This window comes from Bidens hawaiensis, unplaced genomic scaffold, assembly GCF_021521415.1.
Source record: "Bidens hawaiensis isolate Kalapana, Puna unplaced genomic scaffold, B.hawaiensis_p1.1 tig00008655_1, whole genome shotgun sequence".
NCBI classification, from domain to species: Eukaryota; Viridiplantae; Streptophyta; class Magnoliopsida; order Asterales; family Asteraceae; genus Bidens; species Bidens hawaiensis.
In genome coordinates, this window is record NW_027491625.1 from 469021 (window position 1) to 541109 (window position 72089).

The 72089-nt window shown below is 37.3% G+C and overlaps 2 protein-coding genes and 2 pseudogenes across 2 annotated transcripts; 1 reads left to right on the top strand and 3 right to left on the bottom strand.

Annotated features, from left to right (window-relative positions):
• The first annotated feature begins 19110 nt into the window (after positions 1–19110).
• On the top strand, positions 19111–20062 carry LOC143529722 (putative F-box protein At4g22030 pseudogene; annotated as a pseudogene).
• A 2777-nt stretch (positions 20063–22839) lies between these two features.
• LOC143529732 (uncharacterized) lies at positions 22840–27228 on the bottom strand. Its single transcript, XM_077025459.1, has 6 exons — positions 26749–27228; positions 24709–25362; positions 23654–24085; positions 23407–23579; positions 23127–23316; positions 22840–23037 (listed from the first exon to the last, which is right to left on the bottom strand). Exons 1-6 carry the CDS (start codon positions 27193–27195, stop codon positions 22957–22959), a joined length of 1977 nt encoding a protein of 658 aa, XP_076881574.1. The 5' UTR covers positions 27196–27228; the 3' UTR covers positions 22840–22956.
• Positions 27229–45385: 18157 nt separating this feature from the next.
• Positions 45386–48461, bottom strand: LOC143529733 (5'-adenylylsulfate reductase 1, chloroplastic-like). Its single transcript, XM_077025460.1, has 4 exons — positions 48293–48461; positions 48054–48212; positions 46707–46836; positions 45386–46608 (listed from the first exon to the last, which is right to left on the bottom strand). The coding sequence occupies exons 1-4, from the start codon at positions 48378–48380 to the stop codon at positions 45582–45584; spliced, it is 1404 nt and encodes a 467-aa protein (XP_076881575.1). The 5' UTR covers positions 48381–48461; the 3' UTR covers positions 45386–45581.
• Positions 48462–65517: 17056 nt separating this feature from the next.
• Positions 65518–69556, bottom strand: LOC143529692 (arogenate dehydratase/prephenate dehydratase 1, chloroplastic-like; annotated as a pseudogene).
• Positions 69557–72089: the final 2533 nt, after the last annotated feature.

Sequence of the window (72089 nt, forward strand, 5' to 3'; positions counted from 1 at the left end):
GATGTAAAACTTATATTATGTTTTAATATTAGAGTGGACTATTTAGATGAGATAATTATTTATAGAAAATTATAGTGAGTAATGTTACGGGATATTAAGATAATACATATTAAAACTTATGATCATTAGATTAATGAAGGATCATTAATGTGAGGATCATTATATTTTATTGAAGATGTGATATGTTTATTATTAACATCAAACTAATAGACTATAATTAAAAGTTCTACTTAAACAAAAAATAAATCACCTTTGGGCAGAAGTAAAATTTATTTAAATATGTGTGCAAAACAATTGTATCTCATCACCTTTGGGCAGAAGTGATACAATTATTTTAATTATGCAGGGTTAGTTTTGCTAGATATAAATGTAACGCGTCACCTTTGGGCAGAATTGAGACATTTGTATCATGTTATGCAAAAACTAACAAATGCTTTCAATTAGACTTGAATGATATGGTAAATGTAACTCAACACCTTTGGGCAGAAGTGATACATCAAAAGTTCATTCAAGTTAAGCCTTTATGTTTTGTAAAATTTTATAATGTTTAAGTATTTACAAAACATTTTAATGAGTTAATAGCAAAAATTTTCTGGGTAAAATTAAGGATTTCGTGAAATAACGTTTTCGGTTAAATTATAGTTTTCGGATGATATGTGTTTTTGGTTAATATGTTTTCGAATATTATGGGTTTTCGGGTAAAGTAATGAGTTTTCGGAAAATTAGTGTGCTTGCGGGAAAAAGATTGGAAAACTATTCCAAAAAAAAATCCCGTATAAGGCCATAAAGTTTAAAATCCGAGAACTCTAAAATCCAAAAATTAATATTATCCTAATTAAACTGAAAACACAAAAAACATTAATAAAACCCATACAATTAATTCCGTAAACTAGTTGCCCTAAACTGATTTCGAAATCTAAAAGGATAATAATAAGATTTGGTTCAAATCTTTTAAGGATTAACAATTATATCTATTTCCTATTTTAATGGGATTCAAATCTTTTTAGAAAATACCAAAACTTTTAATTAATTCAAGATTTGAAAAATTATATCCTTAAATTAACTTTAACAGATTTTTAATCCAGATTTGAACCAAAATATATTATAATTTTTAAAAAATTATGATGAACACGAAGAACATCGTTGAAAATTTTAATTATTAAACATATACAAAAACTGGAATCGAAATCTTTAAACATAATTTTAACAGATTTCGAAAATATTAGGGTTTATTAAATATGAATTTTAGCGATTTTAAACAGTATCACATATTGTTTTCGTAATAGAACATGAAAAAGAAACCGAAAAAATTAGGGTTTATCAAGTTTTAGTCCATGTCTTCTGATTCAATTCCAGATTTAGGGAAAACATGAAGAGCTGATTAATCTACATCACTCTGATGCCACATGTTGATTAGTTCTTCATGTAAGCAATAGAAAACATGATAAATATTAAACCTATGAACCTGTTACAGCAAGGAGAGTAGTAACCGCAGCAGGGTATGATGTAGTCGACATGTTTGTCATCTTGATCGAGTTCCCCTTTAGGATGTATAGTTAAGGATGGTTAGGGTTCTTGAGAGGAACCCGGTTTAGAAGAGAGATGAGACACATGATTTCTTATTTGTGTGAGATTAGGTTATGATGTTAATTTATTCTCTCTATATATACACCAAAGATGAAACCCTTTATTAGCTATTAAGAGTAATATGGCCCATCAACAATTACTAAGCTAATATATAATAAGGTATAATAAATTATTTTGATCTATTATTGTATAAATGATAATGATGACCATATAAATAAATATATAAAATATATTTATTCTTACAATTTACTCATGCCAGTTCTATTATAAAACTCACAGATCAACCATGTTTATCTCGTTTTATTATATATCTTTCTTGGTTTTGACATGGTTTGTGTCATACGTTTCTAGTCATTAAAACAATTAGGATATAAGATGCTTTTAAAACCAAAAAAAAAAATTACATTCGTAGACGGGCTCATTTGTTGCCCCGAAAGATGAAACAATCAAATCAAACAAATAAACAAACAAACGCACACAAGATATTGTGGTGACCCCTCGACTTTTTTCATATAATAAAATGAACGAACTAAACAAACGAACATCACGTACATACAAGGAGAAGATACTTCTTTAATTGACACGCACAAAAACAATAAACTATACCCCTATTTATAGATCTATTAAACTTGTCATGAAAAGCCACCAACCATGCTCACATGAAGGCCACTAGTATGTGTAAAAAAAGATAATATAGAACAAACATTAAAAGTTGTGACTTGTGGGTGAATGGGTACCTTTTTTTTGTTATGGGCTATTGGATCGATCACGATTCTCTCATAAGGATATCAGTTATAAGTGAGAAAACTTTTCGATTCAACCTCAATATATCCGTTGGGCTGGGCCCACACCTCCCGCGCCCGTCTTCCTGACCATATATCCTCACCTGGGGCGCCCCACCATCCTCTCTTCACACTATCATAACACTATGTGAAATTGCCAAAATAATTTATATAAAAAGGTAACTTATTAGAAAAATTGCTATATATAATTTAATGTACACAAATCACAACTTAACTTTACATTTGATTCTTGGGTTGGAAAATTGAGGAGGGTAATTGGTGGCAAACCAAACTTTAGGTTTTGCTAGAAAACGTGTGGCTTTAGAAAACAAAGTCGAAATGAAATTAATGATCAAGTGTCAAAAGAAAGAGTGAGTTTTGGTATTGACTTGTTTTTATTTTTTATTATAATAATATGATAAAATGTACATATCTATAGTGATGAATCTAGGATTTTCTTTTTCTAGGGGTAATTTATTTTTTGGACGTTCAAAATTTTCATAAGCAGATGTTAGAATTTTCAAGCCGGTAGAGACGAATCAGATAACATAATAAAATTGTAAGGCCCCGTTATCGGTAGCCCTACTTTCGTGTTGGATTTACTCATAAACGCAGTTCTAAATATCAGAGTTAATTAAAACATTCGCGGAACATTAAAAACATTCAAACCATTACATTCCATAACCGTAATTCTTGTCTTATCGAGCATTCATCGTCATTTAAAAACAAAACATAGTCTTTTAAAATAAAACATCATAGCAAAATCTTCAGATGCCAGCTTCGTCCAACTCTGCCATGTGTCCTCCTCAAGCTACCTGCCTCATTCTACTCACCTGCGTGCATACTAAAAGTCAGCTACGCTGAGTGAGTTCTAGTTAATCACATACTCATACAATACCTTCTTACATTTCATACTTAACCTCTTAACTTTCTTTCATACACACATAAGTGCATATACTTTCATTCTTACCTTCATACTTTCTTTACATACATAATCATACGTTTTAAAAAGCCTTTCGCCCTATAACCTCACAGATATTATAAGGGTCTGGTCCCTGACATCACAGATATTATAAGGGTCTGGTCCCTAACATCACAGATATTATTAGGGTCTGGTCCCTAACATCACAGATATTATTAGGGTCTGGTCCCTAACATCACATATATTATTAGGGCCTGGTCCCTCTTCGTTACCATACAACCATGCCTTTCCTTCGTTTGTTAACTTTATCGCATTCATACATACAAGCAAATACATTATACTTACCTTATACGTAACACTACAACCTGACAGTACGTGCAATATCCGAAGATCGTTCACGTACTAACAAGCAATCATTCATACATTTCACGTTATTCATATAAGGCATACACTTATCACTTAGGAAAAGTGTATTAACAAACATATCGAGTATGCACACAACCCCGAAAACATAACACAGAAGTGGGCTAGAAACTCACCTGAATCCTGTTACGCTCTCCGTTAATCGTTATTCCCTTCTTGAGCTGTGCACGGCTAACTGTATAATATTTACATGTATCAATTAACTACTACTACTCATGTTGTATTTCTATCTTTATATAACCCACAACGAACGGGGGTCCGGGGGGCAGCGCCCCTGGCAGCGGGGTCTAGGGGCGGCAGCCCCTAGCAGGGTCCAAGGGGCAGAGCCCCTGGCTGGGGTCGAGCTGCCAGGTCAGCTTGGAAAAATTTTATTTCCATTAACTGTCTTAACACATTTTTCCATTAGGTTTTTAATTTATTTTCTAATTTGCTAACTCCAACGAACTTATCATTAAGCGAACTTAACAATAAGCAAACTTAACATTAAGCGAACTTACTGTAAGCGAACTTGTATTAGGCGAAGTTAGTGTTTGGCGAAGTTAAGGTAGGCGAACTTACTTGTAGCGAACTTAACATCAAGCGAAGTTAAGTTTGGCGAAGTTAACCTTAAGCGAACTTATGCCAGACGAAGTTGAGCATTAGCGAACTTAACCTTAGGCGAAGTTATCAATTAGGCGAACTTAGCCTTAGGCGAAGTTATCAATTAGGCGAACTTAGCCTTAGGCGAAGTTATCAATTAGGCGAACTTGCTTGCAAGCGAACTTGCTTGCAGGCGAAGTTCGCTTGTAGGCGAAGTTGTCAGCAGCCGCCGCTGTTCATCTTTAATCCCCAAAATCATCATCGTTTTACCGAGAAATCCATGGGTATGGTATTTGACTAACCCGCGATCATTCCTATGGTCGTTTTTGGATATGGTTTGACCGGAAAACACGTAAAGTTTGGACCTTTAAGTTCAAAAACGTTCAATACTAGTGTTAAGGGTTCATGTTTCCGTTTTCAGGTTCTTTACACTTATTTTTACTATCAAGTTTACAACTTTATCTTTCGTTTATACTTGATCTATTCTCGTTCTAAGTTTCAAGACTAAAAGTGTATAAAAATGTAAACTTTAAAGGTAAAACGGCTTACTTTTATACGTTCTTCGGTCTCGTTTAACTTGCTTAAGGGCTCTAGATCTTGTATCTATCTTGAATCACGTGTGCTTGCTCGGACCTCACCTCTCTTTCTCTCGGCCGAAATATGGTGGTGTGTGTTTTTGAGTGTGTAGAGATTTGGATGGATATAAATGAGGGTTTAGGGTTTTAGGTTGGTTTAAGAGGGTATTTATACCCCTTGAAGCCCATGGACCTAAAGCCCATTACCACTTAGTCCACCTTAATTAATCTAAGTCCATGATCCGTTCTTAACTCGATATTAATTAATTAATAACGCGAAATCACTAAACGTAACTTTCTTTATTCAATATTATAAAATTTAGGATGTTACAAAAATACGAAATCATATTTAAAATAAAAGAAGAAAATTAGGATCTGACAACCAAATTACGATATAATTAAAAATGGAAAAAATATTGTAAATTTTATATAGTTGTTCCATATGAGTTTTCATATTTTGAAAATGGTCATGTCAAATTCCCACTCCAAACTAATAATTGACTATTATAATTGAAAAAATAATTATCCAATACTCAAAAACAAACACAGTTAATACACTAATTACTATGGAAAACAAAAGAGACCAACCTTCCTATGAGATAATGAGACTTTGAAAATCTAATGGCATTAAGTCCCTAGTCTATGCCGATCAATGCTACAACTATGTAAGATGTGAATTTCAAAATTACTACTAACACCATTCTAATCAAGCCATTGTTGCTCTTGACCACTGAATTTTGATCAAAACTCTTGACCATTCTTTAAACACGTGTGTGGATTATCGTATAGTGTCTACTAGCTTTTGAACCACAATTTGGAAAGCACTAACTCTAGCCATTTAAGAGATATATGTTCGCTTCCATATTGAAATATGTGGAGTACTGTTGCACTATAACAAGACCAAACATTTGAACCTATTTCTGAGTTCTCTAAAGTGAACCCAATTCCGAGGGTTTTGGGCCTCAAACACACCTTCAAAAATGTAAATATTGTTTGCGATGACATGAGGGAGCGAGGTACAACGTGTGTTGTTTGGACATTCTTTGGTTCGATACAAGCTTTCTAAGTGCTCCTGCAACTATATTTCTTGACAATTGATAAATCATATGATAGTTTATTATTCTTTAGTCCTTTGGTAACCATGGATCTATAGAGTAACTATTAACAATAATACACTTTTTGTTTTTGTAATATATTCGTATATATAACGGTGGATGACACCATCTGTTTTCAAACAATAATAGTTATAGACCATCATTATGAAATCAGAACTTATAAAGTACAAAAAAAATTATGATAAGATGGGCCGACAAACCTATAACACATAATGGTGACGTGTCACCATTATCCCCTATAGAAATTATGTTTATGAAGATGACCAAGGTACTATTTTATTTAGCACTAAACTAGCTACAATAAGGTTGTAAGAAGATGACCCCAAAAAGCTTTATGAACGGATATATCACCAATATTTTGTGCCTGAGAAGTACATAATCCGTACGTAATAGGTTGTTCATCTTACGTAGGCTATGTGTAGTGTAGGAGCTACAAAATCGAGCATTTTTACGTCATGTGACACTCAGTCAGCAAATGATAAATTTTTGTTTTTGGAGTGTAATGATGTTGTAGCATAATATATATATATATATATCAAACATTTTTTTTTATTTTTTTTATATAATAACATTATTTAAGAGTAGTTTTATCATATTTTATATAAAAAATTTTGATTACTTATATAAATCACAAGTTTACATATGTGTAAAATTTATGTATTAACAAATTTACATATGTGTAAAATAAAACATAGATATGTATAAAAACTAATTTTCAAAACTGTAATTAAAAATATAGATATACAAAATGATGAAACTACACTCAAATAACATTAACATACAAATTTTTTATAAAAAACGTTAGTTTTCAATGGTTCCTTCAAGTTCTTAAATAATTTAATGGTTCTGTAATGATACTCATCATATATATATATATATATATATATATATATATATACAACCAACGGCGACAAATTCCTTGCGCTCCCCCCTTATCGCCCCACAATTCGCCGGGGGGTGTTCTCGCCGGAAATCGCCCCTCGTCGCCCTGACCTTACACGCCAACTACACACATAACTTTTCTTGATGTCTCTAGATGAGTAAGATACATACTCCTTTTAATTACCTTATGACACGATAAAAAAAGTTCACTAAATATCTAAGATTTACAATATATGGTAACAATGCATCCTTATAATCTTTTTAAGAAACATGTGGATAACCACTCCTAAAAAAACTAATGAGAATTTGTTCAAAACATAACAGTACCATGTCCACACTTAAGCAGTACTTTTGGAATTAAGAAACACAAATCACATTCCAATAATCAGATGTCAACCCATACGCAACTTGTGTTTATTAATTTATTCCTATTTTGAAAACTTATGAATAGGAAAATACATATCCAAGGTCAAAATTATTGACTATTTTTAGTGGAGCCTTTGTTACAAAAAAATACCATCCAAAAGCCTAACTTTTTTTAATACCTAGACTTATGACCGACCACAATTTTCAACTCACATTCCTCCCTATATATACATGCACTACAAGTTAATCTATAATTACCATAACTCCATCTAAACAACATTAAAATACATCTCATATTTTTCTCTCTAAACACCATGAATACTAGCAAAAAGAAAATCTTGATAACCTTGATCATTCTACTGGCTTTAGCCATTAGTCTTTCGGCAACACCCATCGAAGACGATGACGAAGATCTTATTCCTACTTCTGGTTCACTAAGAGGGGCAAGTCGGTTTCTTGCTCAACACTCGACGGGCTTGATGAAATGCAACAAGAACCCAAGACTATGTCGGGCCAAAGGCAGCCCGGGTCCATACTGTTGCAAGAAGAAATGTGTCAATGTTAAGACCGATAACCAAAATTGCGGGCTTTGTGGGAGAAAATGCAAGCACCAAGAGATTTGCTGCAACGGGAAATGCGTAAATTTGATGAAAGATAAGAGACACTGTGGAGGGTGCAACAATAGATGCAAGAGAGGGAGTTCATGCACTTATGGCATGTGCAGTTATGCCTAAGCTAGAGAAAACAATTTCCAAGTTAAATGCAAAAGTCGTGGATAGATATTCATTTAATTTATTGTTGCAAAGTTCATATGTTATAACATATAACTTGTTCATTTGTATGTCTTGTGGCTGTATTTTAATATAGCATTTTAATTATTTTCTTTATTAATAAAAATCATTATTTGAGTTAACTTTATCCAAAATAATTATGTTAATGATGATGTTCATTTGCAAAGTTCAGATGCAACGGGGCCTTAAGGCATTCCCATGCGTCATCTAGCTAGGTTACCGCGTGTTTACAAACACTTGACCATACGTGCTAATTCGTCTGGTCTTGTTGTGTGCTATCAAAAGTTCATGGACATAGTGATGTTAGGTTATCAGGATCACACACTCATAAAAGAATACGAGAATGCTTGACATTTTATTAAAGCTTGACAGTGTTAAAATAAAACTATAATAGGAAAGGAAATAACCGAACGATATATAACAAACGATAAGAGAATGTCGGACACACTTCCTAAAGATTCGGTTCCATAAATCCACATATGGATGACTATCAAATATACTCAAATGCATGATAGACGTCTACATGACTAAGCACACATGTGTAATTCCTACGACTCGCATGACGTCTGACCACATAATTCCAACGTTTACCTTTGGCTACGAATTCATATTGCAGAACCCCCACCCCAATTCATAGCATCCTAATTCCAAGTGTTGATGGAAGATAACCAAAAAGATATTGTTCAACACCTTTATGATAATATTGGCCAGTTGTTCTTGTGTGCAACATGATTTGTGCTCTTCTTGTTGTGATCCTCAATTAGATTTCAAATCCAATAAGCAATCCAAAATAAAAAACCTGCAGAAATCATAATACCGTTCGCAAGACCAAATCGCAATCGCAAATTGAGACTTCCAAATTCCAAATCGTAAACTGCAATTACAAAACACAGAATACAACTTGCGTGAGGGAAAAGCAAGACCGAGATGGCAGCCGCATAAAAAGATGAAGAATAGAATTCGATTGGCCATTACTATTGGAATTCTAAGATACTTTTGCTATGTTTAAGCTTCCATCTCGTCGTATAATCGTGTGCCACCTTTTTAATAAAAACTGGGGCTTTTATATTTGTGTGGCCTCAAGCAATTGCTTGTCCTGGCACTGCACTTGGGCCGGCCCTGTTCAAATGTAGTGAAACCTTATGTCTAGGGGTGAGCAAAAAACGGTTCAGAACCGCCAAACCATGGAACCAGAATCGAACCGGTGCCTCAGAACCGCTAACCTGTGTTACATTACGGTTCTCGGTTCTCAGAATTTGCATTAAACCGTTCGCGGTTTGGTTCCGGGTAAAACCCGCGGTTTTAGACTAAGAACCGAAGAACCGGAATATTAAAAACGTTTTAACTAAATTTACCAATACCCATTTTTATAGAGTAACTTATTAACCCGCATCCATTCAATCATTATTTAATTCAAATCTTCTTTCTTTGCGTTCAAGACCTAGCAACCATAATCAATTTTGATTAAAGCTATCAATGTAATTTGATATAAAACGATATGATCTTCCTTTAATCTGTCGATGCTAATGATTTATTTAACTTCAATAATTAGGTTTTAATAAAAAAATATAACAGATGTTCATGTTGTAATATATATTAATTTACCGTAAAAGAAGACATACAATTATATAAAATTGCTTTGTAATTTGCAAAGTTTTCACAACATATTTGATAATTATACAACGGAAACGGTTCTGGCTAGAACCGATTAGCGAGAACCGAGATTACCGGTTCTGGAACCGAACCGGTTTACTATAATAGGTTCCGGTTCCGGTTCTAACCTTTTGTCATTTTCGGTTCCGGTTTCGGTTCGGTTCTCGTGATTCTGAACCGTTGCACAGCCCTACTTATGTCAATATGTTTACAACGGCTATGGCTCCCTTGGTTCTTTGGCAAATTAATGATTAAATTGTTATCACAAAAGATCCTTGTTCTTCCAAGTTATTCATGAACTAGTTCACGTAATTGCTCTCCCAACCATACGGCTTGGCAGCTGCCTGCATTTGCAGCTATAATGCGGATTATGTGGTTAACAAGGTCACCACCGGTTTTTCATAGAAGACCTAGATATTGCAAATGACACATTAGCGGAAATGATCTTACGGTCTTCAATGTACTGCATACTCCCTAAAGAAGTCCAAATATTCCTTGCGACAAACAATACATATCTCATCATCCATAAATAGGAGAATCGATCATGAGGCAATACTTAAGGATACATAGTACGATACCCCATTGGCGACAAATGCTGGTTTAGCCCATCTATAGGGTTAGCAAAAAGAAAATCTTGAGTATGTGGTGTTGGTAGACAGTTAAACACAACTTTTTTTTGTCTAGTGGTCATGTCACCCCGTACATATCCCGGACAATTTTTCTAAAATGGGCATTTGCCAATACTTGTTAGGTTTTAGCCTTTTAGGCGGGGGCGGTGTCCTTAATTGTTAATGAAACCATTGTAGTCGAAGCTTGGATATTGCAAACACAGTCACCAAGTGTTTAAATTAATTGTAAACAATGTAACTTTCTTGGAATAATTGTAAACAATATTACAATTTTTAATTTTGGAGATTAATATTTGAAATTAAACTCAACTTTCAGAATTGATAAATTTTATTTTCAATTAGTTGTTAGTTTAAACCAGATGCAGCTTACCAGCTTCACACGACTAAATCCTATTGCCTAATTAATACACGTTTATTTCAGAAAGTCGCCCTGGCCTTCCATAACTATAAGTCAAAACTATAGAAACTAAGTGCTCCTGTAACTATTTTTCTTGACAATATATAAATCTTGCAGTGTATATATTATTATTTGGTCCTATGGAAACCGTGTTTTCTAATTGATTTTTAGTGGTGACTCTTTAGAATATAGAATAATTTACAAAAGGTGGGTCAATAATTAACATAAAATTAAGAAAACACCATTCTACGTTTGGGTCTAAAATGTTACAAGTGTAATGTGACATCGGTTAGTATTTAACTTAATATTTGTGATGATGGTATTTAGCTAGCAGACGAGCGATCCCAACATTTTCAAACGATAACATCTATAAACAATACTAAGTTATCACATTGTATTATAAGCAGGAAAAAAATGAATTCTCTATTATGTATGATGGGGTGAGAAACCTATAAACAATCATCGTGAGGTTGATCTCGATGATGAATTTGACCCAAAACGACGAACCCAAAAACACACCTTTAACGTATGGATGTTTAAAATATATATCTTGATAACCATTTTCCAAACACCATTTACCTTACGTACACGATAACGTGGGATGGTGTGGGGTCATGAGTGGAACCATGCTTGGTAAGCGCCATGCATGGGGCCAACAACGCTCTATGAAAACTTTTCAACTGTTATATACTCGTTAAAATCCAGATGGCTTCACTGTAAAAAAATTTTTGGGTTGTTACTTGGTGGGTGGTGTATTGGACATGGGATTCAGACTACGTATCACCATAAGCCACAAGAAAGGATCCCATTTATGAACATGGCTATTGGCATGTGGTTGTTTGACGTACAATCACGAAATAAGGCTGTACGAAATGAACCATATAATCTTGTAAATTGAGTCACAGAGTATTTTGGGCTTGAGAAGTAAAAGATCTACAATTCATCTTCGTCGAGGTAACTTTTCTTGATGTCTCTACGTTGGTTAGATATATACTATTTTATTTTGGTAGAACATTTTCCTAAATATCTAATAATTTGAAATATGAAAACATCACTAATAAAAGAAATTTATGAGTTTTTTTAATGTTGAATCTAAACACATCTCTTTACACATAGGCTGTACTTTTATAATCAAAGAAACACAAGCATTCCTAAAACAAGATGTCAACCAAATCACAAATTGTGTATTTTATTCCTATTTTGAAAAAAAACCCTATGAACATGAAATACCATCCAAGGTCAAAATTATTGACTATTTTTAGTGGAGCCTTTGCTACAAAAGTTCCATCCAAAAGCCTAACTTTTTTAATACCAAGACTTTATCAGTCACATTCCCCTATATATACATATGCATGCAGTACCAATAATCTCATCCACAACTCCATCCAAACAATTTTTCAATAAATTTTCATCTCATATTTTTCTCTCTAATTAATATATCATGAATACTACTAGCATCAAGAAAATCTTGATGACCCTGATCATTTTAATGGCTTTAGCCATTAATCTTTCAGCAACACCCATTGAAGACGACGACAAAGAGCTTATTCCTACTTTTGGTTCACTAAGAGGGGCAAGTCGGTTCCTTGCTCAACACTCGACGGGCTTGATGAAATGCAACAAGAACCCAAGACTATGTCGGGCCAAAGGCAGCCCTGGTCCATATTGTTGCAAGAAGAAATGCGTCAATGTTAAGACTGATAACCAAAATTGTGGGCTTTGCGGGAGAAAATGCAAGCACCAAGAGATTTGCTGCAACGGGAAATGTGTAAATTTGATGAAAGATAAGAGACATTGCGGAGGTTGCAACAATAGATGCAAGAGAGGGAGTTCATGCACTTACGGGATGTGTAGTTATGCGTAAAAGGGAAAAATGTTGCCAAGTTAAATGCAAATGTCAAGAACATATATTCATTCTATTTATTGTTGCAAAGTTGATGTATTGTTTCGTAACCATTTAATTATGTTCTTTATTAATAAAAAGTATTTGTTTGAGTAAACAATATCCGAAATAACTATGTTAATGATGCTGATTTCTTTCTTTTCATCATGTGAAATATGTAAATATCCTACATGCTCCAAAACATGTTAGATTATTAAATGATCTCCGACCTTAGTGTGAAGAGGATGTAACTTATTAAAAGTTACACCGTTGGGAATTAATGACCATTTGCCAACCAGGAGTAGACCAGACGCAACGGGGCCTTAAGGCATTACCATGTGTCATCTAGGGTATCTACATGCGTAGAAACATTTGACCATACGTGCTAACTTACCTGGTCTGGTTGTGTGCAATTGAAAGTTCATGGACGTAGTGATGTTTGGTTATCAGGATCACACGCTCACAAAAGAATTCGTGAATGCTTGACATTTTATTGAAGCTTGACAACGTTTAAATAGAAGTACAATAGGAAATAATTCGGGTCCGGGTTATTTCAGGTTTGGTTAATCGGGTTTCAAGTATTCTAGAAAATGTAAGGCCCCGAACCCGGTAGCCTTACTTTAGCGTCGGATTTACTCATAAACACAGTTCTTACAAATCAGAGTTCATTAAAACTTCGCGGAGTATAAAAGCTTTCATTAAACATTTCATAACAAAACACGTCTTGTCTTAAAACATCATGTTGTCTTTCAAAATAAAACGAAACATTAACTTAAAAGTCTTGAGTCTTCCGATGCCAGCCTCTTATTCTGTGCCACGTGTCTCCTCAAGCGAGCTGCCTCTTCCTACTCACCTGCGTGCATACTAAAAGTCAGCTACGCTGAGTGATTTCTAGTTAATCAGGCAACATACAACTTATTCCCATATATTTCTTCCCCTATCCGAAGACACATATTACTACCTTAACCTCGTATAAATATCCATAGGAGGATCGTCACGTAATATCTATTAAAAGAACCATTACCATTACCATACTATATATAATTTCCATAGGAGGAACACTCTGTATACTTTCCATAGAAGGAACACTATACTTTCCATAGAAGGAACACTATACATTCCGTGGAAGTCCCCTTACGTAACACTTGATCCTTTTAGCTTCGGTGTTCACCATGTCAGGTACCAACCTAGACATGCGGTTGAATTCAGTAGTATACTCCCGTTGTGTCATCTCTCCCGCTTTCAAGTTCAGAAACTTCATCTCCACTCTTTCAACTTCGGTATCAGCGCAGAACCTCTTCATCACCATGTCCTTTAGGTCATTCCATCTCATCGCCTTGATCTCTTCACGGGTCTTCCTCTGCTCCACACTCTCCCACCAATACATAGCCTCATCTTCAAATGATTGGGTGGCATAACCGACAGCTTGGTCAGGACGACACTCGCTGATTCGGATAATTTTATCCATGGCGGTTATCCATTGAAGAGTGGCGATTGCGTCTCCTAAACCAGTCAGCTTAGGCGGGTCACAACCTTTGAAGGACTTATAGTTGCAACCGCCTCGGCCCCTCTTCCTATCATCAACTTTCACAGACCTTACCTCGCTTGAATCACCCTTTTCCCTCTCATCATCTTTCCTACCATTACCACCTGCCCCTTCAACAGTTCTTTCACGGCTTCCAGCAGACCCTCCCGGATTAATATTCTTCACAGCAGTGGCTACAGCTTGAACAATAGCTGCTTGAATTGCGGGATCCAGTTGAACCCCTTCATTGTTTTCCGGGCTTCTTCCAGCTGCGCTTCCTTCAGCGTCGGTGTTGGAAGCTGTCTCAACCGAAGGTTGCTGGACACGACGAGGCCTGCCGCGTCGTCCAGTGCGACCTCCAGCTCCAACAATGTCTCCAGCTCCAGCCATTGTACTCTAAGGGAAAACACAACATCCTCACTCAAGGAACTATCTAGTACAAGGATAGCAAGGCTAACAGGTAATAACAGTGGCCAGCTGTGACTAGCTGATCACGTTGCTTTCCGTGTCCTATATACTTCCCTTTATGAGTCTATTTGTGCTGGTCCTACTTAAGCAGTTAGTCAAATCAAACAATCAATTACTTCTATCCTTATCGTTCACATATCTTTCCTTTCTCATTAACATATATCATTTAATCATACACTTTACCTTTACTGATCTTGCTTGAGCGACACATGCATTCTTGAACTGGCATCTTCTTTCCTTTCTTACTTAAATCCCATACTCTGTTTGAGTCTAAGCATGTAGGATGCTTAAATCTCTCGAACTTATGCTCTGATACCAACTTGTAAGGCCCCGAACCCGGTAGCCTTACTTTAGCGTCGGATTTACTCATAAACACAGTTCTTACAAATCAGAGTTCATTAAAACTTCGCGGAGTATAAAAGCTTTCATTAAACATTTCATAACAAAACACGTCTTGTCTTAAAACATCATGTTGTCTTTCAAAATAAAACGAAACATTAACTTAAAAGTCTTGAGTCTTCCGATGCCAGCCTCTTATTCTGTGCCACGTGTCTACTCAAGCGAGCTGCCTCTTCCTACTCACCTGCGTGCATACTAAAAGTCAGCTACGCTGAGTGAGTTCTAGTTAATCAGGCAACATACAACTTATTCCCATATATTTCTTCCCGTATCCGAAGACACATATTACTACCTTAACCTCGTATAAATATCCATAGGAGGATCGTCACGTAATATCTATTAAAAGAACCATTACCATTAACATACTATATATAATTTCCATAGGAGGAACACTCTGTATACTTTCCATAGAAGGAACACTATACTTTCCATAGAATGAACACTATACTTTCCATAGAAGGAACATTATACTATCCATAGAAGGAACACTATACTTTCCATAAAAGGAACTCTATATATTATCCATATAAGGAACACTATCTATAAGTTATTATTTAATATCCATGTAAGGAGCTAATCACTTCCCTTGACGATACGTGCAATATCCGAAGATCGTTCACGTACCGACAAGCTTTCATTCATATTGTTCATACATCATCCTTACATTACATACAATATTAATATCTTTATTTATATCCTGACAGTACGTGCAATAACCGAAGATCGTTCACGTACCGTCAAGCAATCAATCGTATCTATCACATATATCATACGCGGCATACGCTTACCATTTAAGGTAAGTGTATTAACTATCACATTGAGTATGCACACAGCCCCGAAAACATAACACATAAATGGGGCTAGAAACTCACCTGAACACGGTTACGTTCACCGTTAATCGTAATCCCTTTCTTCAGCTGTGCACGACTGACTGTATAACAAACATACGTGTCAATACTCGCCTGATCTACTCTGGTGGCCTAGTATTAGCTTACTTTAACTTATCGCTTTTAATTTATTTTCTAATCGAACTTGGCTTTAGGCGAAGTTAAACCTCAGGCGAACTTGGCTTTAGGCGAAGTTAAACCTCATGCGAACTTGGCTTTAGGCGAAGTTAAACCTTAGGCGAGCTTAGCTTTACAGCGAAGTTGCCATCAAGCGAACTTGGCTTCAGGCGAAGTTGTCATCAGGCGAACTTGGCCTCAGGCGAAGTTACCAGTTAGGCGAACTTAACTTTACAGCGAAGTTGCCATCATGCGAACTTAGCTTGCAGGCGAAGTTCATCGCTTTGAAGGCGAAGTTGCCCAGTTGCAAGCGAAGTTGTCCAGATCAGGCGCTGTTCGGTTTCTGACTAGCATTTTGAGCGATTTTAACACCCTTGCTATGGTTCAATATCACCCACTACGCTTCCCGACCATTTTCGGTCGCTTATACACTAAAAAGCTTGGATCTTTAAACTTCAAAGATCAAGAATCATACCTTTTTGAGCTTGTTTGGATCTCGTTTAACTTGTTAACACAACTAATCGCTCTCTCTCTCTCTCTCGGATCTGCCCGTTCCTCTCCTCGGATCTGCCCGGTTCCGGCCGCCAGCGAAGTTGTGGTGTTGTGTGTGTTTTTGGAGTGTGTTTGGATAATGATAGAAATGAAGATATATTGGGGTGCTAGGGTATTTATATCCCTGAAATCCCATGAACCTAAGGCTCATTCTCATTTAACCCATCTCCATTAATCCAAGCCCATAACCCACATCCATTACCCAACACTAGCCCGACCCATATCAACTCCTACTCTATTATTTATTTCCTGACAACCCGAGTAAACTTTCCCTCTATTAGTAAGTAATATAATTAATATCACTTTGAAATTTCGGGATGTTACAAAAAACAAAACAAAAAACAAAAAAAAACTTAAAAACTACAATGCTAAAATTTAAACAACGTATTTTCTTTTCTCGTAACACAAATAATCAAATAATGAATCTAAATAACTTGATAAAACAATAGTAAAACTAACTGGAACGCTCTTCAGTTGGGCGTGATTTGGTTGTTTGACTACGGTTGTCATTAGTAATAAAAACATAAATTAACAATAAACAATCGATCTATTATAGTTGAAATGACAACAATTAATTAGGGTCAGATTCTGATAATCTTAGTGGCTAAAACTTGCCGGTTATACCTAAAAATATATCTAATTTAATTTAAAACTAAAAGTTTATTCGAGTTTTTCGGGTTGACCCGAAACTTATAAATCAAACCCTAGAACCAACCTGAATTACTTCGGTTCGGGTTTGTCTTTTGTCAGGTTCGGGTTGATTCGGGTTCGGGTACATGTTTTCGCTGGTTGTGTTTCAGGTTTCGGGTAAAAGTGGCAGCCCTAATTACACCCTATGCCTCTATTGTTTTTTCTTTTGAATTTGAGAATTGATAATGCATGCCATTAACCACTTTTTAAGAAATCTCTAATTTGTCTATGTCAAGTGCTAATTTAGTGGTTGTAGCATTAAGTTTCAATGCAATTTCATCAATTCTTCTATTGGAATCCTGATAAAGACATTCTTTATCACTTTAACATCTGTTTTAATTTTGAAACATCCTTTTGTTCTGCTTTAGTTTTATCTTTATAAATCTTTTCTGCTTTTAGAAATTCTTGGTTAAAGTATTTTAACCGTTTGATTTCTTTGACCAGATCATCATTATGACTTCTATATTTGGAAACTTTAGCAATACAAGCTTTAGAGCATAGATGTTCATTTATCTCGCATGGAAAATCAGAAATCTCAGCCATGTATGCATGATTCAGTTTGATCTTCCACTCTTGAAGTTGGTCACTCCAATGAATCATAACCAATTGTTGTCTGCTGCGAAACCAAGGCTTTGGATGTAGAAGTTAATGGCTTGTTACTCTTATGTTCTTGAGTTAGATTGATGTGGTCTAAAATATATATATTATTATATAAATATTTCTTACATTTTTAAGTATTTTTGAGCCAGGTTTTTAATGAATATTATTCTAATTGATTCATATATGCAGTTTAAAGATTTGAAATGATAACGAGCTAAAACAAAAACAATAAGAAGAAAAAAAGATGTCTTTTATTAAATGTTGTTGAAAGAACATGATAGTAATTAAGATTTTGGGTGTTGCAAATTAATTATCTTGAAGTAATAATTATATGTTAAATGAGTTCACAAATTAAATAAATGGTGTTGGTTGTTTGTTTGTTACATGAGTTAAAGTTAAATTAAAATCAAAGTTAATAACATCTTATGTTTAACTATTTTTATCATATTTGTTATGAAGCAAAGTCAACTGTGAGTTTACTTAATAATGACATGGGCTCATGATTTAAATACATATTCATAAATATTACAGGCCCACAATGAAGGAGAAGGGCAGACCCGAGGAGGTGACGTGAGGGGATTTGGACGAAAGTCAGAGGATGGCAGCCGCAAGGTGTGGACAGCAGAAAAAAGACAGAAGGTTCGACACAACAAAAGGAGAAGGAGCAAGCAAGGTTTTATATCTACTCAACCAAACATTATTTCTCGTTTTGAATTTTTTATTATCATTATGAATTCAATGTTTGAACCAAATTGTTATGTTTTATTCTAGAGCATGATTACTGACTAAACCCCCTAACTACCTAGGTTTTGATGAAAATTGACATTGTTTAGCGGTTTATTTGGTTTTGATTGATCACATGACGTATTATTATTGAAAAGCTTTATTAAATTTGATCTTTGGTGTGTTAAAATATTGTTTTTATATAATTTTTGCTTGTGATTCCGCGTATGACTTTGATTGATTGATTGTGTGTCGTTCGGCTAGGGTTCTACGTTTAGGTCATAGATTTGGTGTTTTTGATCTTGTCACGGTTAGTACTACCATATGAATCTTGAGTACGATTAATTATTAAAATTCAATAGGTTCACCTTCCTTGCGACCGAGAGGTAATAGGGAGTCGGTTTGTCTCGCTTCTTTACTCGTTTAGGTTAGAATTTCGCGAGAGCGAGTTTTGGTCTTGTCCGGTTAAGTTTTGCGTGCAAATATGTGTCTTAGATCGGGTTTTTATCCCTAGAATTTCTAGTACCAATGTTAAGTGGGTTTTGTGTCGTTGAGTCCGAGAGAAGATGCATCTTTCGGCTGCAACCATGGCTGGCATTGCATCTGCTATAACAAGTGTACCTGGTGCACCCTTGGAAGCCCTTAAGCTTTCATCAAGTTTCTTGTATTTGGCTGCAACTGGGATGTTGATTATCATGAACAAGATTCAACCTTCCCAACTGGCCGAAGAACAAAGAAACGCTGCAAGGTTGCTCAAGCAACTCGAAAGCGAACTCAAAACCAAGATAGCAATAGGCAATCCTACTCTCAGTGATGTTAATGAAGCTATGGAAAAAGTTTTGGCTTTAGATAGAGCCTACCCTCTTCCTCTACTTGGTGTTATGCTCGAAAAGTTTCCGGCTAAAGTGGAACCAGCGGTTTGGTGGCCTGAAAAAAGGAGGACATCCGCGGCTAAACGGGAAAATAATAATAATAATATTGGTTGGAGTGTGGAGCTTGCAGAGGAGATGAGAGAGATCATTAGGGTTTTGGAAATTAAAGATAAAGCTGATTACTTGAGGTTAGGTGAGAAGGCCTTGAAACTAAACAAGGCTTTAGCCATAGCTGGCCCTCTACTAACCAGCTTCGGAGCAATTGGTTCGGCCTTTCTTGCATCTTCTTCTCATAACACTTGGGCCATGGTGCTTGGGGTCATGGGGGGTGCGATGGCAAGCGTTGTAAATACCGTACAACATGGTGGGCAAGTAGGGATGGTGTTTGAAATGTATAGAAGCAATGCAGGTTTCTTTAAGATGATGGAGGAATCCATAGAATCAAACTTGAAGGAAAGAGATATGGACAGTAGAGAGAATGGTGAGGTGTTTGAGATGAAGGTTGCATTGCAGCTTGGAAGAAGTTTATCCGAGCTAAGAGATATTGCAGCTTCATCTTCAAGATTAGGCAGTGATATTGAAGAGTTTGGAAGCAAACTTTTCTAATTATTTGATTATGATAGTTTAGAAATTATTGACCTCGATCTTGATTATTTTTCTCATGATGTATATAGATAATTAACTAAATCATGAGCTTGTAAATTGGTTGAAAACGTTATCAAGATTTGTCATTTTCTTCCTTGTTGGTATTATATCATAATTGTATATTACATTACACCTACTTAAACAAATTAATAACTATCAAATTTAATAATATACATTTCATATTGCATGTTACATGAATAGTTATTCACATGGCTAATTTGTTAATTACAATACTGAATCTGCTTCGAGATATCGTTAGAATGGTCCAAAACATAATGGACAAAGCATTGACTGTTATATATTTTATGTTTTTCCTACTTGGTTATAGTGAGTTATTTTATTAGAAGGGATTTTACATACTTTTACATGGCTTAAAACACATGTAACAATGTTTTTGTAAGTATAATATTGTTAGCATGGATGTTTATATACATATATGTATCTAAACTTAGGATGATGGTGGTTGATATATAATCAACCATCATGAATTCATGATGCATGGTCTCTGCCGGAAAAATGGGCCTTCAATGGCAAATACCCCGACCAGGCCGTTACCATTGGACCAACAATTGTTGATCCCACCCGCACCTTACTCAAGCGCTTACTGCAGAAAAACGCTGACAATTGTTGATCCCACCCGCACCTTACCATAAAATATATGTGTGTTTGCATGTGTATGTAAGTGAGAGAGGTGTCCAACCAACGTCGTCCATTGCACGTCTGGAATCCAAGACTTAAATTCTGGACAAGGCCACGTTGCGGGTGATCTTAGAGCATATGCAAGTTTCATGTCAAGTATGTCATCAATATGAACCAAATTTGGTTTAAGATCACCTCTAGGTTGTTAGATGTACATTTTGGTCAAATTAGACATTAGCTTCTTGCAAAATGTATCATTCTGAACCAAGTAATTTTTCAGTTCATAGACCAATCAATCTTGTATATGAAAAACCTTAGGAAAAACCTTGAAAACAGTTTTTGGGTTTTGTTTTTGTCTATTTGGCAAGAACTTAAATTAATATCAAAGAGAGTAAAATTATTGAAAATGATAATAAGCTAGATAATGTTGAGATTGGATATAAATTGATGATAAAAGTTACAGCTCATTGGTGTTGAAACACTACAAATATAGTGATAACTAAGCTTGATGTTAGAAGATAATATTAAAGAAAAAAAAACTTTAGGCCCAAATTGCAATCCAGTAGAAGACAACCCTTGGAGAACAAATTTTGCGTGGATGTTAATCCAAATTCATCTATAAATGTGTCTACCATGTAATCTAAACTTACGTCAAAACTAATAGCTCTATAGAGCTCAGTCACGTAGTTTGTATGAATTTAACTGGTACACGTGACGTTATATATAACGCTGATTTTCTGGTGCGCACGTGTGTGTATGTTTCACCTATAAGTTTTTATTAAATACATGTCTTCTTAGCACCTATAAGTTTTAAAATGCTATACTTGTTTCGGATCCTTATATAAACACACAAATAAACGTACCCACTAAAATCATTGTACATATATATAACACTTACTAAATTACTAAGTTTAATTTAGTATGTATGGTATCCTTTACTAGCAAAATGTCACTAATTTTCAACAGCATACAGACCAAACCAAAAGAATGGCTTGAACACAAAAGTACAAAACGGTACAAGGAAGCAAAATTAAACAAACCCAAATAACAAGGTAACACGTAAAGATTAAGGCAGTGCAATAAAGTTATAAAATTCAATAATTGGGCCTTCAAAATGGGCTGAAACACCAGAGTCTGTGCTTTCAAGCACAACCAGCCCACTTTCACTTGAACATGACCACTACTCCACTAGTCCACTACCAGTGCCCAGAATATCAAGAGGTTAATTTGAGTCTACTCAGATTAATTAATGGAAAATTTGTTAATTATGAAGGTCCAAATGGGTTACCATCGCTCATGAGTCATAACCACTGTTTGCATTGGCGAATCTTGAACGAAAACAAGCTGGAGCAAGGGGAACGGGGGTCACGGCTCACCAATAGTCCAATATACAATTCAATAAAAAAAATGACAAAAAAACATAAATTTACATTCCCGAGCAAAAAGAAGAAGGGTGGAAGTAGGGGGCCGGGGCCACCAATATACATGTCCCCTGATTTTTGTCTTCAAAACCTATTCATTGCCGGCTCCACACCACTCCCACACTGCTATTGTTGACACCACACATATCGAGCCCACATTGACCCATGCTAAACCAAATTAAACTTGTCATCTGAACCCGCCAAACCCATCCAGTTACATTTAACAACCTTATTGCAACATTTGATCAACTTGATTATTGCGGTTACTATTTTACGACGTTTTCGATCTGTCTCCAAAACCTAGTCATTGCCATCTCTACACTACCACACTGCTATTGTTGACATCACACATACCGAGCCCGCATTGACCCATGCTAAACTAAATTCAACTTGTCATCTGAACCCGCCAAACCCGTCTAGTTACATTAACAACCTTATTGCAACATTTGATCAACTTTATTACTGCAGTTACTATTTTACAAAGTTTTCGATTATATATTTTAATCGGTTTCACTTTATTAAATCTAGTCAAATATTATTTCCTCGATAAAATATAGGATGTCGATCGAAGTTTTGAATCGACATTTATGGAGCCTAGTAACCCCTTTACCTAAACAAGTAAAACACATAGAACATATTTATAAGTTGTAAACAGGGTAAACAAAGCTTTCAAGAAAATGTGTATTAACACCATGATATAAATAAAATTCTTTAACACTTTAATTATCCTACTAATAAAACAAAACTGTTACATTACTGCTTTCTGCAATGGCAACAGCAAATCTTCCAAAACTGTGAGTTAATTCACAATAACAAACCTCTCATTCATAACTCATCATATTAATAACTTAGCATTGTTTTTCAGTGTCTTTCGTGCGCGCCAATGAACAGCAGCCGCGGTTTCAGATGTCCCCATCTGCATAAAACACAGATTAAACCATGAAAAATTTTATATTCACCATTTTCGTTTCCTGCATTTTTATTATACTGAAAAACTAAACATACCTTTGACTCCATAGAGTGATAATCTTGCCACAAACTCGCATCTTGATCATATGTTGAAAGTGCACCTTCGTATAACTTACGGACCTCTACAAGATTAACCTTTTTACCACCAGCAGATAATGCAAGATTCAACTCCATTTCGATGCAGTTTCTGCATAACACAAGCCCGGGCCGAGGTAAAGCCAAAAACCTGCACTTTCAATATGCTTGATGATCACTAACTTCATAATAATATATATAACATTAAAACTGGATAGTTAATGGCAAATATATTACTCACCGCTTGTACATGTCTCTTGCACTCTGAATTCCATCTTTTTGTAAAACAAAGTTTACAATTGCAGATGAGAGAGAGAATCCATCATCACTACCACCGTCTCTGATCAGTGAACTTACAGAAATATCCACTAACTTATCAAAATAATGCTTGTGACTCGAAAAATATTTCAAACCCTGCACAAAAATGCAATAATTTTTTATAAAATAACATGATTAGTACATAACTAACAATAATAATTTCCACATACCATAAGCCACAAGCTCTCAGCTTCTGAAACAGAAACTTTCTTCAAAGGACTTTGCAAAAGATCAAACAGATATGACAGATCAGCTTTGCTTGGTGTTTCAACTCGTTTAATCTCGATAGAAAGACGTAACACCCATAAATTAACAGCTTTTGAGAGTTCTCCGTTGCAAAGTTTCTCTGCTAAACTTCTAGCATCGTCTAATTTACCGAGTTGTAACAAAAACGAAACGTGTTGACACGCAAGATCTTCAGAAATGCACCCAGTGTTTTGTGCCTTGTCAAAGATCGTCAAAACATGTGAAACGGGATCTACGTAATTGTCAGATGTATCAGAAAGCCTAGAACTTTTACTATCAATTGTGTCCATCAAGAACTTGATATATAGACCAAACATTGTAGATGATGGTATAACCTTCAAAGCCTCATCATACACCTAAACACATTTAAAACAAACAACACACCCCTTGAAGCTACAGAAATGAATATTACATATGTAAATAAACAGAATGAACACGAACCAGACATGTTTATGTTCATACGTTACAAATGATCAAATGCGGGCAATTAAACGAACAAAGGCCGCATTCGTTCGTTAAGAAAATGAGTATGTTCGTGTTATGATTGGTCATTAATAGAATAACAGTATTAAAAAACAACTTACAAACATAAACAAGCACAAACGAACGAACATAACTGATTAGCAAATATTAATTATAAGTAAGCATGAAAACCAATATGTTGAACCTAAAAAATTAATAACCTAAACTAAATTTTAACTGGTGGTACATTAATGCATAAAATTAGATTAAACTATAACAAACAACAAAAAATTTTATAAACATAAACGTACAAACAGATACCTCAAATGAACGAGACCGTGTTCATGTCCGTTTGTTTAACTAAATAAACAAAAAAGTTTGTTCATTTTCGCTCGTTTATTAACAAACAAACATAGACGCACTTCCGGCCTAACAGTTCACTAAACGTTCAGTTCATTTACAAGCCTAACTAATATCACAAAATACATGTAAAGGATACGAAAAAATATTCAAGTACCTGAACTGCCATGAATAACTGAAAATTTGTTATTTCTTTTGTTACATCTTGTGTACTCTTACGCCCTGCTTCTTCATATTTTGCAAGCCAATCCCAATATGCAGGTTCTTTCAAAAACTCGTGTTTCATGTCAGAAAGGATCTCTTTTTGCATATCATCAGAGTTAGCCAAATTTGTTGCCTCTAATATCTCCAAAATCTGTGTTCTCAAACTGAAACTAGAAGGAAGCGCTTCAACTGCACATTTGTAAACAGTCTGAAGAATGTTCAAACCTTGTTCCCGAAACACATCAATTTTCTGCTTCAGTTCCTCATTTTGAACCTCTAACCCTTTGTAACCTTCATTTTCTCCATCAATAGACATAAACAAGTCTTTGTTTTCATCTCGCCATTGTTTATCTTCAGAACGATCAGGTACCAATGGGCCCACATCTTCACCGAGAGCTGCTCTGCGTGCACTTAACTTGTTCAGATATGTGAGCTCCATTCGAAGATACTCAACCCATAAAGCTTCAGAATTAGGGCAAGATCTTAAACCACTTTGCATAAGTGCACGTGCAGCTGCAGCGTTTAAGTTGTGGTCAAACTCCCATGAGGCTGCATTTATCCAAACTCCTGGTACTTTTGGATGGAATCTGATCACTTGAGCCAACACCTAACAGATTCACAAACAATAAAGTGAAGAGCCTCGTATTATAGATGAAACTGAAAATCCAACATTTTAAACTTCAAAGTTTAAGCCACAATAAAGAATTCATGGCAAATGAATACACAATCAGATTTTTATTACCTATCTAATCTTACATTCATGACTTCTTTCTAGAGGTGTAAACAAGCCGAGCCCAAGCTCAACTAAACTCGATCCAGCTCGTTTTGACTTACGAAAGCTCGAGCTCAAGCTCTTTTTCTAAAGCTCGATTCATGAGTAGTGTTTCCAAATTGAGAATCGGCTCCCTTACTATTTATTAATTAATTTATATACGCTTTTAACTATTTTTATATATTCAGAAAAAAACCTTAATCGAATCAGTTGGCCATACAGTGTGAACTTAATACATAGAAGTCCAAAAAAAGCAAAACTTAAATATACAAAAGGCTCGAGCCCTGGCAAGATATAAACTACTAAATGAGCAATAATTGAGGCTCAGGATCCGCTAGAGTCAAAAAACCTGACTTGTTTCGAGCTTTTTATCAATCGAGTAGCTCGCAAGCAGCTTGGCTTGTTTGCACCCCTACTTGTTTCAAATAAGCTAGGGCTAATTCAACCTGTTTCAAGTACTATAATCTAAATTAACATCAATAAATACAAACAGATAACTAAAGTTCTTTTAGACTCACGAGCCAGCTCAAGCTCTATATGTGAAGCTCAGACTCAAACCCATTTACTAAACAAGCCTCATTAAAAGCTAGAGTTCGAGCTCGACTGCTCAAGTTAATTTAAGCTCAACTCAATCAAGTTTTTAACGACCCAATCGCTAGAAGTTTACGAGTGCCTCTGCTCATTTCCACCCCTACGTACAACTAACATCAAGCCAGTCCTAACTCACATTACAACCTATGCAGTCAATCTCGGTGGTATCTCGGTTATCGGTCCTCATGTGAAATATCGGTCAGAATATCGCTACCGATAATATCAGCGATCTTGACCAATATTTCACCACTATATCACCGTTTCAAGTCTTAATTTACAACTTTTAGTGATAAATGTTGGTGTTTTGAGTCTTAATCAGTTTCTACTTGCTACAATTGTTAGTGTGTTTAGCAGTTGCAAAAGGATAATTTGTTAATAGTAGTAGGAGAGTTTACTGAATTGTTAGTGTTAAAATGCTATATGAAAAAATTATGCATGATATTAAAACCACCGATATCCGATAATAATTAAACAACTTATAACAAAACTAAGGACCTCAATACCAAACATACCACTCTAATTTATTTACTAATCCTTGAAATTAAACAAAACCTAACAACAACAACAACAACAACAACAATAATAATAATAATAATAACAACACAAACACATAACCAAAATCAAATATACCTTCTTCATATGTCCATTTCTCCTTAGCCTACAAAACTCCAAATACTGAAACCACAACTCCACATCTCCTTTAAACCTATTACTCGCTAACCGATATATCTCAACTATCCTCGACACTCCAGCAAAATCCGAATAGGACTGCTTCATCTTATTATTATTATTATTATTATTATTATTATTATTATTATTATTATTATTCTCCTTCTTCTTTAACTCACGCATAACCGCTTTCTTCCTAAGCACACGAAGTGCGTCAACGGACTTCTCGTAATCAATATACGCCAAGTAATCCTGTTTCAGAGGACTCGGACGCTTGAGCCGGTACTCGAACTTGCGCCGTTGTTTTACGATCTCGCTGATTTCGCGGCGACTGAATAGGCCACGGCGCTCGAGGTCGTCAAGCTCGTTGACCATGCGCTCGAGCTTGTATTGGACTACGTCAGCCATGGTTGTGGTGGTGGTGGTGGTGGTGGTTGACGGTTGTTAGGGTTTAACGACGGCGTAATAATAAGATTGTGTAGTTGTTGTTAGCCTTCTGTTACACATTACTTATAAGTTATTGTGTTTTGCGTAATTAGCCCCTGGACTTTTTGTTTATTTCAATTGTGTGCTTGTGTTTACATAGCAATCGGTTATTCGAATTTCAAAGTTTTACTTTTAGACCTGAAGCCCAATCCAAATCTCTAATGCTAACGGGTTTTTCGGGTTCAGGTTATTTGGTTTTGGTTTGGGTTAATCGGGTTTCGAGTATCTAAGAAAACTAAGAAGGTAAAGAAAAACTATAACGCGAAAACTAAAACAACATATTCTTCTTTGCTTGTTACGTAGATAAAAAAAAATAATAAATAAACATAACCTGATAAAGGAATATATATTTCTATTACGGTTGTCAGTAGCCATAAATAGAAAAGAAATATAAACAATAAATAGACGATCAAGTATAATAGGTGGGATAGGAACAAGTGGAATGTGTAGAGTGTTTCATATTAGGATGTACTTACCTAATAATAATATCATATTTTTAAGCAAATAGTTATTCGGGTCACCCAAAACCTAGAAATCAGACACAAGAACCAACCCGAATTACTTCGGTTCGGTTTCGATTGGCCTTTTCTCAGGTTTCGATTTTTTGGGTCAGGTTTCGGGTAAAAATGACAGCTTCATAGAATTAGTTGATTGTTTAGAAAGTAAGAGATGAAATATTTTCAAAAACAAGTGTTGCTATTGATTACAAAGATGGTGTGTGGTGTGAAAGCCTACTTATTTCTAAGGGTGAAAATTAGAAGCAAAAGGTCGAGTGTTGACTGAGAATCGTGGTACAAATTTAATTTTATCAGTTTTCCTTTATAAGCGATAAGTTCGTTGTTAGTTGTTGGTTGTAGTTTGTTGGGATTTCTCGTTTGTACTTTTGGGCTCTTAGAACATTCCCAACATGTCATACATATTATTGTGAGTGAGTTATCTATATTGTATAGAGTTGTGAGTGTAAGAGAAAGAGAAACCTACTATTCATAAGTAAATTTGGAGAAAAATTGTCCACTCTCTATATTTTTTTTAATATTTGTTGAAAGTGTTTGTTAGTGAAAGTGAGAAAATTATCATATATCTTCTTATCACTCAAGTCAAAAAGATGAAGTCAGACGAACATATTTCTTCTTTATCACTCTAGTAGTAGAATAGGCGCTTTGACAGTGTTGTTCAAAATGAAACATCGGTATAGGTTATTAGTTATTACACAAATCAGAACAAGTTCTTACACAAGACCAAGCTCAAACAGAAGCATTCTTAATTCTTATCACTCTCATAAGATTTTAGACAAGCATATGGGCCTCCTAGAGTCAACTCTATGTCAACAACGCTTGAAGAAGACAATGATGCAACAAAGGGCTCTCTAGCATTTTCATTGTCATCATTTGCCTGTATTTATTGATCATGTAAATAAGATATGAGAGTATATATTTAGAGGTGATAATAGTCATGTAAAAAAGATATCAAAGAAGTGATCAGGCTTGTACTTTTGAGGTGAAACTGGCATTTAGAACCTTGTTACTAATCGACACAAGTTCGTTTTTCCTTGAAACAGTAGTTCTTGACGTCTCCGATCCATGAATACCACTATGCATGGTATGCTTATGAAAGTTCTTGTGTCGGGCAAAACATTGATGATTGTCGTTGCCGTTTTCAGCTTGTTTTCTCTCCTTAGCTTCTATCATGTTTCACAAACAAGGAACAATTTATAAAATATAGATTACATATATATATGTTGATGTTACCCAGCCTAACTACTAGTGACAATTTGTAGGTGGTTCATTACTGTGGTTCTAAGCATTTTATTTTACAATTGTTGTACAAATAGTGGAAGGTGAACTCACGGAAACCCTTTTAGAGGATTAGGAGTCGAACCATCGCTAGAGTTTGTTGGTTAAACGAGTGAACTTCATCATGACTTGTTTTCCATACAGAGTCACGAAAGTTATTGTAGGTTGAGTTTGTTGGTCAAAGAAGCCAACTCCACTTTTTGTCTTTATCAAGATTCGTTTGCCACGCCAGTGAACTCATGAAACCATTATCGGTTTCTGAGTTCACTCTAAGCAAACTGTCTATTTGTACAACTTTCAAACAACGCCTAGGATTACTTCCATCTCTAAACCAGCTACGAATTCGAAAAATGTCACAAATATGATTAAAACACGGGTTATAAACTATTCATACGTATACAGACCTTGGAGAATCACGTCGTTCTTCATGCTCCTAAACATGTGCAATTAGAATAGAGATACTCAACATCATGCATATATTGACTTTTCTAGTCATCATGTTCAATATTGATTATTGTTGCAATTTCATTAGTGAAAATAACAAGGACATCATCATATTCCGCAAGAATGACAGTGATTGATTTATGACAATTCTATAAAAGATAATGCAAAAAGTTATATTTCTAAAGCTTTTAAGTTCAAGACTCAACTCATTTTTAAAAATTTTAATTTTAAATGCTTTTGCATAAAAACTACAAATGTCTGTCCATAACAAAAAACCGCCATATAAAGTTCTTAAAAACCGTGAGAATAGGAAATACACACTTAAAAGAACATGTATAAGTTATATGCAGTTCTCGCAGTCTTCGATATTATAATATATATTAAAAGGGGGATTTAGTCCTCCTCACACTATTACTATTCAATTTACTGTTTATTCGTTTAATATTTCATTAGTCACATACAACCATTAAATAACTAACCTACATATTAATATTGGTTTTTATCCTTTTTATTTTACTTTTACTTTCAAATAATTATAATATATAACAAAATTATATTTTAAACACTAAATTTAGGTAAGTGTCGGCATTACATGCTATATTTGTCGGATAAACGATTTCAACTATGCTTTCGTATTTTTATAGTCATTCTTTACAGTGACCAAAACTTTTTCCATGATTTAAAACTATCCTATCGTCGCATGTTTTTATATCCGCGCTTCAACGTTTGATACTGTGCTTTTAAAACATTTTTTTTGCTTACTAATTTACGTTGACGAATTTTTGTTGGCACCGCCGATACTAACCGAATCTGCGTTGGTTCGCAGCTGTAACGTGCCGGTTTTTGTGATTCTACATATGATAATTTGTTGTATTGTACCATTGACGAGTTTATTTCTTTTGTCTTTTGTTTAGTTTTGATGTCGTAACCTGATAGACTTCGCGTCAACTCGCGGCGCGTTCGTGAATTTACATTTTTTTTACGATTTAGTGGTCCCGCTGCGAAGCGCGAGATCCTAAATCCTAGTTTTATTTTAAATATTAGTATTTCAATTTATGAAACATATTGAAGAACTCAAAATATATTTTCTTTATATATAGTAATTAACCTGAAGATGACTCTTGATATGAGATAGAGTTAGTCCCTTCACATTCATCATTGGTAGAATCATCTTTGGAGTTGCCTCTATTACCATACAAAAAACATTAATGCAAACAATGTGCTAGCTGCATGAAATATATCTTATATATACATAGATGGTTACACACACAAACATATATAAAAACACAGACATAAAGTATACATTATAAACACTATTCAAATAGGTGGTTGGTACAGACACTCCTGCCACATATTTTTGTATATATGCATTCGGAAGTAGTTAAACCAAAGAAGGCAAGTGGCCAGGTGACAGGCGTGCTATTTCCTATATCTACACATGTGTAGTTAAACATTTGAAAATATAAAAAAGACATATAAACAAATTAGTTTAATTGTTTTTTAATATACATAACATAACATAGACATATGCATGCAAAAGATAGAGGTTTAAAGAATGTATGAACATCTAACGGAAAAAATAAACGCATTATGTTTGTTCTTTCTCTGCTCGCAATAATTTAACTCTATGTAATGAACCTCCGCATATAGATGATATATATGAATAAGTTTGTGTGTGTTTGTATATATATATAGAGAGAGAGAGAGAGTAAGAATATGTACTCTCTTCTCCACCAAGTTCTTGAACTGCATTGACAAAGCATTGATGAAGTTCATTTGTCCATCGAAGACGGGCAACTCTAGACCGATTGTAAGAGCGGACAACGTGCTTGCTTGTGGTATTTTCTTGCAAATAATCATTCCTTCTCCAGTGAAAAACCCTAGATGAACTTTCAAAGAAAGATGACAAGTCTTTCTGATCGCCCTTTAACCTCTTCATTTCTAAGAAAGAAGTTAATGAAGATTTCTTGATTTATATGATCACCACCTTGTTTCAAACTTCTATATACATTTAATAACTTAATTACTGAATGTTTATGCTCTTGTGGGGAAAGATTCCGACCATTTTGTGGTACTATATTCTTTGTTGTAAGATTAGTTTAGTCAAGTTAGTTTTCAATTACTGTAAAGAAAGCTTTCTTGTATGCAGAAGTTTTCAAATTTGCATTCATGATACATCACGCATTGGTCAATGTCAAAACATTCTTCTATAAGGAGAAAAAACGGAATTACATATAAACAAATAATCTAACCGATGGCGTGGGTATCCATACCCACTCATAAGCCAGAGAAGCCTAGAAGCTAAGGAGCAATAAACACAAACTGTTGGACCAGGAAGTTCGAAGCTTCATCATCAAAGCTTCTAAGTTGACTAGGGAAGCTCCCGGCTACGGTAAATCTCAAAAGTCACATTTGATTTGACATAAAGTTGAAAACTGTCATAAAACATAAACGTCAACATGGCAGGACAAAAGTTGACAACATGTTACACTAAAATGATATTACTTATCTAAACATGTTAAAAGAAAGAGTTGACCATTTTACCTTTAAAAGTTTAAGCTTCTCCAAAGAAGCTTCCACATTTGCCTATAAATAGAGGACTTCACTAACGGTAATATTCATTCACACTTATCCTATTTCTCTCTACTCTCTTTTCATACTTACTCTCTTATCACCTCATTATCGTATCAAATCACAGATTCTCATACCGGAGGTTAATCGCAGCAGACCCCTCTTGCGGTGAGACTAACCGGTCGTGTTTCTTTGATCTTATCAGGTTAGTAAGCTTTGTTAGTGTCATACTCTTAGACTACCATACTTTCGTTGTCGCTATACTCGCTGTAGCAACAAGTGGCGCCCACCATGGGGTGGAGCTACTTAAAACAAAAATTCGGTAGTTTCAGTCCTTGTTCTCAAGTATTTTTCTTGTATTCCTGAATATATTACCACTAACAAGAATTTCCTTCAAACGATGATTGGCCTCAAGATAACTCCTTGTCGGAGGATGATATCAGCTGTAGTTCTCCAAAAACAGACTGATCGTAGGTCACACCGCCGTCTCAAGCTTTCCGATTTCAATTTTCAAACACTACCCTCGTCCAGAAATGGCATTTTCTCTCCAAGGGGTGACTTTTTACTCCCATTAGTGAAGACGGAAATGACCCAGGGATGTGTTAAACGAAACTTCATCCAACTCAGGGTGCTAATGAATAGCTACGCTCAAGAAGAACGAACAAAAAGGGTGAGAATAAGGTTAGACTACACTGAAGAACCTGGTATCACACTCTCCCGGCTCCTAGTCCGCCAAGCATGAATACACCTTCCCATCGGGAAGAAACATTCAGGGAACAGGTAGCTCACTAGGTGGAGAAGTTTAAAACATGAACCCCGAGGACGGTAAGCTTGTCGGTTTCACCTATAACTCCCACGGGAATAAGAGAATATATTGTGGAGCAGTTATTCCAAAACTCACATGTTGTAGTACTTCCCCCGACAAGCACCTACCTAGCAGAAGCTATGATGCCCTTGCAAGTTGCATGTAGCAAAAAGCATGGTTACCTCACCATTAGTTGGAGCCACGTGCTCCATGCCCATTAGTTGGACCATGTGTCATGCTACCAGGCATGACATATCCTCAGATGGTGGCACTCATGATGTCCCAATATGGCCAGCCATGGTCGGGAAGCCTACAATGGCAAGCTTCTCAATGCTTCCCAGTTATGCGCCAACGTGTGGTAACTCAGGCTCCAAGCATCGTCACTACCAGTACTGGTGATGTGCTAAAAACAGTCAATAAATATTATCTATATTAAACAAGTAATAAAAACTAGACCTAAGACTCAACTAAACAAAACACCGGCAAGTGAACCGGTCAATTGTACTAAGCTTAGTAAGTCCGGAATATCGAACCCACAGGACTCTATAAATTACGTTAATTAACTAATAAGACGCAACTTATGACACGACTGTTTATTATTAATGTTTTAAGGGAGATTTTTAAACTAATAATAAACTAAGATTAAACTAAAAAAATAAATAAAACAAGTTAACGAGAAACAAGCAACTAAACACAATATCGAAACCAATCAGAGAAGGATTCTACATAGGTAAGAATTCCATGCATCAACAATCATCAAGCAATGGACAAATAACATGATTATGGAAACTGATTTCTAAACGTGTTCAGCTAACAAACCCTAAGGACCTTTGACTGAATCAAATGAAATACCAAAGAACAATTATTAGATTATTATGCAATCAGTTGAATTGATTTCCGCAAAGTCATCAATTAGGGTTAATTAATAGTATCTAAAGCAAGCAATCTTACGAAACACAAAACCTTAGATAACTTGATAAACTAACATGACATCATGAACAAGGATCAACACACTAAGCAAGAATATTGTCACAATCTATCCTAGCATGCAATTGACCAAGACACACGAACAACTCCTCACCTCACAGCTATTGGAATTTAGCAAAACATTTAAAACCCTAACAAACTATCAACAAGCTTCTATGATCTAATAGGCCTATTCAACCATAATAATCAAAACACCAAGTAAAGATTAAACATGAACCCTAAGATCTAAAGAACACAATCAATAGAAAACAAGATCCATATGAAGCTATAATTAACAATCAATCAAGATAATAAACATTCATACGCATCATGAAAACAAAACCAAGTCTTTACTATTAAATAACGAAATCCATAATCAAAGCATACGTCCAAAACAAGAATCAAGTCAACACATGTTCATCAAACCTAGGTAGACATGAAGTCTAGCCTAGCATAGTTATAATCAAAGACAAATAACTAAACCAAAGAACAAAGATAGACATCATAAAGATTAATGAACAAAGGCAATGAAAAAGAACGAAAGAACCCGTCTTGATCGACCCTCGAACACGTGTATAAAAGCTTGATGATCTTCCTTGATTCCTAGCCTCAAAAGCACCTTCAACACCTTGGTTTCCTCTCAAAATCGGCTGCTAACAGTTCCTCTACGGCTGGGAATGTAATGATGTTTATATAAACGAGTTATCGGGCTTGGACTTTTCAAAACAGATGAACAGGGGGGCCTAGGCGCCGCGCCTAGGCCTTTTCCCTTCTGCCGTTGCGGGCCGCGGCGCCCCTTGTGGGTGGCTACGGATTTTGTTGTTTATTTTATTATATATCTTGCCAAATTTTGATCATCATCCATCTTGAACTCCAAGTAACAATAAGAATATTCTAGACCTTGCTTCCCTTGCTTCTCCAAACCACCATACATATGAAAACATAACTAAACATTAGTGAAGCAATCACGTAACCGTTTGACGAACAAAACTAACATAAGCTTTGCATGAAATGATAGAAAGAATTAGATTTAACATGCAAGACACCAAAAGACATAAAACATAATAAATGGATAAACCTTGATCTTCTTCTTTCTAACTCCACAAACCTTCTCAATCTTTCGCATACCACCACTTTTTTCTCCAACATGCTTCACCACTGCCCGAGAGCTCGAAACCGCTCGCTTCTTCCCCACACTTAAACTTTCTGAACGGGAACGATCAAGACTAGGATCCATGCCCGAGATAAATGATTCTATCGAGTAAACTGGGTGACATGGATCAATGAGACCGTCTTGACCACTCGGATGTCTCATGGACTTCGCCAAATAAGTGGCACTATCATCACCGGCTCTAATAGTGATCTTGCCTTCAAACACGTCAATGACCGCCCTAGCGGTACGTAAGAATGGACGACCCAAAATAATAGGAACTCTCTCGTCGGCCTCCATGTCTAAAACAACAAAATCTGCGGGAAAAACCAAATTATCTACCTTAACGAGCAAATTCTCCACAACACCCCTCAGATACTTAACGGAACGATCGGCTAAAGAAAACGTCATACGAGTAGGGGTGAGCTCTCCTAGGTCTAGCTTTTCATACAAAGAATATGGCATAAGGTTTATACTAGCTCCTAGATCGGCTAATGCTTGACATGTCGTATCACTTCCGAAAAGACATGGAATGGTAAAAACACCGGGGTCGGGTAATTTCTCTTGTACTTTTTTAAGAACCGCCGCTGAACACTCTCCATTAAGCGGTACTCGACAACTCCTCCAACTTATCCTTTTTTTGAGAAGATCTTTCAAAAATTTGGCGTACTTAGGCATATGTTGGAGGACTTCGATGAACGGGAGGTTGACATTCAATTGGCTAAATATATTAAGAAAATGCCCGTAATCTTTCGTATATTGTTGATTCTTTAGACAAGCGGGATATGGGACATAGGCTAGGTCAATGGTGTGTGGTGGTAGCCGTGCTCCAACCGGCTTCTTATCGGTGTTTTTCTTAACTTGCGGCTCTATGATTGGTGTTGTACTATTTTGTGACTTACCTGGAGCCTCTAATTCTATCTCCTCATCTATCAACTTATCGTCCTGATTTTCCCTAATTTCTCTACTAACTACCTCCGGACCAAAAACCCTACCACTACGAGTGGAGATGGCGTTAAATTGAGCAGCCGGATTAGTTTGGGGGATACCCGAAAACTTACCTGGGGGCCTTTCTTCTAAACGACGAGCAATATCACCAACCGTCCTTTGAATATCGAGAATAGAAGATTGTTGATACTTGATTAGAAAATCGTGGTCGGTTAACTTTTTCTGTGTAACTTGATCTCTATCCAAGATTAACTTCATCATCTCTTCCAAACGCCCAAGTCCACTGTTCGAATCCTGCACATTATTTTGAACATTAGTACCATCGGTGTTATTATTATTAAAATACTGACATTGTCCTTGATTATAAGAGTTTTGAAATCCGGGTGGTGCACCCGACGAACGCCAGTTAGAATTGTTCTGATTCAAGTTCTTGTAAGTGTTCCAATTCTGACTGTTGTTGTTGTAATTGTTGGGAAACCTATTCTGACCAGCAACAAAGTCGACCTGTTGATTCATCACCGGGCACTCCAACGTACCATGTCCACCCCTACAAAACTCACACCTGTCCACCTTGGCCTTAAGTTCCTTAACCTCTCGGGTTAGTGATTGCAAAGCAGCAGCCACACTAGTTTCCAGATTAACCTGGTGTACACCTTGAGCGGATGAGGATGTACTACTGACGGGAGTGGAATTCCCACGCCGTGGCCCTTTGGCGAGGTCTGATTGAGCGAAGCTCTCAAACATCTCGTTACATTCGGCGACATTCTTCCTAGCCAGTAGACTTCCTCTCGCGGCTATGTCGAACCGAACTTGGGTTTTGTAGTTCAACCCATTGTAAAATTTCTCCACGAGAGCCCATGGTGTGAGACCATTCTGTGAGCATCGTGACAACAAGCTCTGAAAGCGCTCCCATGCATGACAATATTGCTCATCCGGCTCCATGTGAAACGAGTGAATCTGATCGCGAAGAACAGCCGCTTTCGCCGGTGGGAAGTATCTCTTGATTAATGCAGAACGTGGTGCTTCCCAAGTGGTGAACGTGCCAGGTGGCTGCGTGTCAAGCCAAATAGCTGCTTTACCTGTAAGTGAAAAAGGAAAAAGATGTAAGAAAATTGCATCTTCAGTAGCACCTTGCAATTTAAAAGTTTTCAAAACGCGGTAAAGTCGGTTAATATGAGCCGGCGCATCCTCGTCATCGTTCCCATGAAACTGATTAGTTTGAACGATGTTGTTCATGACGTATGACGGAATTTGCCACGAGTTGGGGTTGTCGATCGCGGGGACAACGATGCATGACTGGTTTTCGGTTAAGCCATCGAAGGCTTGAGCAGTAATTGTTCTGTCGTCGGCCATTTGAACGTCTGGCTGACTTCTCGGGCTTTCTGGTGGTGAACTTTGTTGTGACGATTTTTGTGACGAACTAGCCTTGGTCTTCGACGGGGAAAAATTCAGATTATCCAACGGTGGTCCTTGCGAACGAAGATGTGGCATAAACCTGAAAAACGCAAAAGACCAAGTGAGTAGACTCGAATACTTAAAAATAAACTAAAATAAACTTAAAACTTAAATTAGACTCCTACGGCTCCAAATTGCCTAAGTTATTAAAATAGAGAAACTCCAAATTGCCTAAGTTATTAAAATATTTCATAAATGTCCATCCAAAACTGTCGGAAAAGACAAGTTTTGATACGGGCTAGCCCGTTAACATAGGCTCCGAAGATGATCCAGTAAAGAGGCCCAAGAGACAAGTTGCAATTCCTAAAAGACTTCTAGACTAAGTCATGCACGTGTGCATGATTTCTGCATCAGTTCCTTTTATTTTGCATCAAGTTAGCAATTATCTCCATGTTTCCCATTTTTTGTGCATGCATCTAGTTAGTGGTCACGATTTCCTTAATTTACGCATTACATTCCTGCATTGTTTTGTATTTAAGATTTGACGTTTAATGAAAAGATATCAGAAAATTGCCTCAAGGCTTGTCACTCTCTTTCTCCAATCTTCTTTGAGTTTGATCCATCCACCATCGCCGATCAGCTTTCACAACTGATCATCGCCACCAAAAATTCCTCCACCCACACCAACGCCCAACTCACAGCCTTGATTGAAACTACCAACAACCTGGCCAACAGCATGGCCAAACTCGCTGACGATATTTCACCACAAACCTTCCAGGTCAACTCCCCCAAAACCAACGACGAGGCTTCGTCCTCCTCAAACAATCGTCTTTCAAATCCAAAGCCGCCAAAAATTAACCTTCCCCTTTTCGATGGCACAAACCCCCCGGATGGATTTTCCAAGCCGAGAACTTCTTCACCTATTATCAAATTCCTCCCGAAGAACGAATCGAGCTTACGGTGTTTCACTTCATAGGAGACGCGTTGTCATGGTACCAAAGCTTATCCAACAATGACCTCCTAGGTACATGGCCAATGTTTAAACGTGAGTTGGAATTAGGTTTTGGTCCCTCGTCTTACGAGAACCAACAAGCCACCCTTTTAAAACTCCGACGACGGTCACTGTATATCAAACGGAGTTTGAACGTGTGAGTAACCGTGTTACTGGTCTTTCACAAGAGGCTCTTAAAAACTGTTATATCTCAGGTCTTCGCCAAGATATACAAAACGAACTTGCACTTCACAAACCCAATACTCTTCATGAAGCAATGTGGTTATCCCGTGTGATTGAAGACAAGCTAAACCCACAAACTATTCCTAAACCCAAACTCATTCCCTACACTAAGCCCATCACCAATTCCTGGAACCCTCCCACGTATTCTCCAGCCACCATAGCCTCACCGTCCCCTCAAAACCCTAAACAACAACCCCCACTTTTACCTTTACCTGCAAAATCGTCCACCTCCCTCCCAATTACTCGCCTCTCGCCGGAAGCCATAGCCCAACGTCGTAAGGACGGCTTATGTTTTAAGTGTCCGGAGCGATACACACCTGGCCACAAGTGTTCTCCTCCTCAATTCTTGCTTATAGTAGATAACGAGGACACGGAACCGGACGCCATGGAAACCGAATCACCAAATTCAGTAGATAATCAGCAGCCCAAGCTAATGTCCTTGTCGGACGCGGCTTTTTTTGGTATCTCGTCAAATCAAACACTGCGTGTCACGAGGTATATAGCTGGTAAACCGGTCAACATTCTGGTTAATAGTGGGAGCACGCATAGCATTATTCAGCCCAGAATTGCATCTCAACTGAATTTACCATCCAAGCCAATTATTCCATTCTCGGTTATGGTAGGAAACGGCCAGTTTATTCAATGCACGGGATATTGCCCAGATGTACATTTCCAATTGAAGAAAACTCAATTCCAACTACCATTTTTCATCCTACCTGTCGAAGGTTCCGATGTCGTGCTAGGAATTTCATGGCTTAGTACTTTGGAACGTCTCACGGCCGACTTTTCCATTCCAGAAATTTCGTTTATGAAAGACGGCAAAAACTGCACATTGACTGATGAGCCGGTTAATCAACAGGTCACTCCAAGTTCCCTCTCGGCCTTACTTAAACATGGCTCCATTGCTTCCTTACATACCATGCACATCCACGATGCAATTAATCCTTCACATGATACCCTCACACCACACCACCCTGACCCACAAATAAACCACCTACTAAAAACCTTCTCATCACTGTTTAAAACCACACTCTCCTTACCACCTCCACGAGACCATGACCACCACATACCACTTTCTACTGAATCCACCACCGTAAATGTAAAACCGTATCGATATCCCTATTTCCAAAAGCAAATAATGAACGGTTTAGTCCAAGAAATGCTACGAGATGGTATTATTCAACCAAGCCACAACCCATTTTCATCACCAGTCCTTTTAGTAAAGAAGAAGGACGGATCATGGAGGTTTTGTGTAGACTACCGAGCATTAAACGTTGTGACTATCCGAAATCGGTTTCCTATTCCAACCATTGATGAACTCCTAGATGAATTACATGGTTCCACAATCTTTTCTAAGATTGACTTACGTTCGGGATACCATCAAATTCGAGTGGCACCAACAGATGTTCATAAAACTGCATTTCGGACATTCGACGGACATTACGAATTCCTTGTAATGCCATTTGGCCTTACAAACGCCCCTTCAACATTTCAAGCCGCCATGAACTCTCTCTTTCGACCCGTGTTACGTCGCTTCGTGCTCGTTTTTTCGATGACATACTCGTTTATAGCAGCTCCAAAGAACAACACTATGAGCACTTAAAGTTTGTTTTCGAAACTTTAGTTAACAACAACTTTCAAGCAAAAGCTTCTAAATGTGTTTTTGCTGTTCATGAGGTGTCTTTTCTTGGCCATCAGATCTCGCACAAAGGCATTGCTCCCAAGCAAGATAAGATAGAGGCTATTCAAAAGTGGCCACAACCAGTTTCATTTACAACCTTGCGAGCATTTCTCAGCCTCACCGGTTATTATAGGAGATCTGTCTATCACTACGCCCGCATAGCAGCACCCCTTACTAACATCCTCAAACAAAAAGACTTCTCTTGGAGTGAACAAGCTGATGCAGCCTTCAAAGAGCTCAAATCAAGCATGGAAAAACTGATTACTTTAGCCCTCCCTGATTTTTCAAAACCCTTTGAGGTTACCACGGATGCTTCGGGATTCGCCATTGGCAGGGTACTCTCTCAAAATAACAAGCCAATTTCTTTTTTTAGCAAGAAGTTATGCCCGACAATGCAAGCCAAATCAACCTATGTTAAGGAGCTTTACGCTATCACGGAGTCAGTTAAGAAGTTTCGTCAATATCTATTGGGTCGTCGCTTTATTATATACACCGACCACCACAGTTTAAAGCACCTACTTACCCAAACCATCCAGATGCCAGATCAACAGAAGTGGGTAAGTAAACTGTTGGGGTATGACTTTGAAGTCCGATTCAAACCAGGAAAAGAAAACCAAGTTGCTGATGCCTTGAGCCGAGTTGACCACCCCTCGCTTTTGTCCATCTCACACCCTATAGCCGTTTGGTTGGAACCCATCCGTCGTTATTTTAAGGAGGAAGACCTTGGCCAAAAGCTTTGTAAAGCAGTCACAGACGACCCAGCGGCTTTCCCACAACATGTTATAAAAGAAGGTCTTGTTTATGTTAGTGGTAAAATTTTGGTTCCTCCCATTCCATCAGTTAGAGAGAGCTTACTCCAAGAGTTTCATGCATCACCAATAGGAGGCCATGCAGGTATCACAACAACTGTCAAACGAATCACTTCATCATTCTCTTGGCTGGGCATAAAAAAAGATGTTTCAAGGTTCATTAAAGCATGCCAAGTTTGCCAAGCCATAAAGTCCCCAACGCATAAGCTGTATGGTCTTCTACAACCGTTTCCAACACCGGACTCGCTCTGGGAGGATATATCAATGGATTTTATAACAAACCTACCACCTTCAAATGGTAAGACGGTTATTTGGGTTGTTGTAGATCGATTGTCCAAGTTTGCTCATTTTGTTGCTTTATCGTCCAACTACACGGCCCTATCCTTGGCTTCGATATTTATGAAAGAAATATACCGTCTCCATGGCATACCAAAAACTATAGTTTCTGATTGTGACCCTCTCTTTATTAGCCGTTTTTGGACAGAATTGTTCAAACAGATCGGAACTAAGTTGCTTCATTCCAGTGCGTACCATCCTCAAACGGATGGCCAAACGGAGGTGGTCAACCGTTGCCTTGAAGCTTATTTAAGAGCTTTCGTGATGGATGAACCACGTACGTGGCACAGATATCTATATCTGGCTAAGTATTCCTATAATACTAATTACCATTCATCAATAAAAATGACGCCTTTTAAAGCGGTTTACGGTCGAGATGCCGCATCAATTCATGACTATAGTCCTGGGTCCAACAAAATAGCATCCATTGATTCATCACTTGTGGAACATCAACGACTATTATCATCATTGAAGAAATCGATCGACGAGGCTAAAGCTAGAATGGTGAAACAAGCTAACAAGCACCGGTTGGAGAAAGAATTCAATGTCAATGATATGGTTTATTTGAAGCTACAGAGGTACCGACAACAGTCGGTTCAATATCGACAAAACCAGAAGTTGTCCCGGAGATTCTTCGGTCCTTACAAAATAATAGAACGAATCAGGAATGTGGCGTATAAGTTACTGTTACCGCCAGGATCAAGAGTGCACCCGGTTTTTCACGTGTCTCTGTTGAAGCAAAGTTATGGCAATGTGAATGGGCAAAAGGGAAACATTCATGAATTCGACATGGAAGACAACCAGTTGATACCAGAGGCAGTTCAAGACGTTCGTTTGGGTCAAATGGGTCAAAAACAAGTTCTAATCAAATGGCTGAAAGTTCCTATGGAAGAAGCTACATGGGAAGATCTCGATTTGATTGAAGCAAAATTTTCACATTTCAACATTGAGGGCAATGTTCATTTTGAGGAGAGGGCAGATGATACGGGCCAGCCCGTTAACACAGGCTCCGAAGATGATCCAGTAAAGAGGCCCAAGAGACAAGTTGCAATTCCTAAAAGACTTCTAGACTAAGTCATGCACGTGTGCATGATTTCTGCATCAGTTCCTTTTATTTTGCATCAAGTTAGCAATTATCTCCATGTTTCCCATTTTTTATGCATGCATCTAGTTAGTGGTCACGATTTCCTTAATTTACGCATTACATTCCTGCATTGTTTTGTATTTAAGATTTGAAGTTTAATGAAAAGATATCAGAAAATTGCTCTAAGGCTTGTCACTCTCTTTCTCCAATCTTCTTTGAGTTTGATCCACTTACGAAGTGCATACCAAGTTTTGAACCAAATCCGTCTTGCTTGATCTAATCAAAACCAGCCATGTGTTCCAAATCCGTCGGCTCAGTCAGCTTTTGAACCAAACATTTCGGCTCATACAACTTTTGAACAATAAATCCGTGGAAGACAAAGTTTGCACCAAAGACGTCTTGTGAAAACTTGTCTCCCTCAACACCCACCAACTATCCACCACTCCTCTTCAAGCTCCTCCAGCGGCACCATTTTTTCCGACTACATGCAACTTCATGTGACACCACCTGCAACTTCCGGCGACACTATTTTTTCCGATACAATTTAACTTAAGATTCTGAAGCACCAGGACCTATACTCAACGTTTTATACGAATCTAACGTAACCGTACCGGTTGAAATACACATAACCTCATATTCAAAAGCACCATACTCAATGTTTACAGTGTTCGTTGAAACTTGTAGGCATGGTTGTAAAAATGGTGCCTAGGCGCCGAGTACTCAACGAGTAATCCCCGCCTAGGCCGAGTTCTCGGTGAGCCGTTCCCGAGTACTCACCGATTAAGGCCGAGTACTCATCGACCAAGGCCGATTACTCCCAACTCCCCAGTCGACCGCCTAAGGTCCGCCTAATGAATTTTGCAATCTTGGTTGTAGGTGGAAGGAAAAAAATGGTCTCGCCGGGGGAGCTTGAAGAAGAATGGTGGAGAGTTGATGGGTGTTGAGGGAGACAAGTTTTCACAGTATGGATTTGGTGCAAACTTTGTTTTCCACAGATTTCAAAAACAGCAGGTTTGGTTCAAAAGTTGTCTGAGCCAACCGATTTTGAACAAGTGGTTGGTTTTGATTGGCTCAAATGAAACCCGTCGGCGAAGACGAATTTGGTTCAAAACTTGTCTTTTCTAACGGCTTTGGATGAACATTTGTAGAATATTTATTTCTCTATAAAAATAGATTATTTAGGGAATTTTTCCTTATAAAAATAGCCAATTTGTACCTTTCACATCATGTCGTTTTACTTTTCTGCATGTAGTGAAGTACTCAACAAGTGTGTGCTATCATAGGCATAGTTGAATAAATTCTTGACGTGATGTATCCTTTTATGTAAAAACAAAAATATATATAAAAAACACTAACTTATAATGTAAAAAAAAATACTTACGTTATCATTTGCGACTTGATATTAAAACAGATTTAACTTGCAATGTTAGTCCTAGTTAATATAAGAAACATGTTTTAGCAACTAACAAATTTCTTATACTTAAAATAAAACACAAAAAACTAGAACCACAAACACAGAAATATACTTATGATTTATGAACAAAAATCAGTATATTTGTATACAACTAGGTAATGAAAATCAGTGAGTTTAGACATATTCGAACTGAACACGATACCACATAGATATGATAATTTCAACTCATTTACTTATGAATAGAATGGTTCTTGCTATGTTTTATCTGTAACGGCTCAAAAATAGTCAAAGTTATAAATGTTCGCTAAAATAGATACCATCAAACCAAAGACAACAAATTATTATTATTATTATTATTATTATTATTATTATTATTATGCATAAAACATAATATTATAACTAGATTATTAGGCATATAAAATAACCCGTGCACTCATATTTGGCACATAAATTATTTATATAAAAATAAAAATACTAGAGAAAATGTTGGTTCAATCCATAGTCCCATACCACAAATTAACATGTTTTGGGCCACACATTTTGTAGCCTTTTAAGAATTAGCAATGGAACTCTTAACCCAAAAAATCGAAGGGTCTTTACGAATTAAAGGTTCAAACCTGAAAAAAAAAATAATACCTAAAATCCAATTTCAGAAAACATAAAATAAAAGTTATTAATTGGAAAGATGAAGGGCAATCTTGTAAGTGTTAAATTACAATTAAAAAATTGATGCAACAAAAAAAAGGTCATTGATTGTGTGGTTTTTTAAAGTTATGCATTCTAATAAAAAGACAAGTATGTTTGAGATTGAGTTTAAAAAATGTTTATTAGCTTTAAATCAATGTATCACTGTTCCATTAGATTTTCAAAGTTCTCAATTGTGTTAACTTTTGAATAGGTATCAAGAGTGGATTCAAAGTGTACTCAATTGTTGATTCTAATGATGGAACTGAAACATAACCAACTCACACCATACTTCTTGGCATATGATTCTCACAAACCTAAGTTTGACAGTAGTGAGTCGAGCCAGCAAAGTAAAAAAGACAAACCCCCATAAAGAGAGCTAGCCAAGGCGAAAACGAGATTTACACTGGCCAGTGTTGAACCCCCAAGCGCCACATTGAGATTTACACTGAGGCTAGTTATTAGAAGGATATCCCTAATTTGGCACCTCCGACACAATAAAACCGAGTGTTATAGATGTAAAAATGACAACCTTACCCTCTGCCCTAGATCCATTTGATCCAACCTAGTAAAAATCATAAAGTGATTCACTAATGGGATGTTTGGGATCACTTATTTTCATCAACGTATTACTTATTAACTTTTAGAAAAAATTGATGTTTGAAATTACTTTTGGTGTAAGAATGAAAAATTAATAAGTTACACTTTTTTATTATAACTTATTAACTTAATGAAAAGTTATAAAAAACCTAAGGAATCCCAATCATTTAATTTCTATTTCTTACAATTCAACAACAATTAACGAAAACCACACTCTTATTAATTAAGAACTTAATATTGGAAACGATCATTCCCCCACAAGACACTTACCAGACTATACCAATATTACACAACCACCAAAACCGAAACCGAAACCGAAACCAAAACTCGATTGTACATTCACGTACAAGTTCTCAATGCACACGACCCCGTCTTCTTCATCATCATCATATCATCATCTAAGGGCGTTAATGAAAGCCACCAACGAGTCAACATCTCGTTTCTCCGACGGGTACTTAATAGCCCTTGACGAGTGCTTCGGGAAAAACAATATCGTCGGGAAGCTCCCAAGCTGCAACTCTTGTTGCGCAAACGCCTTCTGGTCCGCATCAGCTCTAAACTTACCAACCTTCACATCCGTCCCGGCTAACTTATCACCCAATTCAACGTACGACGCTTCCATCGCTTGACAAAACGGGCACCACGGCGCGTAAAGAACAACCACCCAACCGTCTTTTCGCTCTTCCATCTTGAGAAGATTCTCGACACCGGGCCGGGTCAAGTTCACAATGTTTTCACTCTCAAAGATATCCGAGACCACCGCGCTCTCGTTACCAACCGACGCGTTCCCGTTCCCGTTTTCCTCTTTGATATTTCCTTTATGCAACCCGCATTCTTTAGCCTTGGCATCCTCCCACCACCATCTTCCTTCCCGCTCGTGTTGACCGGGCAACACCGACCTCGTGCACGGCTCACACCCTATCGAAATATACCCTTGAGCATGCAACGAGTTAACCGGGACCTCCATCGTCCGTAAAAAGTTCCACACATCGTTCCCGGCCACATTAGCCACCGGGTTCCACTTCACCAAACTTCCCGAACCACCATCCAACCCTTCAAAAACCGGGTCCACTTGAACCACCGGGACTTCCGATCTCGTCCCGGGAGACTGGTCCTTTCTTTGACCAGTAATCCAAGCCCGCAAACCCTTCAACGCGCGCCTCAACGGCCGCACCTTCCTCACACGGCAGCATTCTTGATGACCGTCTTCGTAAAACGAGAACAAACCCTTGGTTCTAACCAATGCTTGCACTTCAACCGAATCCGGAAACATGTACTCGATCCGAATACCATAATGCTTCTCAACCTGATCGAAAAACTTATACGTTTCGGGGTTCAACCGGCCCGTATCAAGGCTGAATACTCTAAACGGGCGTCCGGTTAAATGAGCATATTCAATCAAAGCAACATCTTCTGCACCACTGAAATCACAAAACAATTCAAAACGTTAAAATTTGTTCTAACTTATAACATGCATTAAATACTTATAAACTGTGCTTAACAAGTTGTACTGTTGTACCTGAAAGCTATAGCAATATCATTCCCATATTTTTCTAAAGCTTTGTCCATTATTTCAAGTGGAGATGCATTCTCTAGTTCCTTAGCTAATTTCTCAATGTCCTCAACTTCTGCTGTTTTATCCACTACATCTGTGCATAATTTACACATAATAAATTATTCAAATGCTTCAATGATTTGTACTTCATGCTAATTTAGTTATGCAACCCCAGATCACTTCATTAAAGAAATAAAAAGGGAGAATACTAGTGTTGGGCCGTGTTCTGGTTGACATGTTTAATTGTTATCTTATAATTGTTATTAAGGTTTTTTGAAAAGTTAAGTTTTGTGGGTGTATAAGTCAAAAGTTACAACTCTGTAATTTGTAACTTAATAAGTCATAAATAAGGAAACTCAAACACCCCTTAAACGGGTTGTGTCTGGTTGACATGTTTAATTAAACGGGATGTGTCCAGGATTCCGCCGACCCATTTAAATAAATGGGTTGACCCGTCAACCAATTTAGATAAACAAGGTCGACTCGCAATAACTTGATTAAAACCCACCAACCATTCTTGACTCGTTTAAATAAATGAGTTGAATGATCGACCCGAACACTACACATTCAATTAAATGTCATTTAATTAAACATGTCAACCCACTAAGGCCAAGTGTAATGAGGCGAGAAATGGGGCGATTTGGGGCCAGAAAGAGGAGGAACACCGCCCCCTTGGGCGATATCCGGGCGAAATGGGGGCGGTGGCGAAGAAAGTTTGTCGCCGGGGAGAGGAAAATAATATTATTATTATATTACATGTTGTGTGTGTATATGTATATGTATATACATATATATATTGTGTGTGATATATATATATATATATATATATATATTATTGTTATTATTATTATTTACTTTTGGATTTTGATTTCCATATATTGCCCCAGACATATGTATTCTAAAGCTGAGGGTATCTGTGGAAGCCACCTCTTTATCCATATGGATAGAGGTACGGCCACCCTCCCCAGACCCTACTTATAGCTTTGCTCTTGATGGGATTTCAAGAGGCATGATGATTGATTGATATATATATGGTGACATGGCAAATTTGTAGCCCCCTCCGGTCCTCCAACATTACACCCCAGAAACAAAACCCACCCTTTGTTAACCGAGCGCCACATGACGCAAAACGCTCCATTTTTTTAGCCCCTCCACTACGCATAGCCTAACCAATTAACCTATTAACTAAAAAGTTTACAACTTGGTAATCAATTTCTGAAATAAAAATAGGGGTCGGGTTAACCAATTCAACCCGACAAGATTAACACCCCTAATTAATTAATTACCCCCAGATCAACAAACAAAACATACCAGGAGCAAACACAGTAGCCGCAGACGGAACAATCGAATCACTCCGTTTCGGTTCCACATTCACCGCCGTCACCGCCGCAGATCGTTTCCGGGTCAAACTCAAACCCGCCGGAAAAACCCGATCGGACGGCTGAAACCCACCATTACTAAACAAAACACCTGGAAAACAAAAACCCAACAACAATTAGCTTCCAAATTCAAAACCCATGTCCCAATCATTCAAAAACCCACAAATTTACCTTGCTCAGTACCACCCAAATTATTATTATTATTATTTAAATTATTAAAGACAATTGAAGCAGAAGAAGAAGTAACAGCCAACGCCATTGATGATAATAATATTATTAATTGAAGGGGTTTGTGAATTGAATGAATTTGATGATGGAATTGGTGAAGAGGGTGGAGGGTTATATATATATACAGACGGAGGATAATAAGGATTATGAAGGGTTGAGAGGCGGCCTGTTAGGTTCATTGAACCTGGACGTGTTTTGGGTCTTTTGAATATTTGATTTTTGATCGTGTGTAGTGTGTGTTTTTACATAAAACACGCACTAAAATAGGATGACGTGGCATTGTTTTGTTGAGGTTGAGGGTCAAAGTTTTTTTATGCCTGATCTAACGGCTTACGTTTCGTATAGGAGTGGAATTATTAATCATTCATTCAATTGTGTGTTTGTTTGTTTATTAATTGAAGAAAAATTGAAGTAAAAAGAAGGTTCAAAGGTAAATCACACGAAGATTCATTAGTCATTGTTTATTACTTAATTAGTGCATTACCTTTTTAGCTTTTGAATAATGTTTTTTTCCTTTGATTATGACATAAAAATTTTTCTTTATAAACTATAATTAGTAATTTATTGAAAAGATAATATTTAGAAAAGGTATATATGTTTGTAATAGGATCTCTTTACCGTGATCGTTTATATAATAGCAGCTGCAGATCGTTTGATATGAATCATTGCAAAATGAACGTATTCGTTACGTAGCGGATCCACAAGAGCGATTTGGGTTGGTCTTGGTATGTTTAGAAAATATGGCTCGAGGAAACATATATGCGTAATTTTGAGATTTTTATTATTAATATTAAATTGTATTTCTAAAAGGATTACCATCTATATCTTTATCTATAAAATTTAGAGTTTTATTAATAGTAATTATCTACAACAACAATGTCTGATAATTTCATAAATAGCAAAGTTATGTGTATGATTTGGAAAACGTGTGATGTAGGTAAACCTTACGTATATTTCTAAGGATATAGAGATTGGTTTCAAGAATAACATTAGCTCTAAAACACACGATAGTCATGTAAACGGAAACAAAGATATATAAATGGAAAAGTACAAATAATTCAAGACCAGTGGAAAAGTAATATGGTACAAATAGACAGATATAACATCATAAAACAACATATAAAGATAAATATAAGATGACAATCACCAGTAAAGACCACCTAATGTATATGAAAATTTAAGGCCTTAAAACACTAATGTATCATTTCCTAAAAATCATTAACCTTAATTTTACGTCTCTTTAAACTCTATCATGTACCATGTCATCAAACAAGTACAACTTTAATAAATTTTGCATAATCCGCTCATCCTAAATCAATTTGAGCATGTCTTACACCTCATTCCTTCCGTAGTGAATAGTGATATTCTATAATCTATATATATATAGATTCACTATTCATTATTCTCTATAAATATTCTGACTATGTAAGAAATAAATAAAATACGTGTTTGTTAGTGGAATAAAAATTAATAGAGCACGATAACATTCTCATTCCTTTCCCATCTACATGTCTCAACCCTTATCCAGATAAAATATGCTAACAATTATTTATTCTCTATTTTATTTACTTTTTCAAGTGGTCCTAAGAATATTCTTAAGGTTGCAACCTCATGTGGTTGTCATAAATCAAACATAAACTCTTAATAAATTATGTGGCCTACTTTATTTATAAAGAAAAATAGAACTGCCAACCACCCATTGGCCGTATTTTAGCATATGGATGTCACACTCTCTTTATATATATTGTGGATGAAATGATTCTTGCATTGAAGAATAAAGGAATCTAAAAATTTGATCTTTGAGCATCATTTATTTGTTGTAAAACCCGTAATATTTTATTGTTTCCTAATAAGGAAACATAAACTTATAAAGTTAACTATATCGAATCAAGACTTATATTATGCGTTAACATGTTTCAACTTTATAGATCAAAAATAAATAAATATATATTATGTATAGTATATACGAACACCTGATTATGTTTGTACCCTATGTCATCAACCCCTAATTATGTTTGTAGTGCACTATTAACTTTAGTATTCTCTTACATCAAGATACGATTTACAAAAATTATATATAAAATCTCGGTTTATATAAAACTTTAACGCAGTTAAATCGGTTTAGTTTATGTTTATTAGTGTTTCTGACCACTTGTCTATTACTATGTTAACATAATAGCCAATTTGTTTGAAGTTTAACGTATATATAAATTCATTTGACGGCGTGTTATCTATGGGTTACGGGATGTGTGCTTTTTACAAGTAATTAAGCTATTAAAAGAATCTTGAATATCAAAACATAAAAGACCAAGAAAGTTAAATGATTAGTATTTGTAATTTATAGTTGTAGACTAGTATTTGTCTTGTTTAGACATGCAATTATAGACAATAAGAGTGAATATAAGTATGCTTTGGCTACCAAGATATAACTCTATGAATATTTACTCGCAAGGATATGAATATACGTATATCATTAGAAACATGTATGCTTAGTGATGAATCCAAATTTTGTTGTCTAAGCATCTCAATCAGAACAAATTTTTATTTATAAATAAACTAAGAAAGGTCTCTAACAAATTTAATAATATATTATAAACATAATATTTATCGGTTCACCATGTTTCTAAACTTCTTGATCCAACACTGGTTTTGGTGTCTCAACATCTAGAACGGAAGGACATAGTTTGAAGTTGTTATCGAGTAGTAATGTGATTTGTGGTCGGAGATAAGTGCGTGTATTTCTTTAACTGCTAAATTACACCAAACCCGTCTTTTACGAGGGGGTTGAACCATTGACATCAAAGAGAGCAATACCACACTCATCCTACTCCAATAACTTTACCAATTGGACCAAACCTCAACATAATAAGTGTGTATATAATTAAAGTGTCTATTTGTTTATTATAAGCGGCGAATATGTATCAAAGTAATCTAAACCTTCTCGTTGTTTATATCCTTTGATTACCAACCTTGCCTTATACTTATCGATGGTGCCATCAGGTTTCATCTTCTTCTTGAAGATCCATCGATATCCTAGTGGTTTACACCCTTGAGGAAGATCCACTAGTTCCCACGTATGATTTTGTAAGATAGAGTCTATCTCACATTTGATGGTCTCCCTCCACTGAGGTCCTACAACAGAATTCACCGCTTGTTGATACGTTTGAGGTTCCTCTTCTACCATGTAGGTAAGGAAATCAGGGCCGGAGGATTTTTCAGTCCTTTGCCGTTTACTTTTTCTGATTTCAACCTCCTCTGTCTCAGATTGTTCCCGAGGTTCATCTCCAGTACTCTCGTTTTGAATACTTTCTTCAACCAGTCTAGAATAGCTTGGTTTTCCTTTATCCAAACATGGGAACTTATATTCAAACCATGATGCATCATTTGCTTCTATTATGGTGCCATTGTTTATTCCGGGATTCTTGGAATCATGCACAAGAAATCGATATGCACCACCGGGAAGGGTATATCCTATAAACACACAATCCACGGTTTTGGGTCCTATTAGTAGGCGTTTTGGTGGAGTCACCACTACCTTGGCTAAGCACCCCCACACTCGCAAGTATTTATATGGTGGTTTAATTCTCGTCCATAACTCATATGGAGTTAGATCTTTCTTATTATTCGGTATCATATTTAAGACATAATTAGCCGATAAGATCGCTTCCCCCCACATGTCCGGGCTTACCCCAGAACTTATCATCATGGCATTCATCATTTCTTTGAAGGTTTGGTTCTTACGTTCCGCTATGCCATTTGATTGAGGGGAGTAAGGAGGCGTGACTTCATGTATGATTCATTCTTTTTCACATAAGTCAATGAAAGGTGAAACATATTCACCTCCTCGGTCACTCCTTATCTTTTAATTTTTTGATTTAGTTGATTCTCAACTTCGGCTCTAAATAAGATAAACTTATCAATAGCCTCGTCCTTACTTTTAAGTAAGTAAACATAGCAATATCTTGTACTATCATCAATGAACGTGATGAAGTACTTGTTCCCACCACGAGTAGGAATTGCTTTTAGATTACACACATCGGTGTGAATCATTTCGAGGGGTTCGATGATTCTTCAATGATGAATATCCAAGGATTTAAATATTTCATTACCATTAATTCATCATATGTTACAATTCACACTTGGTGAATTTCCAAGGAGTTAATACGTCATTAACATATATTAATTAATATGTTACAATCCACACTTAGTGACCAAGGAGTTAATATGTCATATATGTTACAATTCACACTTAGTGAATTTGTCATTAACATATATTAAATCATATGTTACAATTCACACTCAATTCTATTACCATCTCATGATGTGACTATATATTTGATGTGTCATCTTAGACTTTAATCTTCGCAACAACTCACAAGTTGTTTATTATACGAAATTATTTTGACGACATTTACACATAAAATCTCCAAGTGTTATTATCTTTAACACTTTCGTCATCCGATATGAATCATCTCAGTGATGTAGTTTTATATTATGTATACAAGTATTCCCTCAAATAGAAATCCATGCACACATATCCTCATATCCTTGTTTCACTTTTGAAACCATACTCTTGAACAAATATGTTCAAATAACATCAACTTGTTACAATTACTACACTTAAGTAGCAAAGCTTGAATTTTTCAAACACATCCATTAGAAAATTAACGTTTACACAAAACGTTATAAATAAATCGTATCTTACACGTATGTTAGATATTTAACGTTTACAAGAAAACGAATGGTTTACTCAAAACCATTTCCAACACAATTGTTAGACACAAACGATTGCAAAAATCGTCAAAAAAAACTAATAAAATCCCAACGGTTTTAAGATCAGTTCTAACACTATAGTTAGAACACAAACGATTACACAAAACGTTTTGTAACACCAAACGGTTGATCAAATATGACATTTTGTAACACTGTATAGGATTTAAGATTGCATCATGATCTCTAAAATCCAAACACACCAAGTTGTACTACGCACATAATTTCCCAAAAAAAAAAATATTTATAAGATTATAAATTTTATTTCAAACTATTTCGTGAACCCAAAATTCTTATAAATAAGGCTTTAAGATTGTAGCAACAATCTCACGAACTCTGTTTATACAAGAATAATAATAAGTAATCTGTTTAAGTTTGTTGGAAATCTTGTATTATAAAATGCAGAAAATTAAACGAAAATAAACGAAGCAGAAAACCGGGCTTGTGTTTAACACAATTCACTTAAACAGATTCTTGGTCTGTTCCCAGGGTACTCCGGTTCGAAACAGAATCGGTGCTCTTCCGGACTCGGACACTTGCCTGAAACGAAATCGGAAATAACAATGTTGCAGTAGGAAGAATATGAAGTGTGTTTGTTTGTTTTGGTGTGCCTACAAATGAATAATGTCATGGTATTTATAATCAAGAGTCATAACCATATAATCAACTCTTAGTTATGACCATTAAAGAATATTAAATAATAATAATAATAATACTCATCTAATGACCATTATCAAAAAGAATTGAAACTGAAACACACAATAATCATAATCATTATGATTATTAATGGTATTGACTAGACCACCATATTTTGAATTTCAAAACCGAATTCAAGTCCGCGGGACGTGCGGGCACGCACGGGTTCGATGAATTTCTAGTCCAGAAACCCAAATTTGCACCCCCCCTGCGCGCGCGTAGAACTTGTGGTAAAACATGTCACAAAGAATTCAAATGGGTGTAAGGTCACTACCTTATAAACCATTCATTATTTTGTTCCCAATCCGATGTGGGACAAGCATTTACCACTTCCTTCATTCACACACTTAAAACTTCCAACAGTTTTTTACTACACTAAATTATATATGGTACAAGACTTATATAAAACATGTTAATACAAGAATTAATCTATTACTCAAAATTAGGGGTGACAATTCCTGATACGACCTAAAACACGAAACGAACCCGATGCAAAAAAAATATATATATGTTTTGGGTCGACTGACACGACCCGTTTTCTTAAATGAGTCAACCCGAACACGGCCTGCTAAAAAGTAGGGTTGAACTATCTATTCTCTAATGAATTCCATTTATAATATTAAAACTATGTGTTCTTAATTGGGAATTAGGGATAATACAAAAACAATTAGATCTATCACAAATTATTAATTATAATGATATACTGAGTACGATGATGATGATGACAAATTATTAATTATAATATTATATATGGATAGGAGTAATTATATGTTTAAATTGCTACTAAGTCACTAGACATTACTTATATTTATAAATGAATGTAAAATCGGTTGATCAGAAACACGACACAAATTTAAATGGGTTGGGTTAGGGTTGAAGAATATCAACACGCCAACTCGTCAATCCGATACGATTGACACCCCTACTAAAAATTTTTCAAGAACAACACAGGCATACGGAAAATTCTCGATATAACTATGATACCAATCTATAATTAATATTTGAAGCGCAACAATGTAGCATGTTAGGAAAACGATGGTTTAAACTTAATCAACCTTGATTGTTTTAATACTGACCAAATTAACCTAATGTGACATGAAGTATTACTAGTTCATCAATAATTCTATATGTCAAATACAAGTCCTATAACACTTGATTAATTATCATTAATCACTAATAAAAAAGTATGATTAAATCATCAAAGTGTTTAATATAAAAATCTACATCAAATATTGAAGATAATGGAATTACAAGTCCAACCCATTTAAAATAATCTTATAACGGGCAATTTCATATATAAAATATGAAAAGTAGTTTTATAAACTTGGAAAAAGTTTCTAAATCTATTTAAACAAAATTGTTTAAATATATTTGAAATTCATCTTCACTATGTTCAAGATGATATAGACCGGATGCTTACAGTCGCTTAAAAACTTGTGAGATATTAGTGTTTACCCTTTTGCTCTACAACACATACATATACATTTATAGAAGATCTCTCTTAATTCAAAGCATCATTAAAACAATTAATGAAAGCTACGCACGTTATTCACACTTGTATTTTTTTTAGTTGTAATCGTTAGAGGTTGTTCTAGTGATCTGATAAGTGAGCTAATCATCATTTGTTGATTATTTGAGAAGGGACACTATATTGAAATAGTTAAACGTTGTTGTTGTTGTTAGAGAGATAACACTATCTTGACATATTGTGTTGAAGAAGATAATCAATTCCTTTGAAGAGTGAGATGCTTGTACCAGTGATCCCTACCATCTAGGAAATTGTAGTGAAGAAAATTCTCCATCGAGGTCTGGGAAAGGACGTAGGGTGGACTCGTTAACATCCACTGAAACCTCTATAAATCATTCAGTCATCTCTAACGGCTAACCATTAAACTCTTTAACTTATTGCATTTACTATTATAAATTGATAAAATAGTTTAACAAAGTTATTAGCTTATTAATAGAACCGAATTAAAATTTAAGAAAATCAGTTCACTCCTAATTTTCTACATAACACAACTTTATAAGAACAATGATCAAGACCAAAATTGCGCGAAGTGCTATTGTTAAAAATACAATTCAATATAATATGGCTGGGATAATTGTTCAACTTAGCTGGTTTTGTGTTTTAAGACTATTATTACATTTTGATATACTCGAGGGAGCTCGTAGCTGTCTTGAAGATAAAAAAGTTCTTAATGTTTATTGAAGAAACACTAACCGGACCCCGGGCAGATTACGGGTAACCTGGGGGTTAGATAGATGTTTCCCACGAGGGGTTAGACCCGGTAAAGATGGTTCTTCTGATAACCTGCAAAACAGACACCGTGAGCTTGTCACTGAGAAGGGGGGGGTTCCTCCTTGTGACCACCCTCCGGCGTGAGAATCAGACTAGATTGCTCTTTAAATATAAATGTATATTAAGAGATTGCTAGAGCAGATATCAGGTATAATATGATGATAATGTGATAAGATATGATAAGATGAGATGGTTATACCATTTGTGGTATTTATAGCCGAAGGTAGGTTTCCAAGGAGGTATGGCCAGCTGCAACAGTGTTCCTGTTCCACCAACAGTAGCCTACGCACGTGCCCTGCTGGTAGTTGGTGGGTAGGCAGCGGCTGATAATGACCAGGCCTGCTGTATACCATTCCTTTTCCACCAACTGCCGGCTACGCACGTGGTATGGCAGTAGTTGGTGAGTTGGCAGCGGCTAATAGTGACACAGTACAGGAGCATGCTGCTCGCCATACTGTGTCAGTAAGCTGTCGTATCTTTAGTCAGATCTTTTTCCCATACCTCGTCAGGTACAGTACAGAAGATCTTCCCGTATCGTACGGACTGGCTTATTTGGGCGGGAGTATTCCCCCTCCCGCCCTTGTGCGGGATTGTTCCCGGCTTCGCTCATTCCTTCAGGTGACACTGAGTGATTGAGAGCTAAGTGCCTTGTGCGTGTAGCCTTGCTGCGCGGGTGGCCTTCCCTGATGGCTTGTATCCGAGGCTGCGGGGACAGGCGGAGTCCTTCACCATCGGGAGGCATTTCCTGCGGGACCAGCTTGCGTACTGCGCGTAAGGACGTCACGTCTCTGAGCATGGTTGGTCCTGCGGATCCAGTTGGTTTCTGCGCAGACGTCCCTCTTCAAGGTGAGTCTTGCGGGTCCAACTGGGCTCTGCTGGGACCTACCTCTTCAAGTCCCCCCAGTCCAATGTTCTTCTCATGCGTGTTTAATTAAGTGAGGTGAACTTTTGGACTTAAGCAGAGGGTTTTGAAAAGGGTTTTTCTAAGGTTTTCCATGGGGATTCTTCCCGCGGAAGTCCTTGTCACTTGCAGAAATGCCCGAGTTTCCTGCTTGGTCTTTAGGTATGATGCGGGTAGGCTGTAATCTCCTCGCACGTCAGGAGCGTTGAGTCCCACTTGTGTGGATTCTCCATGAGGTTTTGGTGGTTTTGAACATAGTGATCAATTATGTTAAGACCACCAATTCCATCCTGGAGCTTCGAACAACGTAGTTCTCGACGTTCCCGCTATGCGGGGATGTTATTTCCGTTTCCGCAAGCATTGCCCAGAAGATCCTTCTTGGTTTCAATTCCCAGCGGAGCGCTAGGTATGTGAAGGGTTTTGCCTTAACACTGTACCTGCGCTCGTCTTACGGTTATTTTACTTCCAAGGTATTCCCGGCGTCAATTCCCTGCGGGTGCTAGGTTTGTGAAGGGTTTTGCCTTTACACTGTACCCGCACCGGTCTTATAGTTACTTGGTTGCCGAGGTATTTGGCTTCAATTCCCTGCGGGTGCTAGGTATGTGAAGGGTTTTGCCTTTACACTGTACCCGCATCCGTCTTATGGTTACTTGTTCGCCAAGGTTTTCTTGGCTTCAATTCCCTGCGGGTGCTAGGTATGTGAAGGGTTTTGCCTTTACACTGTACCCGCATCCGTCTTACGGTTACTTGTTCGCCAAGGTTTTCTTGGCTTCAATTCCCTGCGGGTGCTAGGTATGTGAAGGGTTTTGCCTTTACAATGTACCCGCATCCGTCTTACGGTTACTTGTTTGCCAAGGTAAGGGGGGGTATTTTCCCGCCTACTTTATGATCTTTTTGAATTTTGAATTTTGAAATTCGAAGAGTTGGTGTAAAGATAAGAACAGTCCAAAACTCTGAAACGTCGTGCGACGGTTTCTTCTGACTGTGTCAGATCGTGCAGGAAGTTATGGTGACGTGACAGTACATGGTCATTCCAGACGCTTTTTCAGGCGCGTGGGCGCGATTTTTCGGGCGCGTGGCCGCGAAATTAATGGTACGCGTCCTGTCAACAGCTGTTGCCAGCCTGCTCTTTGCCACGTGTCATAGTTTCATTGCACCTTCGATTTCTCTCTCCTCCGCATTAAATTCATCACATTAATTGCGATTAGTATATAAAGGGGGAGAGGGCTCTTTGCAATCCACACCTTCACCCTTCTCTTCTTCTTCTTAGCGATTTCCGGCAAATACTCCCCTTTTCAGGCAAGCATTTTCCCGAAATCGCTTTCTTTCTGCAAAATGTCTTCTCGTGATCTTGAGTCTTCGGCCGATGATAAGAGTACTGCTGGCGAGTGCCAGTGTGCTCTACCTGTCGATCAGTACCAGTACGTCGTCAGGAAATTCATGCTTGAGTCTCTTGAGCCTGAGTTTCCTGAACCCCACCAGACTGTGTACGATGCCCCCAGTGGCAAGATCGGGGTATATGCCGCATTCTTTGTTTATGGGAACCTTAGGTTTCCATTGACAAAGTTTGTGTATCGTGTCCTGGAGAGGCACGGTGTGCACCTGACCGAGGTGCATCCGATGGCGATTGCCAAGATCCGGCACTTCGAGTGGGTGTGCCGGATTCTGGGTATTGAGCCCTATGTGGACCGCCTGATGACCTTCTATACTTGGAGGTGCATCCAGGGGTGGTACACCCTGACAACCCGTATTAAGGGTTTGAAGATTTGCGCGACCGAGCGCAGTCTCCGATCGTGGAAGCGGGAGTTCTTCTATATTTCTGCCCGCGCCATCCCCATTGCTATGAAGTTTAAGAACGGGCAAGCGCTTCCGAGCCTTCACGCTTCCAGCTACCAGGAGGCGGAATGGTTCGCGAAGATATCTCGGGTCCAGTCTCCGGTTTACCGGTTTCCGGAGTCCGGGATGGTGATGCTGGGGATGAGCCGGGTATGGAAGGAGGCGTCTCGGTTTCCCATCCTTCTCGAATACGGTTTGAATTCTATTCCTTATGGTATGTCTTGTCTTTCTTGCCGATATGAGTTTGTCTTCTAACTGTTTCTTTTCTTTCAGAGGGGAACAATTTGGAGTCGCTCCTGTACCCGCGGGAAGCTGACGGTCCCGTGAGGGTGGGTACTCGTGCTCTAGACGAGAACGAGTTGCCCATCCTGGAACAAACAGCGGATCGGTTTGTGGAGGTCTATCCGCTGGGCCACGAGATCCTGAGCCACCGGCGGCCAGGTAAGGCGTTATTCTCTCCTCCACCCCTCAATGCTGTATCCGCTGCTGGAATTCCTGACATCCTGTCTTCTTCTGAGGAATCCGCAGATGGTCCTCCGCTGGTGCGGAAGAAGAGGGCTGCCGGCGTGAAAGGGAAGGAGAAGGCGGCCTCCACAGCCGATCCAGTGCTCCTATCTGACACCGAGTCAGATAATGAAGAGGTGGCGGGGATCCCCGGTGGTGAGAGGACCACTGCTCCGGAGGTTACGACAGTTACCTCCGGAGATCCAACGACGACGAGGGTGACCGGCATCAAGAGACCGGCTCCATCGGGCTTGTCCCCGCCCGTCCGTACGTTCAGGCTCAAGAAAACCCGTAAGTACAAACATTCTTATTTTTGTAGATTTGTCACTTTATAAGTTTATTGAAACACTTATCTTCTTGTGCAGGCGTGGATGTTGACGCATTCCAGGGTGGAGCGCAGAGGAGTACCTCTCCGCCGATGACGATAGGCTCGGTCAGCCTACCTGAGGCGACGACCCAGGCGCCTGCGCCTGCTTCCGCTGGATCAGTTGCTCACTCCCTTGAGCCGACTATTCCAGCCGAGATGACGTCACCGCCGGTGGTAAGTGCGATTTTTACAGCAACTTTCACCGAGCCGGCGGTTACGATTGCTGCGGATTCTGCGGCAGCGACGGCGGCGGCTGCCACCATGCCCCCGCCACCGGCACCGTCGGCCGGCCCATCAGGTACGTATGGGAGTACTCGCCAATCTTTGCCACCTTCCCATCTGCCTGACCTTTTGGATGGGTTTCCTTTGGGTTCAGGTGATGGGTTTGGCGGCTATCGGCCTGTTATTGACCCTACAGGTGCGTAGGGTTCCTTTGGCCCTTTTTCACTTTTATTTTTTATCATCTTTTTCCTAACTGCTTTTTTGTTTTTTTTTGCAGTGTCGGATTCCAATGAAGTGTATGTTCCGCGATGGAACATACGCCGAGGAACAACCCTTCGTACCCCTGTGGAGTGCGTGGAATGGGCTCGCCACGCTGCTCCCCATGGTGCGTTGGGGGAAGCCATGGCTAGCTACCAGGAGGGTAGGCTAACCAACGAGCTTCGGGTTCTCCAAGCCCGGATGCAGCCACGCGTCGAGCTGCTTTGTCGTGAAAACGACAAGTTGAAAGCAGCTCGCGCCAAGGAAGTATCTCAAGCGCGGGCTCTTCGGGAGGAGAACCAAAAGCTGTCCGCAGCTGCTGCGGAGAAGGAGAAGGCCTTCAAGGCCCTCGAGGTTGAGGTTCAAGCGCGACTCGAGGCCCGCTCCAAGGCTGCCCAAGCTGTTAACGAACAGCTTCGGCTGGCTAAGGAGACCGCGAGGAACGCAACCGAAAGGGCCACCAAGGCTGAAGCCGTTGCTGAGCCTTTACGCGTGGAGAATGAAGAACTCAAGGCCAAATTAGAGGCTCTCCAACGTGCTCATGACGCCTTGGCGATAGAAGATGCCAAGAAGCTCCAGGAGATCTTGGACCAGAGGGGCGTGCTTGACCATACCGAGCGGAAGCTTAAGGGCGTCGAAGAGGCTGCCGCAAAGGAGGTGCTACTTGCCAACCTTAACAAAAGCGAAGCCGAACGCGCCTGTACCCAAGCTCAAGCCGCCCTTCAAGAAGCTCTGGCTGCCAAGGAATGGCTTCTTCGAGAAGCGTTGCCTCAGGTATGTTTAGCTTTACGTCTTCACGCTTTCCGTTGTAAATAGAAAAGGTTTTAACACTTGTATTTTTTCTTGTAGGTTGTGCATCGGGTCTTCTCAGAGACATCTTACGACGATGCTATGAGCGCAGCCCTCAACGCTTCTCACGAGGATGGGGAACGAGCCGGCTTCCTGCTTGGTCTAGGGTTCGTTGAGAAAGGCGTCCCGCCTTCCAACTTCCCTTTGTACAATGTTGATACTGAAGCCATATATGACCAAGCAGTAAATCAATACGCCGCCTTCCCGCATCCAGTGGTGGAGAAGGTGAACCAAGTAGCTGCTGCTGATGATGGGTTAGCTATCCTTAAAGCTTTCCTCGAACCGCCCCGTTCTTCTGATGGAGCGGGTCCAAGTGGAAGCGGCCCTGAAGCTTGATCCTGAAGATCCCTTCCCATTGCTAGGATAGTCTTGTACAGATGTATTTATTTTCTTTTCGTAGGCGGGTAGTTACCCAGCCATTTTTGTATTAATTCGTTTATGAAATATAAATCTCTTTGCGTATAAGATTGTTATTTCCTTCTTTGGGTTTATTGCTTTATAAACTTATGACTTGCATACTTGGTTTAAATTAGCAATTTTCCAAGTGTAGAATAAGTTAACCTTTTGAACGTGGTTGATTATGGGTTAAAGTTTTGCTTCCTCTTTCGTGATTGTGCGGGTAGAACCGTCACTTGCACTTAGTAGGATGGCTAAACTTTAACCTTCATCTGACCTGCGCGTAGGTTTTCCTCATCCTTTGGGCAAAACTTTTGAACCGTTCGACGCGCGGTTGCCAATAGGTTAGTGTTCAGTTTCCTTTCATGATTCATGCGGATAGACCGGCACTTTCATTTAATGGAATAATTGAACTCTTCCCCCTCAACTGACCCGCGTGAAGGTTTTTCACGTTATTGGGTTTGTGCGGGTAGGAACGCCTTCCCACGCAACGACTTCACATAATGTGAATGCCGTCACCAGTGTTGCATAGTTTAACCGTTCGACGCGCGGTTGTTGATAGGTTATTGTTCAGTTTCCTCATTATGATTCGTGCGGATAGACCGGCACTTTCATTTTTGGGTGCTGAACTTTTTCCTTTCAACTGACCTGCGTGAAGGTTTTTTCCTGTTATTGGGTTTGTGCGGGTAGGACCGCCTTCCCACGCAACGACTTCACGTAATGTGAATGCCGTCACATTAGTGTTCAGAAAAGTAAAATCATCAGCTTCGATGTTCTAAAGAGAATCATTTCCATTAGAAGTGGCTCTTGGCCTTTTCTTTACAAATTGGAATTGATTTACATGCAAACTGTGTGAATGAGCTCCCTTCCATGTTGTTGGGATGGGAGTGCCATCGAGCCGATACGCACCTGGTTCGGGATCTAGTTCTTTACGCAGCATGTAGTCTCGCCATTGAAGCTATAATTTTTATTCGTGTTTTCCCCAGCTGGGGTCCTACACGCATGGCGCCAATGAAGAAACACTAACCGGACCCCGGGCAGATTACGGGTAACCTGGGGGTTAGATAGATGTTTCCCACGAGGGGTTAGACCCGGTAAAGATGGTTCTTCTGATAACCTGCAAAACAGACACCGTGAGCTTGTCACTGAGAAGGGGGGGGGTTCCTCCTTGTGACCACCCTCCGGCGTGAGAATCAGACTAGATTGCTCTTTAAATATAAATGTATATTAAGAGATTGCTAGAGCAGATATCAGGTATAATATGATGATAATGTGATAAGATATGATAAGATGAGATGGTTATACCATTTGTGGTATTTATAGCCGAAGGTAGGTTTCCAAGGAGGTATGGCCAGCTGCAACAGTGTTCCTGTTCCACCAACAGTAGCCTACGCACGTGCCCTGCTGGTAGTTGGTGGGTAGGCAGCGGCTGATAATGACCAGGCCTGCTGTATACCATTCCTTTTCCACCAACTGCCGGCTACGCACGTGGTATGGCAGTAGTTGGTGAGTAGGCAGCGGCTAATAGTGACACAGTACAGGAGCATGCTGCTCGCCATATTGTGTCAGTAAGCTGTCGTATCTTTAGTCAGATCTTTTTCCCATACCTCGTCAGGTACAGTACAGAAGATCTTCCCGTATCGTACGGACTGGCTTATTTGGGCGGGAGTATTCCCCCTCCCGCCCTTGTGCGGGATTGTTCCCGGCTTCGCTCATTCCTTCAGGTGACACTGAGTGATTGAGAGCTAAGTGCCTTGTGCGTGTAGCCTTGCTGCGCGGGTGGCCTTCCCTGATGGCTTGTATCCGAGGCTGCGGGGACAGGCGGAGTCCTTCACCATCGGGAGGCATTTCCTGCGGGACCAGCTTGCGTACTGCGCGTAAGGACGTCACGTCTCTGAGCATGGTTGGTCCTGCGGATCCAGTTGGTTTCTGCGCAGACGTCCCTCTTCAAGGTGAGTCTTGCGGGTCCAACTGGGCTCTGCTGGGACCTACCTCTTCATTTATTCATCACGAAGGTATTCTTGATATCTAGATTTGTGTTCAACATTAAAATTAAAAAAATTAATTGAACAAAATCAGTTTAACCATTTTAAAAGACTTTACTTACATGAACTCAGAGATTGAAAATGACTCAATAGAAGAAAAAAAAAACCATCTAATCTAGAATGTTTTAATGCAACTATGCAAGATTAATTATGACTCCTTGACAGCTACTCAATCTACTTACAGGAACATGCATGCCATCCAACTTTGACTATACCACACATTTTACGATATTTTGAAAACTCGTATGAATTATGATACGTTGACGGAACTCCGTTAATAACTTTTTTTTTTAAATATATTTTTCATATGTAACATATACATGTACTAGAATTATTATTATTATTATTATTATTATACACGAATTGACTATTTTAACACGTGTAACGAACTGTTACACTACAACGTGAATGCGTAATATAACCCTCATACTATTCAACAATATATACTTGGTACCTAACACCTATGGATAAACACAAAAGGAAAATGATAATAAACAGATAAACCTATATTGACACATAAGTTACGTATTTTCTATCTCCTCGTCTTTTCCTTCGGGTTTATCACATGTCTCGGTTTCTTTAGCCCAGTGGCGAAGCTTGGACTGAGACACCGGGGGGCCGAGCTCAAAATGTATACAAAATTTCACAAAAGAGAGGGGGTGGACTTAAATTTTCGGCCAAAAAAGGCTAAACTTACACTACGTATAAAATTTTTCGGCCGAAAACGGGTAAATTTACACTAATAAAGATTCGCCCCTGCTTTAGCCTATTGTATGTTGATGCTTTAGTCCTATGTATCATGCCTTAAGTTAAAACTTAAATTATCATGCCTTAAAAGTTAAAACTTACGAGACTAAGTTTTTTTTGTGAAATATTGGCCTCATTCATCTTCTCATTGTACTTTATCAACGTTAAATTTGAATTATTAATAAAGTTAAGAGTTTATTTTGTTATGTTTTATTAAAGTACTGATTCAAATTGTTGACTCGTTCACCATGGGTGATTAGGATTTGGATGATGTCAAATTATTAAAACTTCAACCTTGTTGCATGGGTGATTATTATTATATATAATAATAAGAAAGTTTGGCGCCGCTGGACTATGATTGGTCCAATTGGCGGCGCCAGACTGTCCAAGTATTATATATATATTTTTAGCTTTTTGTTTAAAGTTTGATGATTAAACAATTATTCGTGTCGACTCACCACTACAACAACTGTAACAGACAACACGCATGATTTACCAAAGACCGGATTTTACAGACAATTTTGTTTTAGTTCTGGAACCATAAAGAACTTAACTGAAACCGACCGAATTGATGTCGACTCACCACCGTAACGCTGGGACCGACAACGCTCGAGTTTTACTAACGCTCGGGTTTTATCGACCGAATAAACGTCATTTTAGATATTTTATTTTTTTATATGTTAATTTGACGAATTTATTTTTTGGGTTTTTAACGCTTACGTTTTACCAATATTGTTTATATTGTCTCGTAAAAAACATAATTGAAACCGACCAAATTCGTGTCGACTCACCGCCACAACGCCGGGTACCGACAATGCTCAGGTTCTTTACCAACATTGTTTATAATGTATAGTAACTAAAACCGACCAAATTCGTGTCGACTCACCGCCGCAACGCCGGGTACCGACAATGCTCGGATTTACTAACGTTCGGGGTTTAACGGCCAAATAAACATCGTGTTAAATATTTTATTTGTTTTAACGCGTGTGTCTTAGAATTTAGAGTAACATGACAAGTATATAAGCATATCTGACCATTCTCGGCGCAGCGCGCCGGGTAATTTGCTAGTTTCATATAAAGAGACGGGTTGTGTGCCGCTTCATGACACTAAATAAGGCCTTGTGTGTATTCCATATATTCTTTTGTATAGTTCATTAGGTGATACGGGTTGAATAATAGGTGGTTACTGGTTAGTTAGTATGCAGTTTTTTCCAGGATCCGCACGCGCTAGCTGATTATCGTGCATAGAAATTATAACATAAATTAGTTATCCTGTATTCATGTTCTATAAAGAATATACAAAACAAATAGCTGAATCGTTGAGAATGCTAATCTACAAAGCCGTATACATTGGAAGCAACCGAGAACACGAAGAAATGTAGCAAATTTCTGCAAATAAATAGGCAAGTCACTTTCAATGTTATTGTACACGCGCTTTTGAAACTTCGTACGGCTGTACCTGTAGATGACTCAGAGCACATTGTGCACGAGGATCCGCCATTGAAGCTTCAAAGTCGACGTAAAAAAGGTAGTCAAAGTACCTGCCACAGGCCATATATCACCTTAATCTTAATTCACCACATTTGAACATATATTATGCACAAAAGTAATTATGTGGCACTCACATGTGACTCCCCTTGTTGATATTGTAACCAATCCTAAGTGGACGAGTTCTTTGTGGCCGGCTTTCGATCTAAAATTAGATGTTTGATTTAAAAGTTGAAATCATAAACTTATTGACTTAAATAAGTACTATTAGTTTGCTACAAAAAGGATAAATCACCTTTAGTAAGTTGATGTCTCTAAGAGCAAAAACAGCTAAGGCTTTGAATAGAACTTTAGGACCTTCTTCTAGTGTAAAGACGATGCTCGTCTTAAAATATTAATTTAAAAAAAGTTATAAGTGTGAGTATGTTTAAAGAACGATATTAGAAGATTAGGAAATAGTCTTTGCCTTATGGGGTTTGTCGGGTCGAGGAATAACTGGTTCCCTTGCAAGTATTAGAAAACGGGCAATATTATCTGCATCGTCCTGGTGAAAACAATGAAGCTATTTGTCAAAACACTTTTCTTAAACTATATATTCTTTCATATACGGTAAATTTGAATTAGGAGTGTACTTGAGTCGGTTCTGGGCTCAACCTGGTCCAAAAATCGAAAATTTCGGTACTTGGGTTTTTTTAACAACTGTTCAGCTTTGGTTTTCACAACAAGTACACTTCAGTTTCGGTTTATTCGGTTTTGCTGGTTTACCTTTTGAGTTTAAAATTTTTACTCAAAAAAGTTATTCTACATTTGTGTCTAAAATTTTTGGCCTACACCATTTATTATTTTCATATTAATTGTTTAACATTCAAAAATATAATCTATAAATTAAATAACAAAAGTCATCTTTGTCGAATTTTTGGCTGTTAAATAAGCCGGTTCTTTTTTTTTTAGCGTACATGCAAAACCAAAACCGACACGGAAGTTTGGTTTTTGAAAAAACATTAAACCAAACCGTTGTTTTTGGGTTTGATTCGGCTATTTCAGTTTAATGCACACCCCTAGTTTGAATGACGTTCTATGTAAATAAATAAATATATCAAACCTGGATGGTCTGTGCCAGAACATCAAGCTTGTATATTTCTGCAGCTTGCAAACTCGCAATTGCTCCGGTTTCTCATACACCTTCCAAAGCCACCATCTGTTTGAAACATTAAGGTAACTCGTAAGACAACCTAACACAATGTTCCTTAACTGCTTGCAAACTTTCACACGTTACCTGAGCCGCAGCAGCATTGTCTTGGGTACTAACTCTCACAATGCCTAGTTTATTCAGTGTAATCTCACACTCCTCAAGTGCCTGTAACATTACACTTGTTACATTCGCGCACGTAATAAAATATAAGAAACAAGATAGTGAACCTGAGGGTGACTTAAAACATGTGTTAGTTCCTCTTTTGTTACACCGTGTAATCCCAAGAGACAGTGATTAATAACTAGCTCGACTTCACCTATAATGTGGAGTCGATGATGAAGAAGTAGATCATAATTTTGATGCATACTTCCGCTTACGGAATTCTCGATTAGTATCACCCCTTTGTCCACTAACCACAGTTCAACAGCCTGAGAATACAGAAACTTATTAAGCATATAAAACTTGTTATAAACTAAGGAAATGAGAATATTCAAGGGGTGGTAAACTGGTAAGTGGTAAGCATCTAATTCCTTTTAGAGTTTTAGTAGAGTTATTATAAAAATATATACTAGACATATTAAATAAAAAGTTATATATATGACAGGCTCGCAAGCCAACTTGAGCTTTATAAGTCAAGCTCAGGCTTGGGCCCACAATCGTTTATTAAACCAGCTTATTTTTAGGCTCAAACTTGCTTAATCTCAACTCTATTTAAGTTTCTAACGAGTCAATCTCCCGTGCCTCGACTCATTTACAATTACACCCTAGTTGATTGGTGGGACCCAGTAAGTTTTTCCTCTCTGGTTTTCATGGTCACTAAAAGAAAATAAAGAAGAATGAAACCTTGAATACGAGTTCAATCCGGTCACATGGCACTGTCTTGCATACCGGATATGCTTTAAGGGCTGCAGTTTCGCTATATGCACCGGGTGAACCCTATAGTACCCGAATCATTTGATTATAAAGAGAAACATTTCATACGTTGATTTGAAGTGTAAACATGCCGAGTCAATTTGATCCCGAGCACGTCTAGGCTTGAGCTCGGCACGTTTAACTGGAGCTTGAGCTCGACGTACTCAAGCTTGGCTTGTTTATTATATATTAATAAACTAGGTTATGTACCCGTATCTTACGCGGGTTGGACAACATGAATTTCGTAAGTAATAACTTTTGATAAATAAAGTTGGGTAATACATTAAGTAAGTACGAAGTTAAATTACAAATACTATTCACAAACTTAAAAATATGTACCTGTTTCTTACAAAGGTTGGACAACTTATATTTTGTAAGTGATAATTTTTTATAAATAAAGTTGAGTAATACATTAAGTATGAAGTTAAATTATAACTATTATTCACAAATTTAAAAATAAATCATAAATCCTCAAATACTTCTTTTGATACAACATTAGATAATACACTAAAAATATGATAGCAACTAAAGTAAAATATTATTATGAGAACATAAATGGTACATTCGAAACAATAAGAACCAACCATCAATAGAAGAAAACGTTCGATTAGTTGAAGAATGTACAGTAAAGGAGAATCAAATAAGGTTTTGATCGACAAAATATGGATAGGACAAAATATGGATAAAAAGAAAGATATTACGGTTACATGTGAAAAGAAGGCGGGTTGGGTTCAATTGAAAATCCACGTGTTTTTAACAATGAACCCGTTGAATAATAAAAATGTTCAGTTTATAAAAATGTTTTATAAATAAACCTGTTTTTTAAAAATATAAAATACGTTTTGTAAAAGCAATTAAAGAAATCATTAAACAAAAAATATATATAAAGAACTTTAAAAAGTATGTATAATTAATAGGAGAGAGAGGCAGAAAAAATGAATAAGAATGCATAGGAGAATGACATGTGTAATGAGAAAACATGTATTTATAATATAGTATAGATTAAAATGCATTTGTAGTTTTTTATATATATATTTCTAGTTATAACTTTTATATATGACATAATATATATTAATTAGTTATTTTTATCATAATTATATATATAATAATAATTTCTATAAATATATATATATTTAATATATTAAATAAAGATTGTATAAATAATAGACTCGATAGGGTCATGCACCAGCCAGCTCGACGTCAACAAGTGAAGCTCGAGCTTTGGCGTATTTAAAACTAACTTATCTTATAGGCTCGGGCTCGTTTAAACTCGTCTTGGTTCGAGCTTTTAGTGAGCTAATCTAGAGTACCTTGCGAGTGGATTGACTTGTTTACACTAATCATAATCATGATGCATGATTGTAATGTTATGTATTACCTGGTAAGCAACTCGGACCTTTGATCTGTCATTACTAGGACCAGCAAGGTCCTTGGCGGATAACGGTTCTGCATTTAAACAACACTAATGAATCTTCAAAGAATCCTAATGGCAAACCACAAACAATACTCAAAATGTTATTAAACCGGCTCACTTGGGAGAGAATTTAGATCTTTTTGAAACCCTTTAAACTTGGTGATCTGAGACTCATCAATTTTTTCATCTGTTGAATGTCTATAATTGTTAAAAAGATGAAAGCTTTTCTTGTTTTGAACAATATAAGAGACACCCATTTGAGAATGACTGTGATTGGCATGAACCCATATTGGTGCAACCTTCAAACTCATGTTTTTTTATTTTATTTTGGGTACCAATTTTCAAGATTTTGAGCAGAAGGAGGTTCATTGACGTTGGATTTTAACAAGAATATTTAATTGGTTTGAAATGGAGCCTCAAGATTGTTGCCAACACGTTGGTTATGTGTTCATATTACATTTTCTTACATGGCACCATTATGAATAATATATATATATATAATGACTTGTTCACCTACATATATATATATATATATATGGGTTCTTTTTGGTAAAAGAAAATTGCATATGGATTAATTTGGATTACTTAAATAAAGAAACATGTCAAAATGAGTCATTATTGATTTATTATTAACTTAAATGGCTCAAATAAACTAGCAATACTCATAATCATTGTATTTTTTTTTAAAACAACCCGTTTTAATCCAAGGTGTGTGATGTATACACTAACTATATAGAAGCTCTTCCTGAACTAATACGCTATCACACTGAAATGTTAATCGTGTTTTTATTACACTGTGTAACACGTTATCTTTTTTACTGTTTGATGTACTAAACTTTTATTATGTTCTTTTTGCCGTGATAATAAATGGCAAAAAAAAATGTTCTTTTTACTAAGTTTTACACGTTAACTACACCCAATGATAATAAGCGACAATTATCGTATGAAAGAGTGGTATACCATAATAATGATGTTTATGAAAATATTTTCTCTATATTATTGGATTTACCATTTCAATTTAATTTAACAATAAACTTAACCTTTGCCCCCAAGGGCCAAAAAGAGATCATGGTAGTAAAGTGTTCCATGTCTAAGAGGTCAATGGTTTAAATCCTACAAGATGAAGAAGATATATGTGCTTATTAGAACTATATCACAAGTCGTTCAATATATAATAATAATAATAATAATAATAATAATAATAATAATAATAATAATAATAATAATTCGAACCTACGTACACTCTGACCATGCCTCACCGCCTTCAACCCATTAGTCTCCACTAGTAGTTTTTGGGTATAGCGTTCTTTCATTCAATAGCACAGTTTCATGAACACACTTTATTATAATATAGACAGCGCAATATCCCTTGTCTCAGATGTTTCAGTCAACTTTGCTTCGCCTTGACATGTAATCTATGCGTGTGAAGGATTTTGCAAAACAAAAATTTTATAATCTATATGCATGTAAAGGATTTTACAAAACAAAAATTTGGGAATACGATAGGGGCCATTCGTGTGATTAACTCAAAATTTAAGGTGCTTCTCTCTTAGTTTGAAAGACACTCAGGTGACAAGATTGCAGAAGTGAATTTAACATTTGTATTTCCCTATTTCTTTAAAGAAAATTAATAAATGGGGCTAAGTAAATAGAGTTGAGATCCTCTATTTTGTGGCCTAGTGATAAGAATGGTTGGGTTCTTCGTCGGAGATCTAAGTTCGATTTCCACTCGTGTCATTTTAGTGGATATTGGTAATGAAGGATTTGAGTTAGGCCTTACGAGGTAGTCAATTCGGATCCCGAGTCCACCCGGGTTTTCCTCCCACCTAAACATTGGCTTGTTTAGGTAAACCCAGCGTTACAACAACGAGTTGACGCAAATTCCGTTAACTTTTTAACGGAACTTAAAGTTGACATCTAACATTGTTACAAAATTAAAACATTAATACCCATGTATACAACTTTTAAATCTTGATACCTAATCTTGTTATTGTGTGTAAAAGAAAAGGAGATTAGTTGTAGATAATAAGACCTAAAGTTAATGTACGTGACTCAGCCCCCATATATATATATAAAACATATCTCAGGAACAGAAGTGACGAAGATCTGCTAAAGAGGAAGTGGGTGATTACGAGGTAATTCCTGTTCTTACTTCAAAATTAATTAATTAATTTATTCATTCCTTTTTTTTATTATTATCACCAACAAATTTTACGTGTTGTTATAAATCAAAAGTCGGATTTAGTTTAGTTTAGTTTAATTTGATTAAACGAATAGTAGTTATGAAGGTGGAGATGTTTTATAATCACTAACATAATTTGAAAATCTGACCATGCATGGAGGATAACGAAGAAGAAAAGGCTTTCGTTTTTTTTTTGTTTATTATTATTATTATTATTATTATGATTATTATTATTGTGTAATTATGTATCTGGTTTTCTTATTTTTCTCTTTGTTTAGGTACCTAAACCTACCAAACTGTGAAATTATGCGTACACCATCACTTTCCAAGGACGCCAGCTCATGGTAAGTCCGGTTTTTCACTTATTTGCACCTCATTTTGACGACTTATAGAAATGTTTTAATGAGTTATTCCATCTTAACTTATCAAAATCTTTTTTTTTATCTTTTTTTAAAAGTTAAAAAGTCATATTACCCAAACATCCTTGTAACTTATATAAGTTATAAGGAGGTAAAAGTAAGAAACTCCAAAGAAGTGTCGGTGATAACTAATAATAACTAATGGCATTTTTTTTGTTTCAGGATATTGGGTTACGTGATGCTTATAATGCGCACCATCATCATTTGTTTTTTTGTGGGAGGCCGAGTTCACTTGGAGTTTGA

Excerpts from the sequence above, each read along its gene's own strand:
- LOC143529732 (XM_077025459.1), bottom strand. The coding sequence starts at position 27,195 with ATGGCTGACGTAGTCCAATACAAGCTCGAGCGCATGGTCAACGAGCTT. Across the intron at positions 24,086-24,708 it reads AGTTATTCATGGCAGTTCAG|GTGTATGATGAGGCTTTGAA; the intron begins GTACTTGAATAT and ends AAATGTGTTTAG. Across the intron at positions 23,580-23,653 it reads CTGAGAGCTTGTGGCTTATG|GGTTTGAAATATTTTTCGAG; the intron begins GTATGTGGAAAT and ends ATTTTTGTGCAG.
- LOC143529733 (XM_077025460.1), bottom strand. The coding sequence starts at position 48,380 with ATGGCGTTGGCTGTTACTTCTTCTTCTGCTTCAATTGTCTTTAATAAT. Across the intron at positions 48,213-48,292 it reads TTTGGGTGGTACTGAGCAAG|GTGTTTTGTTTAGTAATGGT; the intron begins GTAAATTTGTGG and ends TTTGTTTTCCAG. Across the intron at positions 46,837-48,053 it reads GGCTACTGTGTTTGCTCCTG|ATGTAGTGGATAAAACAGCA; the intron begins GTATGTTTTGTT and ends AATTATGCACAG.